The 60,948-nt window shown below is 44.9% G+C and overlaps 4 protein-coding genes across 5 annotated transcripts; 1 reads left to right on the forward strand and 3 right to left on the reverse strand.

The window, feature by feature from the left end:
- Positions 1-10,846: 10,846 nt before the first annotated feature.
- On the reverse strand, positions 10,847-17,240 carry treh (trehalase (brush-border membrane glycoprotein)). The gene is made up of 15 exons (XM_070970657.1): positions 17,148-17,240; positions 16,632-16,732; positions 16,402-16,549; positions 16,229-16,316; positions 15,849-15,949; positions 15,611-15,703; positions 15,327-15,443; positions 14,949-15,071; positions 14,813-14,851; positions 14,125-14,336; positions 13,803-14,020; positions 12,292-12,403; positions 11,867-11,979; positions 11,721-11,774; positions 10,847-11,528 (listed from the first exon to the last, which is right to left on the reverse strand). Exons 1-15 carry the CDS (start codon positions 17,228-17,230, stop codon positions 11,388-11,390), a joined length of 1,743 nt encoding a protein of 580 aa, XP_070826758.1. The 5' UTR covers positions 17,231-17,240; the 3' UTR covers positions 10,847-11,387.
- A 159-nt stretch (positions 17,241-17,399) lies between these two features.
- ddx6 (DEAD (Asp-Glu-Ala-Asp) box helicase 6) lies at positions 17,400-29,127 on the reverse strand. Its single transcript, XM_070970272.1, has 14 exons — positions 29,025-29,127; positions 27,590-28,228; positions 27,410-27,473; positions 26,598-26,702; positions 25,971-26,100; positions 25,237-25,383; positions 24,441-24,535; positions 24,191-24,313; positions 23,970-24,098; positions 23,592-23,708; positions 23,051-23,114; positions 21,738-21,839; positions 21,447-21,626; positions 17,400-20,593 (listed from the first exon to the last, which is right to left on the reverse strand). Exons 2-13 carry the CDS (start codon positions 27,793-27,795, stop codon positions 21,451-21,453), a joined length of 1,458 nt encoding a protein of 485 aa, XP_070826373.1. The 5' UTR covers positions 27,796-28,228; positions 29,025-29,127; the 3' UTR covers positions 17,400-20,593; positions 21,447-21,450.
- Positions 29,128-31,197: 2,070 nt separating this feature from the next.
- LOC139336445 (C-X-C chemokine receptor type 5) lies at positions 31,198-33,943 on the forward strand. The gene is made up of 2 exons (XM_070970570.1): positions 31,198-31,280; positions 32,786-33,943. The coding sequence occupies exons 1-2, from the start codon at positions 31,248-31,250 to the stop codon at positions 33,851-33,853; spliced, it is 1,101 nt and encodes a 366-aa protein (XP_070826671.1). The 5' UTR covers positions 31,198-31,247; the 3' UTR covers positions 33,854-33,943.
- A 28-nt stretch (positions 33,944-33,971) lies between these two features.
- On the reverse strand, positions 33,972-58,465 carry bcl9l (bcl9 like). 2 transcript variants are annotated; one of them, XM_070970569.1, is made up of 9 exons: positions 58,141-58,465; positions 43,217-43,290; positions 42,548-42,963; positions 40,190-40,312; positions 39,621-39,795; positions 39,370-39,454; positions 36,595-39,010; positions 36,245-36,499; positions 33,972-35,902 (listed from the first exon to the last, which is right to left on the reverse strand). In XM_070970569.1, exons 3-9 carry the CDS (start codon positions 42,870-42,872, stop codon positions 34,710-34,712), a joined length of 4,572 nt encoding a protein of 1,523 aa, XP_070826670.1. In that variant the 5' UTR covers positions 42,873-42,963; positions 43,217-43,290; positions 58,141-58,465; the 3' UTR covers positions 33,972-34,709. The 2 variants fall into 2 exon arrangements, with proteins under 2 accessions (XP_070826670.1, XP_070826669.1); XM_070970568.1 differs by having other exon boundaries at positions 42,548-42,960; positions 58,141-58,261.
- Positions 58,466-60,948: the final 2,483 nt, after the last annotated feature.

Consider the following 60,948-nt stretch of genomic DNA (forward strand, 5'->3'; position numbering starts at 1 on the left):
GAATAATGATGTGTGGGAGTGAGAATGTGTCCAGGGCAGCCCTGGCCACTGTTCCTTCGACTAATGGCGGCCATGTCCAGCCTCTGATTAATTAAACATCCCTTGGGGTCAGTAAGTCATGGAAGGCGATGTAATTTATCATCTGGCTCGTGCGTAATGGAGTGTGGCCTGCTGCAGAGTCTCTCATTAAGAGTGATAAACTCTGCCGTTGCATCCAAGGCCTCTCCACAATCCAGCGGGGTCGGGAAAGGACTGCTGCTATTTACTCGTGCAAACCAAACCAGCGTCGCTATAATCTGCAGCCTCTCACCTTGAACTGAATGGAACAATAGCTTTCTCCAAATTCAAGGACTTACAGCGCAGTCTGAATGTTTTGGGGGAATGTTTTGCCTCCAGTGGCCATTTCCAGAGGGTACACTAAATAATGTAACACTAAAACTGAAGCAGCTAAATCACCATTAGAAATGCTGCTGCTGTACGGGTCATATTAGGCTGGACGCCAGCGAGAGCAGCATTTGTCACTGCCCTGCATGTTCGACGTGGCCGTGTGACACGTCGTATCCCTCGTGGTTAAGTTCAACTTGGGAGCTCCTCTTTGATGGTGCAGTTTGTCTGCGTTTGGCACATCCTGTCATGATCTTTGCGACAGCTCCCTTTGCTATGCTGATGAGATTTGGCTCCCCTTTGAAGCCCAATTTGGACTTGTTATTTCTACATGTATAAACTACCCCTCAATGTGCTCTCATGCTATGTATATGTGTATATCCATTTACTGGAAGTATGAGTGCATCGCTCTTGGCGCTCTCACACTTCATGACATTAACATCTGAAACAAAGTTAAGCCTGAAATAACAGTGGAAAATGAGCTGTGAACACACCAACACCAAGTATATTTTAGGTTGACAAGGCAAACTTGTTAGTGTGCAGCTGCATATTTACACATACAGAGCAACATTAACACTCATTTGGAGTGTTGTTTCCAGCCACCAGGGAAATCTAAGTTTACTGTTCACCAACTCCTCGGGGAATATCTGGATTTTTAGCTGCTAAATGCTCCATTATGTTCACCCGTCACTAACTTACTGAGCAGGTAGTGTGCAGGGGCTTTTAGAGCTTTTTCACTGAAAACAGCTGCAGGCGCCAACAACGCTATGAGAGCGGTGAACGGTCGCAATGAAACCGAAACAGTTGGCTGAAAGATGCCATAAAGCTGCAGACTCGCCGCTAATGGAATTCACCAACAGCCAAAAATGCAAAAAGTGGATAAAGAAAAGTGAACATTTCTGGATACCATCAACAAGCCGGCTAACAGCTAACACATACAGACATGTGTCACTGCTTGAAAATGCAGCCTGGCCACACAGATGCACCTTCTCACCGTCTGGCTAATGCCGCTGAATGATAATCTGCCTCTGGTGTCACTAAAGCCAAATGCAACCAAGAAGCAACGATAGCTATCCAGTCTGCTCCACGTGCATTTCAAAAACTCACATCAGCGTACCAATAAAGGTTACTAATTGACTCACCTGTGGCATACATTGTGTCTTCGCTCTGTATTTAGGTGCTGTCTCCCTCTCTGGCCCGTGAACTGCGATTAGTCACAAGGCCAAAAGAAGCTGCTGAGTGACACCAGACTCTGAAAACCCATCAGTGGGCTAAAACAGAGCTCAATGATCTGACGCTACTTATGCTCCCATTTTAACATCTTCTTCTTCTCCTTTTGTACTTTGCAAAACTTGGCTCATCTATTCCGACATAATGGAAAAGAAACGTGATGCTTCAGATGAGACAAAGGGATGGACTGGGACCAATCTGATGTAACCATTACAGAGAAAGAGACTTTGAAATCTCTTTTATCTTAGTGTAATGATGTGATGTGAGAAAAGCTCACACTTGATGGGCAGTGTTCCCACAGTGGTCGTATCTGCTTTATCTATAATAAGGATTATTTAAAATATTTATCAAATGACAATCTTGCCTTCAGGAGCGCTCACCAGTTGGACTTCAGCAATGGCACGCTAATGAATCAACTTTCAGTTTGGATTCCTCCTCTTTCATGTCCAGAGACGATCAGCCCTCTCTCATAAAACTGATTACAGTTTGTTGTGGTTCTGCAGGGGTCAAATGCTTTTGCTCTTTCGCGTCTATGTGCACCGTCTCCCTGACACTCTGTAAATTAGCGCAGTCTGATCACATCTTCCCTCTCGGCCTCGTCGGTAAACGCGGCAAAACGACCAGAGGAGCGCGCCGCTGCTCGTTGCCTGCCATTTCCAGGCTTCTCCTGCTGAGCTGCGGAGGCGTGACTCAACAGAACTTCCCCCTGCTAGGCGCAGAACAGCCACGAGGCCCCGCAGCTATACCCCTGCTGGAATATCAGAGCATCTGTCCCCCCTGCGGCTCGCCTTTCAAACAGTGCAAGGCCATCTTCCCCCAGCACCAGCATTTTTCAAAGGCAGAGCCAACGCCAGGGGAATACATTATCATCGCATCCCAAGCCCATCTGGCGGAGCAACACCTGGGAGGGCGTTTTCACTTATTCCCAGGCCCTCACCAGGAGGGAAACTCTCGCCCTGCAACACTAATAAAGAATCCATCCGACATCACGAGTTGCTAATCATTAAAATTTGTTTCCATGCACCTCCTTCTCACTGTCTTCCAGAGGTGAAGAGTAAAAGTGACATCTGATAAGAAAAAATGGCCGTTTTTGCTTCTTTTATGTGAGTTCTGATATTAAAGTGGATGAAAGGGGAGCTATTTCCTTGTGGCCAATGAGAAAATCACAAAAGGTGCAGCAATGAATAACATGCTGGGATATAATATGTCAAAAGACCAAGCAAATTTTCATTTAGAATAGATGACAATCAAAGGCAATAAAAGCTGTGAAGCTCCAATATTTCCTTAAAATGAAACCTCCCTTTCTCTCCTCCTGAAGGGTGTTTTGGCAGGATTTGCTGATTACATGGTTCACATAGCTCTGACAAAAGAGGAAATTGGTTTCTTCATTATTCTATTCCAGGGGGACACAACAGGTCCTCAGTGGACAGAGATGGTCTTGACCTGACCTTCGTAAATATTCGGATGTTGTGCATTGCGAATGAGGGGCATGAAACAATGTGCACGAGTGACAGCAATCAGTCTTTCTGCAGAGACAACAAACAAGCTTCCATGTTTGCTCGTGTTTGTTACAGGATGATGCCGCCTGTGCTTAAACGCAGAAATCCAAACATTCATAAACAGACACGCAAGAAGCAGAACACTGATTGCATATTGATTACCCCGATTGGAACAGAAATGATTTGTCTTATAATGAACATTGATTTATTTCTCTCCCTGTGATATAAAGGATAGGGGCAGAGAATTTGCTCTATGTGAAGGCAGGCTGCAAGCTCAGATGTGTTGAAATACAATCAATGGCAGGAAATCAAATTTAGCCAATGTTCAATCAGGAGGACCATTTTTCTTACACTGTACATGCCTCTTCATGCCTATGCATATAAATTCTATGCAATTACTCTCTCCTGATTTCTCTTGGTGTTCCTGTTATTCGTGCTCAACCTCTGGGCTGCAGTTACATGACTCACCTCCACCACCTCCCGCCTTCATCCTGAGCCTGAGTGGAACAGAGCTCCAGGTGCTGTTCAGCATGCTCGTCAGGAAGTCCTGCTCCTGGTTTATCCAGCCGTTCAGATGGAGATCAGCACCAGGAGGAGCGTCTTCGGTCACCGCCGGGTCGTCCTCGTGTTCCCTCAACCCACTAACCCAACAGAATGTCAATACTGGAACATTCTGCACACCTGTGTTATTTTCTTTGTCGTCGCTTTTGATTGATTGCTGCAAACGCTTTGTTATTTTGTCTCTATTGGCTGCAACAGTGCGCTGACAGTGTAGTTGCGGAGATCTCAAAGGGGACAACACTGATCCTCAGTGATTCATTTGGTGCTTCATTTTTTATTGTTCCATTAAAATAAATGTTTCGTTTTAATGGGGTTGAACTGGGAGAAGGGTGGTTGCATTGGAACAACCGAGAAATGCAGCAAATATTGGATGGAGTAGCAGCTGTTGAGACAGTGACACAACCTTTTCCTTCCTTTCCTGATTTGAGACGTCTGTTTAGACACAGACTGGCTCTGACACTTAAATATGGGACGGTAAGACAGTTTGTATGTGGACTGTGGCTAACTTTGAGGATTCAGGACAGTTAGACTGAGGCTTTTGAGAAGGCGTCAAATACATTTTTCTAATCAGTTCTGTGGGTGCTGTAGACACAGTAGCACATCGTCTGCATATAAACTTACTTTGTGTGTATAATGGTATTCTGTGCTCTAATTATGTGATAATTCCAGCCCTCACCTGCAGCAAGGAGTTTAAAGTGGGTTTCATCTGCCTCTGTAATGTAAATCGTGGTGATTAGCTCCATCATTGTGGTGATTTGAGAGTCGTGGCTTTGACTTGTCTGCTGGACTGAAATGTCTTTTCTGAGTCAGTTGTTTCTTCGTGGTGTCTTCTGGTCCTTCTTTAACAAATCCAGCTTTGTCATGATGTATCATAAATGCTGTAATGGTTTCAATTCTATCAGCAAGAGCTTTAATGATGATTTTATTGCCTGTGTTAACAATAATGAGCAATAGCTGGGAGGGAGGCAGACATCTTTGTTAGATTTCAGTGGTGCTTTAAATCCGGTCACGTTTAAGTGTAATGGGATATGGAAATTGTGCATGATTTTTTTTTATTATTATTCTGATATAACAAGGTGAAATGGTTGACCTAACCATTTCAAACATGACATGGTGTATTTGATACCACTTTTCAATGAACTTAGTGGAAATATCAGCCACTTATTCATAAGTATCATCCTTTATGTACCACTAAACATTAACTAAACTAACACTAAACTCTCCATTGTTTATGCTCTTTGTATTTGTGTAAAGTGTGCAGTGTGTTTAGAAGCATCTTGTACACAAAGTTGCAGAATATCTACTGTAAAACTATACATTTTTAAAAATACTGTACACCAGATGTCTGTGTGTTGTGGCTCTTTGTACTGTAAGCTGAGGGAACACATTTTCAGTCTGAAAAGGAAAATGCACCAAGGGAATCAGACAGTAGGTACACCACCAGAAGCCATATGCTCAGTTTTTCTTAACCACAACCTCCAGTGTGCAGATTCCAGTGGGATCATTAACTCTGGATTGGGTCTAATCACTGAGGAGTCTCTCTTTATGTCTCTGCACGAATGTCAAAAACGCCATCACACATCGCCGTATGCTCACGCTTTTCTTTCCTGTTTATCTAGAATCTGTCACAGATATCACTTATCCAAACGCTGCAGGATCTGAATGTCTGAATGTGAATGTTGGCCATCACACTGGAGGCTTCTGTGTCGGCTGAGTCGCCTTTTTTTAAATACAAATGAGAAACGTCGTCTTCCTCTTATTACCTTTGTATTCATCACTGGTGGAAGACGAATATGGACCATGTCTAAAATAACAGCTTACAAAGCACAAAGTCTGGGCTATTCAAATATTGCTCCCTTGCAAATGCAGACTCATGAGCTCCACTGAATCCTCCGCCCAGTACTTTAATTCCCCTCCTCCTTTTCCTGCACTCCTCCTCCTCCTCCTCTTCACTACTACGACCCTCTCTCGTGCGTGGACTCTCCTGTCCTGGTGTTCTTTCCCTCAGGATCTCCCACCATATGCCGTCCTATCCCTCCTACCTTCAGCATCCCGCTTCTCTGCAATGGAATTAATATTTCACAGGCGGCTCCTCGGCCATTTTTCTTGCTGACGAATTGGAGGAGGAAAGAAAGTTTCCGACCAGCCACAGAACAATAAATATTAAAGTGTTTCCCTTGGAAGTTCTCCAACCCGGCGCTCCTTATGTACACTGTCAAACACGTGCTCTCATGCCATTTCTCTCTTTCCCTGTCTTACTCTCGCTCCTTATCTATCCATCTATCCCTCCCATCTCATCTGCTGCACCATCTGTGCAGCTGTAATAAACAAGACTCCTTGTGTGCCCTCTTTCACTCCCCCGCTTTCTCTTCCCTCCTGATTCCGGCTCATCCCTCTCACCAGGCACGGCCTCCCCTGCAAGGCTGTTTGACTGGCTTGTTTGCATCCCACGGTGGAGCCGCCATGCAGTCAGACTCTCTGTGTGCAGATACGGCTCAGACGCTTTTGTCACACATTACGTCCAGCCATTACGCAGCAAGCCCAGCCGGCTTTCATCTTTCGGTGAAAGCATGCCACAAGCGTAAAAGCGATAACCTTACGCAAGCTCTCTCTGTGGTATGTACGAGATGCATTATCACTCTCAATTACACCAATAAAACAAAAGCATCTCCCTCTCACAGTGAAGAGGGTGCAGCCCTCGATCTGACAATCCAGGTCCTCACCAGCAGCATGCTATTGATCTGTGCCTGTCATCGCAGTGACATGCCACTCAGCTGGATAATGGAAAAATCTCAGTGAAATATTGTGTGTGATTCTCTTGGCTTATGGCTCAAACACAACAAAAAAAGGCCTTTGAAGATGAACTCTGAGACTGTGATTAGTTTTTTCTTTAGCATGTAAAGTGCCTAAAGTGCACAAGAGCCTTCCATCAGCAGGCAAGGACACTGTGCCGCACTGCAAACGGTGAGAGGCTTTCGTGGCGTCCGTATTGATTGTGTGCCCACAAGAGCGAAATGGCATGAGAGGAGAAGAACAGGCGTTTCATGCAAGGCAGCAAAGAGCTCTACCGCCTCACTGTGGCACTTCTGGGCAACAGTCCTGAATGTTCTGGATGAGAGGAGGGACATCAAACAGTAAAACTGTGTGTTCATCCTTCTGAGATGTCTGGAAAATTTCAACAGAAAGTGTCTGACAAGCAATTCCCTTTTCCAACCAGAGGAAACAGTTGAAACACAATCACTGGAGCTGTGCACAAAGGGTTTGTCAGGCCCTTCCAGTAACTGAGACTTTCAGTATTGCTGCCCTAATAATTCAAGTTTCTTATTTTAAAGGCGATTAATTTATGAAAACACAAAGGGATTTTTTCCACATACTTTAAAAGGGACCTGAAAAATCATTTTCTCAATCAGTGACATGATACAAGAGCTACAGAGAACAACTATTTTATGTGTCAAAGTAAGAAAACTTTTGTTTATGTTACACTAGAAAACTCTTTGTGTTTTTCTCGCTGGTTTGGACGAGGCTCAACCTTCAGAGTTCAGCTTTGAATCAAAACCATCCAATCCTCTTAACAACTGAAGAACTGTCAGTGTTGCATATTTAATGTTTAGAGAAATTCTTCACGTTTTCAGGGTCTTTCAGCTAATGTAATTTCTCTTTTAGTGGTAGTTACAGATACAAGGTTGCACGTTCATTCAAAACAAAGCTGCACGATCACACAGAAATATGTAAAGGAACTGCTGTTGATGGCGTTTTCTTTATTCGGGTCCTGCAGTCTCAAGTTCAAGCGTGCAGATCGACGGAGACAATATTACATTTTCTCTCACTGATGGCTCTTCCCTGCATTAGATTGGATTTTAAAATCTCCTCTTGAGCAGGAGAAATTCTATGTGACCGATTCCTCGAGAGCTATTGATTACAAAAAGTCTGATATCTCTGGACAGCGCACGATCAATAACAGTAAGGTATCTCATATCTATCTGTATAATACCTCCAGTTAGCCAAGCCTTCCAGTGCAGAGGTCACAGAGCCGCCTAATCGCCAAACAATTCAGCCGCTAAGCCAGAGACAAACCAATTTTTGGTGGTCATGATTAGGGAAATACATTAGACAGGAAGACAAGCATGGTCCCTCAATGAGTTATTGATGAGAGCTGATTGAACGGGAGTGAGAGCTGAGGAACCGTCTCTGGCGCTCTGATTCGCCTTCAGAGGACAGCAGCCCGTCGAGGGTCCTCACAGACTGCGGGGGTGTCTGTGGGCGGGGTGGGGATTATCCTGGCAGCGCAGGGCAGGGCTCTGCGGGTCTCAGCGGCACCGCGAGGACTCAGTGGATAATGAGCAGTCTTTGTGATGTGTGCTGCAGGGGCTGAGCCACAGAGCAGTACTGAAGCACAGGCCTCCGGTCTGAAGCCGCACACACATTCAGAGAAATGAATCCACCTCGGCCGGCCTGCGCACCCACTTTTTCCACTTTGGCAGCGATTTGATAAGATTTCACACATCATCCTACATCTCACTGTCATCGTGGAAGTCCGAGACTGTTTGGGCCTCTGTAGTATGAGCAGCACATTCAGATCCAGAGGCACGTGCAGCAAAAGACACGAACGTACTACAACTTCAGCCTCGCAGGTGTTTGCCTCCAACAGTCAGTCAAGTTTCATCCACGTCTGTCCACACTCATTACATATACGAAGAGAAGGAATTTAATAAAAGGTATTAAGGGTGTATTTAGGCAAAGTTTATCATTATATTGACATGTATGATTCCAGTGAGAAACCCTCATCACTTGTTTATTTTATCACACATTAGTGTGAAATTTTGGCATAATTAGCGTATGAATTCTTGAATTATGGCCAAAAACGTGTTTTGTGAGGTCACGGCGACCTTTAACCACCAAAGTCTGAGACATTTGTGCCAAATTTGAAGAAATTCAATCAAGGGAAAGTTCCTGAGATCTCACATTCACAGGAAAGGGACGGACAAACTGTCGCCGGCGCAAAGCCATAAAAAGACGGTCCTGTCTGTAAACCACTTTACTTCAGACACATCTTCTCTGTAAACTGTCCTGTAAATCTTCAGATTCGGGGTTTGGTCAAAAAACGTGAAGCTCTTTCTAAACAAACACGTTTGTGTGTGCGTGCGTGCTGGTTTGTATGCAGCGGCGGAGACTGGATGACTGGTGAGGACAAGACACCCTGACCTTTACTTCCACAACAACATGTAAAGCACTTGTCAGTGCTGCTTTACGATTCATGGACCGCTCATGGAGCGTGCCTCTCAGAATAACGTCCTCGGCTTTGTGTAATTAGACGGCGCACGCACGTGCACGCACAAACACAAACACGTTGTTTCACCTCAGCGCCACTTAACTGCCGGACCGCTTCTCCCACACTTTACAGCTCGAGCTCATTAACTGAACACAGCACATTTCTGCTAAAACAGCACGGTAATGTACGGGTTATCAAAAGGAGCAGGTTCTACTTGAGTTACTGCTGTCAGCGAGGACTGAAAGCATAATGACTGCCGCCTGCTGCTTAAACCTCTCTAAACACGGCATAATACACACGGCTTCTGCTACGGCACGGATGTCACAGCCAGGCACGGCGATAAATAAAAAAAGACAAAAAAGGCGGCGATATGACTTGTAGATGGAGGCTCACAATAGCACATTACTCCAGTGTGATCTTTGGGTTTGCACGGACCGCTGCACCTATTGCTCCTTTGCCCATTTAAGTTGCACAGTCAATCTGTTGTGTGCACTCATGCTAAAGAGAGACTGAGATGCAGTGAAATCCCCGCCCGGGCCTCATATCTCCACAGCCAAGAGGGATGCAGTTTCTTCTTTAAAAAGCAAATTTCTTATTACTTTTTTTTGACAACCATTTGAATATCTGTATGGACTTAATTTCATGCTTGACCTGCATTTCACCGAGGATGTAAGCAGAAATGGCAAAGACAGAATGACTTGCTTAGACCGCTCAGAAACGGCAAAAAAAAAAAAGTCATTTTGTCTTTGTTTCATTTTAAATTGCTTTGTTTGTGGGAGACAATCAAATGCGCCTTCGTGACGTTTTCAAGCCCTCTGAATTCTTGTACTAGGACTTCAAACTGGAGTAAAATGAGATCATCACAGATCTAAAGACGGCATCCCATAATGTCAAAGGGGTTAAACTGTACCTACGGTGGCCTTTAGGGGCTAAACGCAGCATTTTGCAAACAGGAAAAGTGGGTGTAACCACCTTTGTCAAATCTGTTACATTTATGGTGGTCATTTTTTCTGCAGTAGCCTTCAATCCACACCTCTGTTACTGTTTGCACTACTGTGTAATTTATGTTTAATGTCCTGCTATTCCATCCATCTAATATTCCTGTGCAATATCACACTTTAGTCTCTGCATATATACGTTTTCTGCTGTGTTACATATATATGTATCTACTGTGCAAGTGTAAAAAAACACTGTACTCAATAGTCTATAACTTACAATGTGCAATTTGCATTTTTTTTCCATCAGCAATATTATTTTTATACCCCCTTTTTGTACAGAATGTACATATATATATAGTTGATTTTTTGTTCTCGTCTACGTCTCCTTTTTTTAAATTCCTGCTCCCATTGCTACTGTCTGGAACTCCCTAATTTCCCCAGCGGGGGATTAATGACGTTATATCTTATCTCTATATAGTCGTTTCCATTATCAGTGGCCATTCCCACCCTGCATTCACATTACTTTGATAGGAAACCAGTGCATGCATGTAATCCAGCCTCACAGTTTGCTGCTCGTTCTCGTTACACTGTGTCAGAGATGTTGTGAGTGGCCGCTAATTCAAACCAAACATCCTACTTTACATTACTTTTAACTAGCAGAACATTTGCTGGCTTTTATTGTGAAGCAGCCGCAGAAAACAGCATGTATGTATGTGATGTGAACACACCTGTGCTCTTCAGGATGAGTACAGCTCACTTTGACACGCAGTGTTATGTTGAATGTTGTCTACTGTGCACTTGGTAGAGGCGTGCATTTACATTACATTTGACAAATTAAACAGACTTGGTGCTGACAGCATGCAGGAGTTCATCACTACATTTAACATGTGATATTATACCAGCACTGTCCTTGACTAGCATGGAAAAACTGAATAAAACCATCTCGAGGAGTCAGACCGCCGTGTCTGAAACACTGTTAATGCATTCGCTCGACTTTTTATTTCTCACATGAGCTCATTTACATTTCAACTTCAGTTTGCATGCAAATAGAAGACCTCGCAGGGAGTTAAGCTACAGTTCAGCAATAAACTTTATAATTGAATTAGGTGAATAACTGTCTGTAATGTCAGTTCAATATCTGGGGCAAGTTAACGCTACGAGCCAAGCAGCAGCGAGCGCTAACAGCCTGCATCACTGGAGAGAGTCCAGAAGTGCCTGCGTGATCCAGAGCTTCTGATATCGCCAGAGATCATTTATGTCTCAGGATAAACACTAAACTATTCATAGAGGGAATTCTTAGTGATGATAAGTCAAATCCTGCTCCTTCTGCAAATAAGTGATCCCGATCATACAGAAAAATATCAAACCTCTTCTAGAACAGGCACAGTTTAGTCTCGTTTTTAATGTCACTTTGTGTTTGAAGCCCGTCAGTGGAGGGATTCAGCGCAGTGAAAGCAGGAAATAATAAAATTCAACCTCCAGTCAGGCTCTTTTGTCACCTCTGATTCACTGGAGCATGAGAGCGGCTGAGATGACCCCAGGCAGGAGGACGAGAAGCGAAGACAGACGTGAGCTTCCTGAGGTGAGAGTCGCCCCATACTGGTCCAGGAGCTGCAGGGCCACGCCACTGGTCCAACCAAAGCCCAGCTACAGAGGGGGCAGCACAGCTGAGCGTCAGGGATGGCAGTGAGAGCGTACGTGCAGATGAGCATGCAAATGTGTTCGAGCTAAGAAGCCGGCGTGAGGTGGGAAGAACTGACGGCGCGCTGCGTGAAGTGAGAAAGACTCGTGTGACCATAAGCATGCTAGTTTTTATCATCATGAAAGAATGAAGAATACCTGAACTTCATATTCTCCTCCACCGCCAGGTTTGCCGTCTCCGTTCACGTCATACTGTCAGGAGGAAGAAAAATTCACATTGTGAGCCAGCTGCGTTATGGCTGCGCAGCACAAGCCGTGAAATACCGAGAACTCCGAAGACTCACCTTCTCAAACATGGCGTCGTACTTCATGTACACCAGCCAGTTGGTCTTGATCCAACGCTGGGCCAAATCAAACGCCAGCTGTTTAGCATCCTCTGAAGGAAGTGAGGACAAACCTGGAGACAAGAAGATTTCAATCGTTCAAACATGAAGCTGCTCTCAGTGAAAGCGACGTGTTTTTTAATTGCGCTGGCTCGAGCTCCAGCTGACTGGATTTGAAACTAAATAACTCTGAGCTTTATGTATATTTGATGAGGCCATTTTGGGTGCGATTGCTGGTAATAATGCCTAAAACTGCGTCCCCCAGTCCGGCAGATCCTAATCATGCAGCCACGATCAGTAAAACCACAACCCTTCAACCATTGAGCATTTCAGCGCTTATCATACAAACATGCTAAAAACAGGCCGATCAACGTCTCGCCCCCTACCCTGGATGAGCATGTGCTGCAGAGGAGGCCACGCGTTCGGGTAGTCCCACTGCTGACCGGTCTCTCTCAGCGAGGTTGGGACTCCATTGGGAAACTCGAGAGCACCACTCTCCTGTAAGGCGAGAGCAACCATCAGAGCATGCACAGATGAAAGCATGTGTCCGCCATCTGCTGGAGCAAGTGAGCACAGTTCATGAAGCAGGTGCAGCATCCTGCAAGGTGGGATTCAGACGGAGGAATAACACAGCCAAGAAGCACTTCAGCAAAACATGTGAAATCACATTCAGTCATCTCCTTTTCGCAGCAAAAACAATGTTTTTAAAGTGTGTTGTTGAAACTTTTATTGTTAAAAGGGACGAGAGGCAAAGAGAAGACACTTGTGTTGCAGAGGACATGCTGTGGGAAGACGGCCTGCTGTTACTCCTGTTGAAGAGTAAAGACCACGCAGCCTCTAAGTGGACCAAAGTGACATTTGCAGCCACGTTTCCCTGCTGGGTAACGAGCTGCAGCTGATGTTAGCGTCAAACTTCTCTGCAGCAAATGCTGGTTTGGTGGTTTGCAAATTTCTTCCTTTTTGGTTTCAGATTTTTTTCTCAAGGGACAAAACAGGGCAAGTGACTTCGAGAGAGCATATGTTTGTAATTTCAGTTTGACTTTCAAGCCGAAACTGTTCAGAGTGGAGCTGCAGGTCATGCTGGGCAGCTGTGTGCAGCTGTGTTGAAATCCTGAATGCTCGTTCAACTGGATAAATGCAGGTTTAAGGGCTCTTTCACACAAATGGCATAAATACAGCATGCACACGCAGCGGTCACTTTAATCTAACGGCTGGGTCGTGATGCCTGTGATCTTCAGTCTCTTCACGCTGTCAGAGGTATTAATTCAATCACCTGTTTTAACACTGAGGTCATAGTTGGTGATGTACTCTCATGCGGTAAACTCTGGCGTTTCTAGTGTTGTGCCCCCTCATGGTTTGAAACAGAGAGGACAGAAAGCTGGAAACACTTCTCAGTATTAATGCAGCCCTGTACAACACCAGCTTTAACCATTATATCAGTGAAAATCGAAGCAAATTTACACATTTCTGACACTCCACAAAAACTTTGCAAAGGGAGAATTTCTTGCAGAGCTGCTGCTCTGAACTGCACGGGTGAATCTAATAAAGTGGTCGATGAATGCGTTGTCTCACTTACCCCTAATGTTATCTGGCCACACAGTCCAGGTTTTAAGTATCTGTCTGTGACATTCTGCTGCTGGGTGAAGGGTAATTGGTAATTTGGCTGTTTTGGCTTTTTCATTGGAAGTACTTGACACTTAAAAAATAGTCCCTGTTGGCAGTGGGTGTAGCTCTTGTAAACATTTTTTCAATGCTTGGATTATTTCAGTAAACCTTCAGCATCTGTGTAGACACGTACCATTAGAGGTACGGTAAGCTCATCAATGCATCCTCCTTTCAAAGAGAAAAAGTGATGCACTTTGTCTCTTCCACGCCGGAGCCTGGAAAGCCCACCAACCTTCAGATACTGTACTGCCTTCTCTCCCATCTCAGGCCGAGAATAGCACTGAGCCCAAACAGGTGCCAGGTTGGAGGGGTAAAAGTCGACGTGTCTGGAGTGCGTCACCAAGCTGTAGTCGAACCAGGCTCCCCTCTCAGCATCCCACAGCACAGACTCTATCGCCTCCAGTCTGCCGGCTGCAGCCCGTTCATACAGAGCAGCTGAGTCACCATCACCTGTCGGGAAACAGCACATCACCGTTATGTAACACCAGTTAGGAGCTAAAAGCAGCGCGCAGACCAAGGTGAGCTCCAAGGTCAAAAGCTGCCCGTGCGCTCACCCAGGATCCTGTAAAACGCAGCGAGCGTCTTCTCGTTGCGGCACAGCAGAGCGTTGAGGTCGGTCGGCAGGATCTGACTGGTCCGGGTGTCTCTCAGGGCGCCTTTGTTGTGGCCGTCGCTGTCTATATACCAGCGGGACGTAAAGTCCCAACCAGACTCCGCTCCTGCTTTCAGATCCATCCACAGCTGCTCCTTACCGTCTGCGGGCAAGACAAACAACATGAATTCAGTTGCTGAGCCACAACAAATCAGTATCTAAAATCTGGTGTTTATTCATGCACGTCTCGTTTGTTAAATGGATGAGGAAAAAGGAAAAAGCCTCTGAATAACAGGCATGTTTGGGTTTTGCAACATTTTTGGCTTCAAAGACAAAAAAATATTTTTTCCAAGGAGGAAAATAACTTAATAACCTTGACTATTTCATTAAAAAAATGTATTCTTAGAAAAAAGAGAAAACATTCAGAAATGAGTCCGTCGTACTCGAATTGTTGAGCGGTGAAGTGAAAGAATGTGTAACATTAAATATTCATCACAGCGTGGTTCTGAGGTGTTTACATAGCAAAACTGTTCTCCAGAGATGATCTCTGAATCCACCATAATCTGCAGTACATTCATTTTTTCTCTAAAATGACCACAGCAGGGAAATATTTCTGATGCTAAACACTCAAATCGTTTCCATCAGTGAGTCCTTCAGCTAATTCCAGATCATCTGTGTAGGATTCAGGCCTGCGAAGACACGGTTAGCTGAGATGAACGCACCTGCTAGAACACCAACAGAGCTTAAATGTGGTTTTATGAATCACTAGGTCTCTGTCAGACGTACCTGGGCAAGCCCACCTGCACGTCATACCGGTTCAGAACGTGCTCTGCCCCGTTCACTTGGACAGCCACGGATCGGTTCTGCATCCAGAATCGATACTCCTGCTCCAGAGCTGGCAAAGCTACTCTAAAGCATTCAAGTTTGTACAGAGAGTAACATCTTATTTCAGACTGCTTTTCTCAGTCCTTAACATGCACACCAACATCGAGGTGTCACGTTCTAATTAAGCATGTTAGGAAGCTCAAAACACCGGAGGCACAGAGAGACACAGGCGCTGAGGCTTCCGCGTTAAATGTCTTTTTTCCCGTTCTGGAAGAGACACGAGGCAGCTAAAGAATGATAATGTGTCTGGCAGGACATCAGCTCGGGCCTAAGTATCACCTGAGGAACTCTTTATCCTTGGTTGCTTGATAATAGCTCTCCACCATCAGCGTGAGGAATGGAGGCTGACTGCGCCTTTCGTAGTAAATCCGCCCACCATTTGGAACGAAGCCATATCTGCAGGAGCGATGGAGAAAAATGTTATGCGGCAAATCTTGAAATCCTCCCTGGGATCTCCATATCCACATGACGGAGACTGCTAAATCTGAAAGGAGCCTGGTGAACTACCTGCGGCAAGATGGACTTTAAGTGCCACGAGAGATGAAAGGTGCTTTGAGCCTCACCTGTTGACAAGGTAGAGGAAGTTCTGAATCATCCCAGAGGCCGTGGCTGTCATCTCTGACAGCAGGAGCCCGTTGATGACCCAGTAGGAGTCCCTGTTGGGCACAGAGCGGCTCACGTCACTGTCTGCACGAGGCGCCGAGGCGGGCTCTCACCCGACACCCCCGGCCGGGTCTGACTGTGATCTCGCTCCGACCTCGCTCGACACTAACTTCAGACAGCTGAGAGACAGGCGCTCACCAATAGTAGAGCTCCCTGAAGCGCCCTCCCAGCACGACGACAGGATGTGGGGTGTATATCTGCGAGTAGAGCTCCGGGTGGTCTTTAACAGCAGCATGGATCTGGAGGAGAAATCATCTTTAGACTCAGGATACACGGACGCGGTGCTTAGAAATACAAGCTCGTTATTAGCGAAGGTTCCTGTTCGCTAATAAACAGGTTTTTAGCGATAACCTGCATAATGTGTACAGATATTCAATTTACTGTCGCTGAAGACTGAAGATAACTGGCAAAAACTCACAATACAGAAACGAAAACCAGTGAATTTTCTGCATTTTGACTTCTGCAAAATGACCAAATCGCTGGGTGATCAATGATTCAACCATTTCACTCATCGTCACCTTTCTGCCGAGAGACTTCCACAGATGATGGATCTTTTCAGCCCAAATACGCAGTTCTTGGTCGGCTATTCCTTCCAGGAATTTCGGCCTAGATACAGAAAGCAACTCGTCAACCAGGCACCATTTAAAAAGGTTGAGTGGTGACTGAGTCCAGGTCTTCTAACGGATCTCACTTGTCATGCCAGTCTGGTGGTGTCCACGTCTCAAACTCTGTCCCCGGTTCCTCAAAGTGTGTCCTGAGGAACTCCTGCAGCCTGCCAGGCGGGACGGTCGCGTTAGGTGATCCACGTGAAAGGTTGTGAAAATCCGACAAAACAACATCTGCAGGAAAGAGGAAAAAGAAGAAAGAGCAGCCACAAACTGGACGTCATGAACTAAAGATCGCTCACTGACGTTAACTTACCGGGACGTTCCCTCAGCTTCATGTCAACAAAGTGCTTGTCATCGTCAAAGAGTTTGGCCTCCTGCACCTGATGCAAGACGGGCCCAGTGCAGTATATGTCACTGAAATTCATTTATAGCCATCAATTATTAAACAGACCTGATAAAGGTCACGTGTTTTTGTACAGCAGATCAGCATCTGTTAGATTTCTGCAAGAAGCCATAAAAACCTCGATCACTGCCACTGAAGGAGCAGGCGAGGGCAAAGGTCTGCTGACGACTTCGGGAGGAAGGAGATAAAACTAATATCACAAATAATCTGTTTGCTGGCTGCAGGAGGAGGCAGTCGAATATGTTAGAATAAAGGAATTACAGCGTTAAACTAAACAGATGGATTATTTCTGGTGGCAAACAGATCAAAAGACTTTAAGGTTTCGACTGTCCTCAGACATGTTTTTGATTAACAACAGGAAGCGCCTCCATAAAGCCTCTTTTATAAGAACAATGTTTGGAAGAACACTTGAGGCATTTATCTCACCTGTCACATGGAGGTGGAAAAGCGGTCTTTACACAGGTGAACAGCAAGAGTGACGAAAAGCAAAACACCACCAAGTTCTGCATGTTGAGCGATAAGCTGCAATGACACTGAGAGCGAGTCAGTCTGAGGTCTGAGAGGCGCCTCAGGTCAGAGTTCACTGCGGGACACGACGTCTGAACGCCACCTGGCTTCGAGAGCGCAGATTAACGCCACACGGTGGCGGCCAAGGAAAAACAAACGCTTCACACACAATAAACTTCAGTGAGCTTTATTTTCAACAAAACCTTCAAATGGGATCCAATAATAGACATCCTTTCAACTTAAGTTCATTGTAAAATTAGCTTCACTGAAAAATCTGCAAATTCAATAACGACCAAATTTCCATCAAATTAAAAAAAAAAGAAAACGAACTCAGGCTTTAAATTCTTCACTTAAATTTGGAGACTTTTTAAATAAGATTTAGTCCACATGAACATTTCATTTGAGGAAAACAAAAATCCAAATTTAAGGGCAACTTTTTCAAACATTTTATACCCATAACCGTAACTGGATCTTTAGATCATATCATCCTGTTTCTGTAAAGCCCAAAGGCCCCCTCCCAGATTATTTTACTGATGCATCAGTTTTGAGAGGAATCCTAAACGGGGTCCTCTCTCACCCTCCTCCACAGAAACCTGATAGGACGGCCGAATCGTACACAGAAGCTGTGTTATCGTGAATGTGTCGGCACTGCAGAGAGGATTAACGTGTGCATCAGGGCAGCAAGAGCTCGAATTAACCACCCCGAAATTTAAAAAGACCTTTAAGAATGAGACAATTTATTGACACGAACTTTCCAATTAGTCACCCAATCCAGGGCGAGATGCTCTTGTCTCAGTCTTTAAGGTTCTCAACATGGCAGCCACTGGCAATAAAGCAGCATCCCCTCAACACGTCATCTTCAAGGACCGCTGACTTTACCCTCGAAAGCATCCGACATGGCGTTCACTGCCAGTGGGCTGACAAGAAACAGGCAGCTGCCAAGTGCCTGCATGGTTAGATCCCTGTTCTCTCAACTAATGCTCACTTTAATTTGAGTATTTTAAACAAACACAGCCCCCCCACCCACCCACCCACCCACCCAAACAATGAGCCAAAAGAGCCAAATTGGATATGCAAGTATTTAGGGGACGACGACAGAAGTGGGAGAACAGGGATCACAGTCCTAACCAATGAGAAATAAAAGGGCTATCTTCAACTGATCAATACTGTCACGCCGTACCTTTTAAAAAGAGCTTAAATTAAATGTGCAGTAACAATTCTCATTGATTACAACCGTCAAGAGAGCATCTCACCATAACAAAGGGAGCCTCGTTTGCACAAAGGTTCGAGCTGAACAACAAGCGGTCAGCAAGCCCTGATGCACAAAGAAGCTGTCAGGTTGCATAAAAATTAAAAAACAAAAAGCAACTGTAACCCAAACCCAAAATATCAAAGCAATAAAGGGCAGAGAAATAAGCCATAAACTCAGCAGTCTGAGGTGCTCAAGTTATTTTTTAAACAAGCAGTCCGACCAATTTGTAATCCTTCATGCCCATTTCCCCTCCGTGCCAAGTTTCTCTCTGAATGTTCTGCACCACCACGCTCTCCTCTCTCTGGGCATCGCGTGTACAAAAAGCAGTGCAGTCAGTGTTATTGCATGAACTCACCTCTCTGTGTTTTAAGTGCAGCCCAACCTGCTCAGGTTGTTTTTTTTTTAGTGAGGCATCTTTTGCTAGCTAGCGAAGCCAGCCAACTTGCAACGCACAGAGAATGAGCTCCTGCTACATTTTAGGTCATTTTGATGCATTCGGCCGACATTCTTCTAAAGGGGGGAAAGAAAATCCACAGCTTCCTCCTAACGTTTGTGAAATAATGTAGCTGTGCTTAAAGAGCACACAGATCAATGTAACAGCTAATACCTCCCCCAGAAAACAAATTCTCTGTCAGTTCAGCTGCACTGCAGCGAGTAGTACTACTACATGACAGAATATTATTTTCTCTTCCGACAACACTCACTGTAACTGGAGATCTTCGAGTGTCTCAAGAGTCAGTTTCACAAGTTAAGGCTGGTGACAACAAAGAATTCATCAAATGCACAAGCTTAACGAAGCCATCTGTCTCCACTGAGCACTTGTTAACACTGGTCGCAGGAGAACACGGGCAACAATTTAAACGATCTCTGCATGTTTAAGTGCAGCTTTGAAGAATTGCACTCGCCATCAAATTTGGAGGGGCTAAAAGATTAGAAGTGATGAACTCTGCCTCCAAAACGTCTCATGTACAAAGTCATTTGAATGTTTTAGATTTTAATAAATTCTGCAATTTCTAAAATTATAAATAAATTCACAGGCCGATATTGCAGATCAAACAAACTGGCAATAAGGAAAGTTTCCAGTGCTAACAAGAGAGAAGGGGGGAAAACGTTTTTCAGTTTGTCAGCCAGCCTTTTGAACTTGTTAAAACAATCTTAAAATGAAGGTATATACACAAGGTGTAAGGTGCAACTCACGTCGGCTGCACTTCTCGCAGAATTAATTATGGCCATCCATAGGAAAGTGAAACACAGGACATAAAAGAAAAAAAAATAAGCGTTCCCTACAATTAAACTCCACCGAAACAGGAATCCTCATGACTCATGGTGTTGAGCGGCTGCTTCTTGGTTTTTAGTGTTTTGATGCTGAAGACAGAGGAAAGGGTCTGGGTCTTTTAGAAGCACAAGCTTCCACACAAGCGACTGGTCAGTCTGGCTGTCTCTTGGAAAAAATCCAGCATCTCTGTCCATGGAAAAAATCCAAGTTTGTCCTGATTCGTCAGCCAGACAGAAGTGCAGCTAAGCCAGCAGAGAGATCATCGAGACCAGCCTCGCTCTTCATCGTGTCCATTCCTTTCAAACGGATGAGGCAACCAAAAACAGCTATGAATTCACCTTTGTGGTCGGACATTAAATTAGCGTGACGTATTTTCAATTAGGTGAACGTGAGTGCGTGCGGTGTGATGTGAGCGGGATGGCAGGTGATGAAGGGTTATTACTTTTGAACGAGTTGAACTGCTTGTTAAGGCACTTGATACAAATTGGTTAAAACTTCTAAAAGAAAAGGTGGAGAATGGAGGGTGTCATGTAGCGGTCTGTTGGTGCTGGCTTCGTGTCATTGGTGGATATGAATCGTCACAATGTGAAGTGATGCGTTTTCGACTTGGTCCCACGCTTTCCTCGCGGTGCTTACGTCTTCAGGGTGTTGGTGGTGCAGCGCTGAGCCCTGCGAAGGGCAAATGAGTTCTTCCGAAACGCGTCCATCAAAATACACATTCCTTATGGTGGCATCCAAAAAAGGAAGACAGACAAACTGTACATTAAAAAAAAAAAAAGAACTCCAAGACAGAGGGGGATGAAGAAAGGTACAAAGGGGAATGGAGGATGGACTGATCTGGAGAGAGAGAAGAGTGAAACTCAATTAGACCAGATTTTATTCAGGTAACCATGAAATTCAAGCCCTGTTTGCATTAATTAGTTATTACAGAACAGTCCAGGCTGTTCCTTTAGTGCTCAAATGAACCCTTTCTCAGCTTCAAACTCTATTTCACATGTGCCTGTGCTCCTCTCTTTACTGTACTCATTTTGTTTGCCTCTGCTGCTCGCCTTGACGACAGCCTACAGCGCGAGCGTTTCCCTCTCATATGCGATTCCTTTGCTTCTGAATTTTCAACAGAAAGCTCCTGTAAATGTCACAGAGGATATCGCTCCTGCAGCTGGGAGATTGTGTGTCTGGCTCAAGGACGCTTAAGGTCAGACAAACTTTTGTAGGGCTTGAACACAATTTTTCAAGTTGAAAAACCGCAGCCTCATCTCAGCAACAACCGCATCAAAGGCCGGTTTAAGAGCAACTGGACTTGATTCTTGTTTTCCGAAGTCTTTGCTGTCTCACAGCACTGAAGATCTCCTTTCTTATATTTAAAAATGTACCAGACCTTTCTCACGGGGAACATGTTTACTTGGCACGGCAGGGAAACCACCATCTCAGTGATGACAGTAATAGTGGGTAAATTACATTTAGCTGTGCCAGTAAGCCATACCAGTGACACAGCACGGCCAATGGCAGAGCTTTAGCACAGCAGAATGTAATGCCTGCCACTGATCAGTCCAATTATAAAACTCTTTCATCCTGGCCTGGGTGCGGAGGAGTCACACTGACATCAAAAAGGCAAAATGGAAAAACAGAGGCAGAGAAATTACCCTGAAAAAAGTACTGGTGGGTATTAGCTGTCTGTGTGTGTACTTACTGGCTCATGGCTTGACTTCTTCACCACTCTCGCTGTGGTACTCTGCCACATATAAGCTCTTGTCAATGATGCCAGGGATGGGCTTGATCTCTGTTCCAAGCTGCTCCTCGATCCCCTTCAGGTTGAAGCGATCATCGTAAGTGATGAGGTTGATGGCTAGACCCAAGTGTCCAAAGCGGCCTGGATAATAAGGACGTGAGGGTTTAAACGAGCGTTTTATTGTTTGACCTAAAATAAATCTTTGCACAAGACGCTGCAGTCAAAAACAACATGACCCATACAGGCTCTTACCAGATCTACCAATGCGGTGTAGGTATGTTTCTCCCAGCTTGGGAAAGTCGAAATTGATCACAACATTCACAGCTTGAATGTCAATTCCTCTTGTGAAGAGGTCTAGAGGGGGAAAAAAGCAAGAAATCAAAACCTACAACAGCAACATGCCGTACAGCTGCACCTGCGCTCAGTGTCTGCAGAAGGTAAAAACAAGCAGCAGTTTACTCCATCCCAGCCACAAAATGAAAAGATGTAAACAATAACACGGTTCTGTTTACTACCACCATAACAACGAAACACATCCAAAACAAGGCGAGCCAAAGTATGCGTGCATGTGCCGGCACATTTATGAAGAATAGGAGTTTCACTTCCTTTACGCTGCCAGCATCCTACCGTGGTAGCAGAGCGCTGCCATAACCAAAACAAATAACAGCGCAGTCTGAACAGCACTGATTATGTTCTACAGGAAACATGGGTGCACTGTGGTTGAACTATTAACCCCCCCACCCACCCCCCCAAATTTGGCTTTAATCAGTGTGCTCCGGCTGGCTAGCTAAACTTTTCAAAATGTTTCCACTGCTCATGACGCGATGGCCAATTCTTAATCTCTATGCCGCCTGATATTCATGCCATCCTATGTGCACACAGTGCTACACACCACTACAACTGCCTTTTGTTTTCCTCGCTCTGTGCAGTTTCGTTTGTGTGGGCACACTCTGCAAGCAAGGAGCCGCCTGTTTTTCACTTAAAAAGACTTAACCGCCACGCTACAATTGAGCGATCCAACAATCGGGCTGTCTTCGCTGATGCATCACACATTGTGAAAACACACTAAAGGCCCTGAAGTCGTGGGGGTAGACAATGATTGGCCACTTGGGTAACTTCTCACACATGAGCTGTACTCACGGCTGCAGAGGATATGAGTCAGTGCCTTTAGCTCAGCTGATAAATTTTAAACAAGAACTAAAACTAATGCTGACGAGATGCCAGTAAACACTTTTCTTTTTTTAAACGCAAGACAAAGATTACATCTCTCACAACTCTTGACACTTTGTTCAAGAATCTAGGTCAAGTGTAATTTGACTGGATACACTTTGAAAGGTCAGTGGCGAACAGGGTTGATACTCAGAGCTCAGCGGAGATATTTCAAAATCTGAGCTGTGTGTATTACCAGTCTTTGCATGGAAAATAATGGCTGAAGCTGGGCCAGAGCAGGTCAGGTGGTGATGTGCAGACAGCCTCACAGCAGCTTCTGGATGCAACACACCTGCTTTTACACTGTTCACAATGCTATTTGTACAGATGCACTTGCACATGCTTCCACCACCTACCAGTGCAGACAAGGTTCCTGCAGAGGCCGTTTCTGAAGTCGTGGAACACACGGTTGCGATGCTCCTGGAGAGCAGGAAAGAGAAACATGAAAACATTTAGACGGCACATTCACCCGCAAATATTTTACATAAAAAGCGTAGAAAACAGGATGTCATGTAGCTCTCAAACGAAGCCGATTCTGCAGCACAACACAACATTTTTGTTGCGGCGGAAAAGCCTCATGTCTTGAGTATGCAGTTCTGTTATTAGTCGTATTTCATACTGTATAAGTATAAACTGAGCCACAAAACTGGGCTGTAATGTAAACACAGCTCACGCACTTAGGCAATCTGTGACAGTAGTTGACAAATAACATCTGGGTAACGGGACAACATGTACAGTTTTGCATGGGGAGAACAAACTGGCAGTGGCACCAATGCTCCAGAAATAGAGCACTGGTGTGAACTGTGGCAGCACATCAAGTCGAGGTACATGCATCCATCGCCACCAGTGTACTTTGGTTGTAAACCTGATATTTCTGAGGCACTACTTTGAGCTGACCTGTCTCATCTTGGCATGTATGTAAAAACACGAATAACCAAGCTGGGAAATCTTCTTGGCAAGGAGCTCCACTCTCTGAGAGGAGTTGCAAAAGATTATGGACTGGTTGATCTGGAGCTGAAAACAAGAGCACCGACAGTGAGGTTTCCAGGCATTTGTTCCAAGCATCCAATAACATTTCTTATACAAAAAGCAACACAAAAAATACATGTCAAATCATAAATACTATTTATACAGTATTTAAGACACATCCTTGCTCAGAGTTTGCAATGCAATCATTCACCTGAAAAGCCTGCAGTCAGTTTGGCCTTTTCCTTCTCAGGACACAGCTGAAGCTAATTAAAACCTGATCATGAAGTGCAGAGAGGCAAGACTTACCCTGGAGAACAAAGTGTTAAGGCAATGGACCTTTTGCCTTTCAGTTACATAAGCGTAATACTGAGTCACACCCTTCAGCGTAAGCTCCTCCATCAGGTTGATCTCATAGGGTTTCTGCAAGTGTGCCGTCTACAAAGCAGGTGAAGACAGGACTTGTTAAATTCCAGCTGGACTATGAAGGCTGGTTTGTTTATCAGCTAATAAATGAGAAAGAAATGTACCATAAACTTCTGCACACTGAGAGGGAAGGTAGCAGAATAAAGCAGGATCTGCCTCTGTTTGGCCAGGAAGCCCAGTATCTCTTCCATCATTACCACAAAGTCCTGAGACAGGAGTTTGTCAGCCTGTTGAGCAGAGAAACGTAAGGGAAAGATTCACTGACAGCTCTCTCAAACAGCCCTTTCAATTCCTATGTCCCTCTGGTTTATTGAAGAAAAACAATTTGGGTCAAACACAATGAAAAATACTCACTTCGTCCAGAACAATCATCTGCACTTGATTAACTTTGGCCACTCCTTTCTTGATGAGGTCTAAAATCCTCCCAGGAGTGGCAATGACCACATGTACTGTCAAATAAATACAGCACTGGTTATACAAGACACACAGGATTACACTAAAGAATGGCCGAGAGGGGTTGCATGTTTAGCTTTCAGTGCAGGATTACGCAAAAGCTTCAAATTACATACTATGTGAAAGACCATGTCTATCACATTGGCAATATTCAGCCACAGATGAATGCAGTAATGAAAGCTGCATCCAGTACTTTCAGGAGAATGTACTTGGCAGTATCCAGTCAGCCGCAGAGCATGTTTTGAGTGGCTGCCACATTTCAATCATCGACACTGCTTGCCTGCCAATAATTTAGCAATACAACCTCCAGAGGTATTAGAAAAAACAAAACTGATGTCATACATTAGCTGGTCATCAGGACACATTTCCTCATTTCCCACACTGAAAAGAAACAGTGTAGTCGATAATTACAGCCTTAAAAAGGAAGAAATGAACATCCACACCAAGCTGAGGATTTGTGATGTGGCCATTAGATCCTCTTTTCAGAGAGTAGACAGCCAATATCCAACCAAAGAGGATGAGACTTTCAGGACTCTATATGCAATAATGGGACATTACATGCAACCCATCAAGAGGCAACTGAAGCATTGAGCAACGTCTGATCTAGACTGTTAGCTTGGCCTTGTGCACACTTTTATTTTGGATATCTGTCCTATTATCATCATCAGGGGAAACCATGTGATTAAACTGTGTTCACCTGTTTCATCAAGTCTCATGATGTCATCACGCAGGTTGGTTCCACCGGTGGTCGCCATTACCTTTACTCCTCCCATGTGTTTGCTGACCTGGATACATATTTGGCTTACTTGCAGAGCCAGTTCTCTGGTGGGCACTATGACCAAAGCTGGAAAAACAGAAACACTTTGATACTCAAACATTTAGAAACCTAAAGATTTTTTTTTCCATTCATCATTTAATCAACGTTCAATTACTCCATTTGAATATAATCATATTCAACCAAGACTGCTACTAATATTTTCATTATCGATTAATCATTTGCATTCACATGGTGCTTTTCTGGTCAACCGACCACTCAAAGTGCTTTAAAACACACTCCACATTCACCCATTCACACACAATTTCCTACCACAGGAGGCCTAGAAAACCAATTTTTTTGAGTTTTGGCATTTTTGCTTGAATTGTTGAAATAACGGATGGTTTATTTAAATAGTTGCCTGTTAATTTTCTGCCTATTTACTGATCAATTTATAGACCTGTTGTTCAGCTCTGCATACAATAACCAATGGCCTGGTGTGACTGAAGTAGCACAAAAATGACTGAATGCTAAGCAGCGGTAGGTGTATTGATACTATTCTCATTTCATCATTTGTTTTATATTCCATCCTGTTTTCATCCCCATCCAGTGATCTGGACTGAGATTAAGAGTCACGTGTCAACTTTCTGACATTTACTGGGCACAAACTTTCTTACCTTGTATGCAGTCCCTCTTCAGGTCAATGCGTTCAAGTAAGGGAATGAGGTAGGCTCCACTCTTTCCCGTGCCATTCTTGGCTCTTGCCAAGATATCCCTTCCTGACAGTGCAATGGGAATACTTTCCTCCTGAGCACAAAAGCAGTATCAAAAGATTAATATACAATACCACATTTTAAGGCTGGGTGCAGTCAGCATATTTTAAAGCACCATGTGGAGTGACTGGATGCAAAGCAGAACATTAATTTTTATAGTCTTTGTTCATTGGCTCTCCAATAAGCTGCTCAGTGACACAGGTCAAACATGATGCTGGATGCTACTTATGCACAGTGGTGCTTTGGGATTAATGCTAGCAAGCTAGCATGGTGATATTGAGCAGATCGTGTTTACCATATTCACTAAATGCTAGCATGCCAACATTTAATCATTTGTACAAAAGCAAAATAAAGAGGCGGCTGCTGGGAATGCCATTAGTTTTGCATACATTTGGTCATAGGCCCAGTATTGCACTAAGCCCAAGTATTGCACAAAAATGACATTTTGAGCTGATGAAATCAGGTGTCACAGCAGCACAAAAACACGCTTTTGTCCGGCTGTCAAAAGGCTTCAGTTGTGTCTGTATGTACCTGGATTGGAGATGGCTTTTCCCAGCCCATCTCAAAGATTCCCATGAGCAGCTCCCTCTTTAGGCAATAATCCTCAAACTCATTGCCTTTAGTTGCAGTCACATCCTGTAATCATCATAAAAATATCAGATTAATTAGCATTTGGTTCATGTAAACAGATCGGTCCATAAACTGACTGGCAAGTCCGCCAAAGTGCTTCAGATTTGAGAAATCAGTTTCAGTAAGAAACAAGCCACTGAAAACAAGTGCTTTGCTTCAAACTAATTGACTAATCGAACAACTGAACGTTTTAATGAGGAAAACTTGAAAGTTGTTATTACCACATGTGAGTACAACATCATACAGCATTCTTATGACTATAGATAGTATATGGTTCATAACGTCTGTATAGCACAATTAAGGACCCAAGATCATAGTATAGACTGCTTTCTCAAGCGTAACAGCTAACATGTAGCTACCACATAACAGTTAACAATGCATGTACAGTATACTGTAAGGCACTTCTTTAAAATTAAAAACACAGACCAAAAGCAAAGGTTTTATCAGTCAACATCTTGTTTATGGTAACAGTTTGTATGATGAAGTCCTACTCTTCATAAAAACAGTTAATAGTAATATATTAGCATGAGATGAGGGGGACCAAAATCAATGCAACACTGGCTTCACATTGTGAAGAAATGCTAAATGAAAACAGTTAAAAAAAGACTCAATAACCAACATAACTAGCAAAAGGACCTGTCAAATAAGCAAAATAGTAAAAGTAGCACTGAATGACTTCCAGATCAATAAAAGGAGAACTATGTTGTACCAACCGAAGTTTTCATCCTCATGTCTTTTGGGGGCAATTTCAAATTTTTCTTCCAGTCATCTCCAGGCCTGTGGAGGGGAAATTTCTTGTAACACGCATCATAAAGAACTGGCAGTAATAACTGTGCCAACATACAGAAAACACCAAGTGCAAATTATTCGATCTCTAGAATCAAAGAGCTTACTTGATGACAGCGTTAGTCGTTGGGGCCAGCTGGGAATTACCATTGTTGATGGCACCTTTCATCTGATTAAGTTGCTGCTGTTGGGAGCTTCCTCCTCCTCCTCCACCTCCACCTGGTGCTCCAGCAGGCTTCACGGAGCCCCTGATCTGTCCATTCTGGTTGGACAAGCCCAAAATCACTGGGTTCTCTGTCCTGGTGGTACTCATTTTTACTTAGCTTGACTTTTCTGTTCGATGAAACCTCAAACAGTCTCTGGATTAAGTGAGTCCACTCTGCTGGGACCACTCAGAACTTAAGATTGTCCTTCCCTCTTGAGACTTAAATAATAATTATCCGAATGCAATTTGTTCAAATGTTTTGTCTCAGCAGGTTCCTCAACAATACTGTTGATTGTGGGGACATCAATTTTCAAAAAAAAAAAAAAAAAAATCCTTTCAGTTTTTTATTTTTTTAAGAAAACGTACGAGCATAAATTTATTTAGTAAATCAGGGCTTGGCATAGATGCATTCTGCCATCGTTGTCTGGAAAATCATTCACCAGGCGGGCTGAGCTAGCTTTCAAGTATTGGCCGACTGTTTAGCTAGCCATCCCGTGTAGCATAGCTGAGCCGCTGCGTCCTTCCTCAGTGTTTTCCAACCCTGAAACATAGGAGACAAATTGTTAAGACAAGGCCAACCCAACGAAAAACGACATAACAGTTGGATGACGCTGTGTAGGAAAACGCAACAGACTGTATTACGAGGGTAGTGAGACCGACTAAGGCATTATTTAAGAAACTGACCGTAGGATGCTGGCCTAACGTCAAAAGTTAGCCGACATACGGGTAGATGGTGATCTTACTTCGATAACCGTTGCTAGCTAACAATGTGAAAACAGCGTTGACATAGTCAAACCCATCAGTGACAATAGATTATCTGCAGTTACCTCAGACTGTGCTGCCCAAGAAGTCTAAATTAGTGGATAAATACCCGAATAAACGACTGACCAAGAGGATCTTCTCTCACTTTAATCAAATTAACTAAAAGGAAACTAAGCTAGCTACCCTTCTCCTAGCCACCGACATCTGGCTAACTAGCACCTGAAGCTTTAGCTACATGCTAATGTTGTGCTGTTTGGGCAGTCAACGTTACGACACCGGATTTAAAATGTTGTACCTAGTCGGTTATTATAACGCTAGCGTAAATAATACTCCACAAGCTTCCCAATGTTCGCTTACAAACAAACCTAACTTAGTTATCCACAATCAACGGTTATTAGCAAACGTGAGCAATAGCTCAGTCGAAGCCACTGCCGCGCTAGGTCTGCTAGCATGCTAACATAACCTGGCTAACGATGAAATAAAAGTTAACGATAATTATAAGAGCCTCCAGCAAATACTGGATCTGGTTAAGAACTATCCATGCGTAGAAATCGTTCAGACGTACAAGCATTTACCTTAAATACCTGAAATAACCGGTTCCCTATGCGGTGTTTGCAAGGTGCACTCAAATTTTAGCTGACTACGAAAGAGTCTTGTCAACCAACTGTTCAAGATGGCTTCCACTCGTATTTGAACCCGCCCCCATCCATCTAATCAGCTGATTTCATTTCAAATCAAGGATTTACCTTCTGAACATTAGTACAAATCCGCTATTGAGGATGCACGCCATAGCTAAGGACTAAAAGCAGAAAAACATTATTTTGACTGACTGTCAAGTCTGAAAGTATTCGCTCTGACTCTGATCACTCATGCAGAGGGGCATCCTGCCATCTGCCTGTTTCAAAGCAGAGTACTTCCACATTCACATTACCAAAGCTACACGAACTGTACATGACCACTATTTCTTTTTCCACTAAAATTAGATCTGAAAATGTGAAGCCCTTAAGGTGACAGACAGCTTTCAAACCCACAGGAAACAGCCTGCAGTTGCAGCACCCTAAGATGGATGAGGCATGCTTTACTTGTTGGCCCATTGCCGCAAGATTGTTTCCATCACTTATGTTCTATTGTTATTTTTAGCTATTTTAATAGAGCAATAACAGGTTCATTTTCTTACAATTAAGCAACCTTCGCTCGACCCCTTATCATACCAAAACTAGGGTTATATGGACAAAATAAAAAAGACATTAATAAAGCATTTTGATATACATATTTTACAGCTGAGAAGCTCTGCATTCAGAAATGACATGGATAATGAAGGGGACATGGCCATGTTTCTAACCTTTAATCTGCCAGGAGCATATCACTGACAGCAATGTGCTCTATTTTTCAATAATGCTCTGTTCACCCTCACATATTCACAACTGGAAGCGGCCCAGTACAACCACAGCCATGGAGCTGCTCCACTAGAGAAGCTGGGGGTTAAGGGCCTTGCTCAAGGGCTCTCAGTGGCTCCCCCCACCTGAATTTATGCAGCAAACCAGCTCACTACTAGAGCAAATCAGACTCTCTGGTCACAAGGCCATTCTTCGAACCAACATACTCTTATTGTCAGAGGATGGCTGGATGTTGTCTTCAGATAACATTTGTAAGGGTGTGTGGCTGGTGCTAAAAAAACCCAAATAAATCTGACCGGTTCAGTCTAATTGTCTCTTGCTTGTCAGAAGCTTTTGGATGCAGTTATTTAGACTTGCATCACTGCTCTTGCATGCTAACTGTAAAAAAGGCCAGGACTCAGGCAGCGCATGTAACTGAGATATCCTGCACCGCGCGTGCCATCGAACGCACCTTGGCGAAAGCATATACATGACGGCGGGTCTCATCTCTCGGACAGCGGTGATTTCCTGCACCGCGCGTGTCCGCGAACGCCCCTTGCCGAGAGCAAACAGATGACGGCAGGTCTCATCTCTCGGACGGCGGTGACGCCCCACGGCGATTTGTCTTCACGCGTGCGTCAATAATAACAACCATCTCCTGTGATGCTTGTTACACTCATTATAGTAAACAATGAGTGCGTATTTCTAAGTTATAAGTTGTTTTTAAGTTGTTTGCATGACGTCATTTAGAGCTAGCAGCTATTAATGTAGTTTGTTAACTGCTGTTTTTGTGTATTTAGTTGTTATTTTTCTGTTGTTCATACAGTGTACCCTGTATAGCTGTTGTCTAGAGATTATTACAGTGACTTGTTTGCATAATGATGCAGTCTGACTACTCATTCTGTGTTTATTGCTGGCTTTATAGACCTCACTCTTAGTCTCTAATTCAATGTCAACGTCTACATTTCTGTTCAGCTCAGTTTCACATAGTTGTTTATGTAAGAAACTGATTTAAACTCTAATCTGCCTGTATTCTGTGTTCTCTTGTGTTGCAGAACCACACGCACAAACATCTGCACATCCCTGCTGGACTCCTTCAGTGTGACTCTGTTTTGGACTTCTAAGCATCCTTGAAGAAACACCTGGATTCTGCACCCCCTTTTTCCACTCTCACCTGAACACCAAATAGTGTCCCGACCCGACACCCTGCTGTGATTGTTGTGAAATTACTGATCCACCCTCATTCGTTCACACACCTACTTTAAAGCTTTTGTCTGTTTTGACTTCATGTGTCCACCAAACGCACCCCCCAGCAAAGAAACCAGCAAAGCAGATACAGAAGAACTTGCAAAAACAGGAAGTACAGGCACATTTCACTTCGACGGTCTAAGGTATACATTCAGCAGACCAGGATTTATCCCCATGGCTGCAGTAATCACCTTTACGGCCTCTGAGGTAAGACATAATTAAAAATGATTGAAGCCAGTGTTAAACTGCTGTAGAGGCTCTGCAGAACTATTGTCTCTTGAAAGTCTTAGTTATTCTGGCGCATATTGCAGGTCTGTTCTGCTCTAAACGTAATTTTACATCTTCAAATGTGGCGTTTTTGCGTGTTTCTTAAATTTGTACCTAAAAAGATTTGATGTCATGGTGAACAACGGGCTAAGTCTTACTGTGATTTAGTTTGTAGTCAAATGTCTTTTAACTGCTAATGGACACCTTTCAATACAATCTGCTGTTTGGTGCTGCAGAACTAAATAATTTCTGTGCTTCTGCTGAAATATCTGACATTTAAAGAGAGAGATCTTAAGGGCAACACGAAGCAGCTCCCAGTCATTAAGAGTCAACTACAAGATTTTTAAATTGTGACAGTAAGTTGAGAAACATAAATTCAAGTACAGTAGCTTGAATTACTGAACTGGAAAAACATACAGCTCAGTAGACATGAGGTACAGTGGGTGTACCGCCGCTTTCCTGTTGAGTCAGTAGGAAAATAAGCGAGGAAGAAAATCAGTGTTATAGATCATGCTGCGTGTGGTTTGTCATGAAAGCACTGCAGGGAGGTAAATTCCATTTTTCTGATACAGAAGTAAAATAATAGAATTTAACAGAACACTAATGCAGTTATGTATGTGATTACTTCTAATTTCAACTCAGTTGTTCAGCACATCTCATTATCTGTCTGATGATCTCCATCCATTGCAACATGAATCATATATGTAAAATTAATGACTTTAGAGGAAATTACATCATGAAAAATCTGTTGTGATATGAGAACAACTTACAATGCAGCAGTCATTCTGAACTTCAGGCTCAATAATAATATTAACATCACATTACGTCTAAATTCTCATTGGTTTAAGCAGATTTCAGATGTAAAGTTTTGCTTGATGGAGCATAATAAAACTGATAAAGAAGAAAAGCAGTAGCTGTAATTGTGACACAAAGCACATTCTGCTATTAATACTGTACTGGAATGCAAGAAATTGCATGCATTCAGTGTTGTCATATGTAAAATTATAAATAGATTTTTTTAGCTATTCTAGAGGACATTTCGCCACGAAAGGTTATTTTTGCAACAACTCGCTGTGATTCAGGCATGATTCAACCACTGATTTCTTCACCAGATATGATATTAATTTAGTTGCTGATTGGGGGAAAAAAAAAAGTCATTTGTATTCATTCATTGGTAGGCTGTGCAGGCACAGCAGGATGTTTTTGCCCCAGAAATTCCCCTTGTTACTGTAATGGGGAAGTGAAAAATGTCTGATTATTCAGTGTTTCCTGCCCAACAATTTGACTGAGAAAACTGCGGGGAAGAAAGAATACAATCAAGGTAGAGATTTTAAAGCTCTTCAAGCTTATGTCATGATTCGCCATGTATTAGTCCACAGCGCACGAAGTGATTCTCTGTGATGAGGTGATTAAAGTGAACTTTATCTCCCCTTTATTTTTTACAGCTGGCAGAGAGCACAGAATATAATTGGACAGACTACGTTTATCCGACAGACGAGCCGGACTACCAGTGCAGTCCTGAGACGGGCCTGCAGACCTTTCACGCCGTGCTCCACACAGTGCTTCACAGCCTGGTCTTTCTGCTGGGCGTGGCCGGGAATGGCCTGATGATAACCGTCCTCCTGAGACGTCGACGCCTCCTGCGCATCACCGAGATCTACCTGCTGCACCTCGCCCTGGCAGACCTCATGCTCCTCTTTACGTTTCCTTTCACTCTAGTTGAGAACGCCACCGGTTGGCTGTTAGGCAACTTTCTCTGCAAGATGATGGGCATGGTGAAACATCTGAACCTCTTCTGCGGGAGTTTCCTTCTTGCTTGCATTGGGTTTGATCGGTATTTGGCGATTGTTCATGCCGTCACAAGTATGCAAAGTCGACGCAAGAGGACAGTGCACGTAACGTGTTCTTTGTTATGGCTGGTCTGCTTGGCTTTATCGGTGCCCAATGTCGTGTTTCTTACCGTGAGTCAGGAGCGCACAAACTCATCTCAGTTCTCCTGCTTCTTTCATGATTTTGGTATTCATGCAAGCAACTGGGTTTTGACCATCAGAGTCTTACATCATGTGTGCTTCTTCCTGCCCCTGGCTGTAATGAGCTACTGTTACACAGCAGTGGTAGTTACTTTGTTCAAGAGTCAGAAAAACCAAGCAAAGAAAGGTGCAATTCGACTGGCTTTACTCATCACTCTGGTTTTTTGTGTCTGTTGGCTGCCATATAACATCACCTTACTGATACAAACTATGGATGACCTGGAGATTATCCAGTATGATACCTGTGATTCCCGTGCCCAACTGCAACAAGCCCTCGTTGTGACAGAGGGCATGGGCTTCGCACACTGTTGTCTGAACCCTTTCTTATACGCCTTTGTTGGCGTGCGGTTTCGCAATGAGCTCCTACACTTACTCTGTAAGTTGGGCTGCACACGTGTTTGTATGCCTTTCATCAGAGCTCCGGGTCACAGCCGAACACCCAGTTCTGATGGGATAACAACCACCAGCAGCATCCACATGTAACAAACTCCTCTACGTCATCAGCTGTAACTAAGATGCTTCTGTTCTGCAGTATTTTGTACGTAATGATGGAAAATGTCAGAATATTATCAAACGTTCTGAAAATATAGTACCCATTTCTGTGATTGCATTTAAAAGATGTTTTATTTACCCAGTCAAGAAAAAAATGTTGTTGTTGTTGTTGTCAGAAATCTGCCTTTTTTTTCTTGTATTTAGCAACAACTAATTAAATTTAATAAAAATTTCATATATACAGCCACCGTGCCCCCGTGTCAGTGTTATCAAACAACAGGAATTGACAACACAATAACCGAAACTAAAATCACCTTAGAGATCAGTATTATTCTATTTTTAGACTTCTATTAAAACACAGTTATACAGAACAACTGCAAACAATCACAAATTGCATCTTATATATACAGCAAGTATATATATATATCTATCTCTCTATATAGATATATAGAGAGATAGACAGATATATAGATAATTCATTTGCACAACAGTTTGGTAGTTGGAGAAAATAAATCAATGATATTAAAACAAATAGAAATTTGAGGCACTCCTCTCTCGACTGCCACTCTGTTCCCACAACAAATACACACATCTTTGAAATATACATATTTTACAGTATTTTAGAAAATGGCTTCAGATTTGTTATTGAACTGTGTTACAGTGCTTTTAAATATTCAATATTTTAAATTAGTCGTAATCCAAAATTTGAAGAGTATCGCTGATTTATTGTTTATACAGTTCCTCTTTTGAAACACCTGCAACAACAACATTAATGAAAAAACTTGGACACAATGGGAAGGTAACCAAGCAGACACACGTTTCGCTTTGTTTTTTACAGTGAGCTGGATCAGAACGGCATATTGGCCATACCTCCGGGGCCATAGCCAATGGGACTGTCCAGAGACATTCCACGCTGTCTGAGAGACTGGGGGCCCATCATACCAGAATGTGGATGGGAAGGAGCCATCATGGGACCCTGAGGTGACATTAGAGGACCCTGGGGGCCAAAAGGATCCCCTGGAATTGACATGCTTCGCTGTTTGGCCTGCATCATCATAATGTTCTGCTGTGCCATCAGATTGTGTGGGTGCTGCTGAGAGGACATCATGCCAGCGTATGGATTGGAAGAATGGTGGAGAAGGCTGTTCGCCATCATGGCTTGCTGTTGCTGGAGTTGCTGCTGGGGCACCATGCCAGTCCTTCCCATCATATGTCCAGGGGGGCACATGGGGCCCATGCCCCCACCAGAAACCATACCCCTTGAGCCCCCCTGAGGAATGCCCATGCTTTGGCGTATTCCACCGTGTGAGGGGTGAGGTGGCAGCTGCTGTTCAGCCATCATATTCTGCAGGTTGGCCAAGTGTGGGTTGGATGAAGGGCCACTGCTGTGTGGAGGGCCAGAAGAAGACAGCTGTTTGAGGAGCTGCTGTGGGGTAGGTTGATGGGATGGTGGCCCCTGATGTGGATTCTGATGTGGCTCACTCTTTGGGAAATACTGAAGAGTGCTACTGGGCTTATCAGAAGGAATGATGCGGGAGAGATCAAACTCAGGGATCCCTGTATGAGTGGGTCTTATGACCTCACTTAGATCCGGGCCATCCCCCATGGGCAAAGAGGCGAATGAGTCTGAGGGGTGAGAGGGGCGTTGGAGGGGATGACCTTTGCTAAGCAGGTGTAACTGCTGAGGTGGTAGAATATCCTCATTAGACTGAGAGAAATTCTGAGACATTCCTCCAATAGGTGAGTGCATGGGCCCATGAGGAGGCTGCTGGATGCGAGGGAAACCTGCCATCTGGTTCTGAGATATCGGTGAATCGTTGCAGGGCCCCATTCCGTCAGGCGGGCCCCCTCCCATCATGGCAGAATTCATGGTAGGCATGCCCATGTGGTTCGGGGAAGAAAGCACAGGCCCCGAGGCGTCATGAGACAGGTGCTGCTGACCTTGGCTTACAATACCCATGGGGCTTTGTGGATCACTGTGAGGACCAATGGAGCCCTGGGAGACAAGTATCTGAGATGCCTGGGGGTTCCCCATGTTTCCTGGTGATAAAACATGGCCAGCATGTGAAAAAAGAAAATCACACTATTAACATTTGAAAACAGAGTTCAATTTTTCTCAACACATTAGCTTCTGAAATATTAAATGGAGGTCTACTCTTACTTCCAAACAGCACTACTACAGGCTGAGAGATCAGTGTTGCTTTGCTTATAAAAAACGTCTATAAATCAACACGCATGCATTTGATCTTTTTCTGATGGCATGATGGCAAAATCTACAAATGACACACTGAACGCGGCCCATTCTACTGCTTCCCCTCTGCATACTGCCAAACTGTGTAATGGGTTTTTTGTCTGTGTAACAATGTGTCCTTGTTGTCCTACCTCCAATGCTGACACCAGATAGAAGAGGTCGATCTGGCAGAATCTCATCATCGGAAGTGGCAATTGTTTTGATTGCATCATGATAGAGAGGGGTAGAACTGGGCATGGCATACTTGGACATCTGAGACATGATAAGAGTTAAAGGATTCTGAGATGGAAGGGCATTGGGAGAGGAAGTAAATGGCATACTAGGATTCATAGATCCTGGTTGGCTAATTGGGGTAGAGTTGGAACTCCTGGGGGGAAGGGATTGGCCTGCAAAGAACAAAAAGCACATATGTATTTATTTCACAGCAATACAAAGAACAGCATTAATGACAAACTGCAATCACTTTTGATTCTGAATGTACCTGTCTCAGTGGAACTACTTCCTCCGTTTCCCACTATCTTACCACTGGTTGGACCACCTGGACTTGGAAGAGCTGTTTTAGGGGACGCCCACCCTGGAGAAGCCACAGCCATGGCTGGGGACTTGAGTCGTCCAGGAGACGCAGATGGGGAGTGCAACACAAGGCTGGAAGACCCCATGACCTGGGGAGACTTCATGGAAGAAGAGGAAGGAGTCCCAGCACCAGACGCAGGGGGAAGAGGGGGGTGATGTCCTGCAGAGGAGATCTGTGAGGGCGACTTCAGTCCTGGAGCAGAGGGAGAAGGTAGGAGAGGAGATGCCTCTTGGTTGAGGGATGGAGACTTGAGCTGATGAGGAGGAGGCACTGAAGGAGAGATCATGGGGTTAACATTGATTGATAGGTCAGAGGGGTGCCTAGGACTGAGGTCTGCTCCCCGGAGGCCTCCAGTCATTGGCATATGACTAAGCCGCGATGTACTGCCCATTTGATTTGGGCCTTGCTGGTCAGGCCCAAACATGTCAGGGCCAGACTGTTGAAGATATGGCCCTTCCACCTGTCCTCCAGAAAAGGGACCTTGATTGGGAAACTGGAAGGGGCCATCAGGTCCTGGGATTATCCCCTTATTTCCCCCTCTTCCATTATGTGAAGCTCTGATTCGGGAAATCTCTCCAGGGCTAAACATTTCACCTAAAAGCCCCCCTCCCGCAGGACCTCCTCTGAGCTTCTGAGATAGCATCATCTGCTGTTGTTGCTGAACATTCATCTGTGGGTTCATGTTCATTGTGAGGTTGCTCCCCAGAGGAGAATCTACCAAGTCTCTCATCTGAGGACCTCCTCCAGGAGAGCCTATAATCTCCCGTGAGCCAGGAAAGTCCATAGGGTCAGCTCGAGTGGGGAGCGGACCCCGGCCCATTCCCAAATTGGGAAAGTCTGGGCCCCCAGCATTGTCCATAATTCTTGAGCCAAGGTTGCCCTGCTGCTGCTGTTTAGCTATTCTGTCAAGCTCAAACCTGGGAATGCCCTGCATCTGCCGTTTCTCCATGATGCGAAACATTTCCTCGTGCGTTAATGAATGCTCTGGGTCACCCTGCAAGTGCTGAGGAGGTCCACCTGGGTAGCAGCCATGAAAGGGACCTCCACCACCTATGTTGTTAGGCATATCATCCAGCCAAATCATCCCAGGCCTGGTGGGCCTTTGGGGTCCAAGGCCCTCTACTGGTAAAACTCCCCCTGTGCTACCGGGAAAACCACCTCCCCCAGGTGGACCTCTTTGCATTTGTCCCAGGAACCTTGGGCCACGGGGTCCATCTTGATGCATGTCTATCATTCGTGCATTTCCACCCATTCCTCCTCCCATCATATTGCCAGGACCCCACTGCTGGTCCCCGGGCTTGCTGTGGTAGGGAGGAGGGGGTCCTCTCATCATCATAGGACCTCCATGCATGCCCATCTCGGTCATCATTCTAAAGTGCTGGGGATGTGTGGGGGGTTGCACTTCCTGTTGCCGTCTCTTCTCCAGGTAGTATTCTTCTTGCAGTTTCCTCCACGCCATTTGCTCTGGTGTCAGCCCTTCTGGTCCAAGTAAGGGACCCATGTCGACCCCAGGTGAAGACAGCTGGTGATGGGGGTGCTGTGGTAGGTTATGGTGAGAGTCCATTTGAGGACTGTCAAGGGCAGGTCCACCAAGGGACTGTGTTTGAGAAATGATGGACTGGAGGGGTTCTTCATATCTCTTCAAGCCTCCAATCGGAGCCAAGGCTGATGATAGCATAGTACCACTACTGCAATTTCCAGAGTTATTAGTACCATTGTCACTGTCCTCAAGAATAGCACCTCTTTCAGTATTGTTGTTATTATTCAGGTTGGAGGAGTTATTACTAGCATTATTATTGGAGGCTCCTGTGTCTCCAGGGCCTCCACTCGTCCCGCTGCGCAGAAGCAGCCTCTCTATATCCCTCAGAGTCTGCAAAGAGCGTTCCCTGTGTTCCAGCTGCTCTTTGGAAAGACCATCTGACTTCCCTGGACCACTCCGCTGGCCTGAATCACTCTGTAGGTGTGCAGATAGGATGGAGGGACTCTCCGAGGGAGAAACAGTAGCATCAGGAAGACTCATACCCCCTGCGACCTCCCCATCTCCAGTTCCAGGGACTGGGCCCGCAGGTGTGGCAGCGCTCCCTCCCTCTGACCGATGGGTGATGATGCTGTTATTGCTGGAGGCTCCGCCAGGTCTGGTCTGAGAGGATTCATTATCAGAGTGTCCTACTGATGACGGTGTCCCTATAGGATGCAATGGGCCTCCAACTCCTGCAGAGGCTGGCCGTGGTGTTCCACTTTGAGATTTTGGGGTGCCTGTGGGTGGAGAGCTGCTGGAGTTGATCTTCTCAGACAGGTTAGGGAGCTTCCCTGATGGGTGACCCTGTGGCAGACAAAAGTTATTAGGCTTTTAAATGCTATTATTATGCCAACAAATACATTTTTGTTATTTTTAGTAGTAGTATATGTGTTGTTGTTGTTGTTTATTTGCTGTTATGATATTTTATAGTATATTGTCTGTTAATTTGCCAAAACAACACAGTGAATTTTACTGTCTCAGTACAAATATTCACAGCAGTGCAGAAACAGGAACAGGTACCTGAGATCAAAATAGCTAAACAAATCAAACTTCCCACATACTTTGCACCTGTGGTCTCTATTGTGGTAAAACACTTTTACTTTCTCACGATTTAACAGTTTGAACACCAACTTGACGTTGCCGCTGAGCTGTGGATGTCTGACCTGCTCCAACTTGGTGCGTGGAACATTTTGCTGGTGAAACAGAAGGATGGAATCTGTCTGTCCTTTCATCACTGCCTCTGCAGCACTGTCAAACAAACACAGCGATATTGCAACTTAAACGATCAGTGCAGTTATCAGCGTTGAACTGGAGATCTAATCACAACAAACCAAGGCTTTTGATAAGATAAAGAAAATCACGACATCTCTTCTGATGTGCCAGAATGGGTCATGTTAGGCTCCTAAGTCCTCACCTGTTGGCTAGGCTGGTTGTGAAAACATACACCACTTGCTGTGAAGGCTGAGGTGGCTCTGCCTTTAGCCCTGGTCCCACTCCACATCCCATTACAGGACCCCCAGTTTCAGACAGGGGCCCTGCAGACAGGCGATCAGAGAGCCCCTGGATAGGACCTGCCAGCCCACGCTCTCCTTAGAGAAAACAGAAGCACACAGATTTCATTGGTTTATAACTGGTTTACAACTGCTTAGATCTGTACTGTCAGTGCATCCTTTGGGCTACAACATCTAAACACTAGATGGAGCTAAAACACATGTAAAGTAAAGGGATAGCATAGCACTCCAGGCTGACATCCTCCTCTCAGCGTGTGTTTGTGCAAGATCTGAAAACAGCTATGGATGATTTACAGCTTTAACCTGCTGTTGTCAGAAAATAAAACAGATGCAGCAGGAGATTTCTGCATGGAATTCATGTGGCCTTCACAGTCCTGGACACGTTGACACAAACATTAATGAGGACTGTGCTACATTCAGACAACAGCAATGTGCAGTGTGTTTCCCCCTCTGTGGAGGTAGACAGACTCACGGTGGGTTGCCGTGTGTGGTTTGTCTTCATCTTCCTCTGTGTCGGGTCCAGAGCACCATTCATCTCCACTATACGGCTGTTTCTTCTCCAGAACACAGCGCCGCTTACTGCGCATAACACCCTCTAGAGGATAATACACACACATCAATACATGGATGAGAACTGCCATAGTATTGTCCCTTCATTGCTTTTATTATTCACTAATCACTAATTCACTAATCTAAACTCATCACTGTATTTTCCAGAGCCAGAGGCTGATGTATCACCGCTCTAATGCAGTTTGCTTTACCTGCTGGAAATTATAGGATCCCAGCCTACAGCTGCCTTGACAAATGCAACACATGACCTTAAATCTGATAAGGATGTCAGATGGCAGTATCACTTTAAATCAATCATCAAATGGACTTCATCATGAAGTAATTTCAGTGAAAGGTACCCTGCCATGTCATTTAAAAGTACAGATTATCTAAACCAGAGCTGAAGTATGTCTCTGTGAGCCCAATTGTGAAAACATTAAAGGCCTGTAAGGTGAATCTCTGGTTCATACACCCATGCAGACATGCTCCTGCCTTTCTCTCAGAATGTATGCTTATACTTTCTGCAGCCTTATTCTTGCACTGTCATGGGAGAAGCTGCTATAAAAAAAAGAAGCTATAAAACAGAAATGTGCTCTTTTTCCCTGAGCAAAAAGTCAAAGATGAACTGAACTTATAATTTATTCTCTTCAATTAACTAAAATTTATCAAAAAAATAATAAAATTCAAAGTCAAAAGTAAGCACTGCAATCACTTGCAGCTCTGCTCATCTCCACATTGGTTTCTTTTCAAAACAATATGCCATGCATGCTCATCACATCTGAGATGCAGTGTTTTCAGAAGCATGTGCCTTGTCACATGGTGTAATTATGAATTTGTGTATGCACAAGCTGCTGTGCACCAGTGGGTGCAAAAAGCTGCAAGAAATATGTCGCAGCTTTCACATTTCCATATGGTAACCTGCAGTGGAAAAGGCAGAAGCAACTTCTGACAGCAAACACAACGGCTGGTTTAACTCTAAATGGTGACAGGGAAGAAAAGTACTCTTTTACTGGCAATATTCCTGATTACTGTCACATATTTAGAGAGGCTCTATAAACAAATCAGTGAAGATTTTTCATTACTCGACATCTTACTTCGTGGCAGAAAAATATCTTCCAATAAGCTCACCAGATGTGCTCGGCTAACCACAGACTGAAGGCTGAACGTACAGTCAGGAAGGAAGTTTACAGTGACAGTACAGAGAAAAGGACAGCAGAGGGAGGACTGCTACCTCGATATGAAAGAGCTGACCTCTTGTCTTCTGTGGATGTTTTTCTCACCAGCAGTTGATTTATCTTAACAACAAAGTCAGCTGTTTGGCCACGTCCGCTACCGTGTTCAGACCATTTGTCACTGACAAGGTTTTGTCAGTGTGGTGGCGCAGTGAAGAGGAGGGAGGCTTGTGTTTCATTTTGTTTTTTCACATGCAGATCACAGGGAATGAGACAGTGTGTGTGTGTGTGTGTGTGTGTGTGTGTGTGTGTGTGTGTGTGTGTGTGTGTGTGTGTGTGTGTGTGTGTGTGTGTGTGGAAGAGATTTCCACCCTTCCAATGATCTTTCGTTCTCTCCCTCTTTCAGCCTCCGTCGCTCTTTGTGTTGGAGCCACACCTCTGCCTCTGAGTGCATCAAGGTGTGTGTGTGTGTGTGTGTGTGTGTGTGTGTGTGTGTGTGAGAGAGCATGTGTGTGTTTAAAGAGGAGGTTCGAGTCATGTACAGGAAGCCTAGATGAGTTTCACAAAATCACATTGTCCTCCGCAGTGGAACGCTCACGTGACCACGCGAACGCTTAAATAAGCAACAGCAAACAAATGCACATCAAACACTTTGAGCTGAACCACATCAACACGAACGATTACTGACACTCACAAAAAGGCCTTGAAGTCTTCCCACCCACTAACTGTCTCCTGCTTTAATAACAACCTCTCTGTGCATACGACGTTTTCGCAACCTCATGACCTGTCTTTCTCTCTCTGAGCTCTACAGAAAGCCCAGATGCTTTTTCATCTGGGACACGTCACTGCAGCGCAGGCACGGCGCACACTATCAGAAGCCGGGGGGAAATTCTGACGCTTCACTGAAAGGTCAGGGCTTTTCAGCAAGAGAGAAAACAAGTTCTTCTGTCCTCTCAGTCCTTGTATTCACTTCCTGCTGTGGAGGAGGCGAATGCACGTAATCTGGTATTTTGGGTTAAGATTTGGCTGATAGGAGGTTAAAGGAAGTCAACTCGTGCATACGTCGAACAGAAACACGCCGTCTGCGCATCCCAGCGTGCGCTCCTTACCTCCTTTGGCATCTGTCTCCAGGGTGGGAGGAAGGGCATTTCTCGATTCACCAGAGTCCACAGAGATGCTCCGCTCCCGCTTGGATTTGGTTTTCAGCATCCCTCCGACGCTGCTCACTGATTGGCTGACGGCCTTCAGTCCAGGGTTGCCGGGGGAAATCTGGTTGGTTTTGACTCCATGGCTCCCGGCACTGACGCCTTTTGGACCCAGGTGGCCAGCAGCTCCTTGCTGCTGCTGAGCCTGCTGGTTTATACTGGGTATTTGGGACCGGCTGTCAGTGGTGACCTGCTTGCCATGATTGGCCAGTTTATTGTCCGGGTGCATTTGATTGGCTGGTGATTGAAGTGGAGGTCTGGTATGGAGAATAGCTGTGTCGGTTTGTCAGTGGAGCTCACATTGCTAACAGGAGACGCTGCTGGAGAAAAGAAAAATCAGCATCATCAGTAACTCAGACTAAAATTCTGTTCAGTTCTTGACTTCGATCATTTCTCTGCAAGGCCTTGCAAATGTTAATTAATCTGAATGTGAGTTTATAGGTGCAGAGCTTCACTAGTTTATTGTAACTTATTCAAGAAAGAAAGCTCACATTGAGGATTTCCTGAGTGGATGATTAGCAGCACACTCTGGTTGTGGGTCAAGCCTTTAAAGCAAACAGCCTGCTCACTCACCTCATCTCACCCAGACGCTCCACTGATACACTGCCATGCTGTTCTCCAGGACACTTCGCTGACCACACAGGGACCTGGGGGACACCGAGAGAGTAACATCATCAGTACAGCCAGATAGCAGCCTTTACAGTCAGCGCTATCTGTCAGCGTGTGCGCACTCAGCCTGTGGGTCAACATCGACTTCATGAGCAAAGACGTAAAAGGGAGAGAAGATGCCAAAAGATTGATAAGAGACCGAGGCCGAAGATACATCGAGGAGTGACTGTTCCTTTAAGGGAATGAGAGCAAAGACTGAGTTTGAGCTGGGGGAGGGACCTGTAGCTCAAAAGTAGCTCAGCGGCGTTTTGGGTCCCTCCCTCCACCAAACACTGTGCAAACCACAAAAACTCCACCACACATTCCACAACACTGTCTGCAGCAGTACCTGTCCCTCCCTCCCTCGCTCGCTCGCTCGCTCACTCTCAGCTTTGCAGATTGAGTTTAAGCACTAACTGGCAAAAACTCATTACCTGCTCATTACAGACTTTAACTTAGACCTCAAGGGTTTGATGAGTTGTTTTTAATCTATTTTAGTGTGACCTGAGAGCCCGGATGACAAGGCCCGTGCCCCCAGCTCTCACATATCTACTTCCAGCTTTACTGGCAATGTTTAGGAATACAAACAACCTTAAACTCAGCAGGATTCAAGCTCAACATTAAGAATGGAGGACACCTCACAGCGCACGAGGCTTCGTCTGGGTTCAAGTCCATAGCTGCGAGCTGACGCCCTCTTGACACCGCCGCCCGCCTCTGTCCGTAACCCCGAGCTTCTGACGTTCACGCTCATAACTCGCATGTACGTCGAAGAATTTGTGTGCACAAGTTTTCCTTGTCTGCCCCACAAAAGCGCGTGTGCACACGGCATTAAACAGTTCTTCAGTACTTGCAGGTCTCAACAAGGCCCTTCCACACCTGTTGCTGGTGAACAATAGTTGGTCAAAACAGTCAACACGGCCTGTTCAAAAACAGCTAGCCGAGATATTTGGCAGACATGCTGCAGATCTCATGTAAACACATCCACTGGTTTACATTTTTGCCCGATGACACAATCCCACCGCTGCGCACAGCACAGTCAGGCAGGTCAGCTGTAGCAGAACCATCTGCACGGCTCGCTCACCTTGACAGGTAACGGTAAACACAATGCTGTAATTAGTCATTAACCAACACGGGCTCAAGTCGGCACAGAAAGGCGCCTTGTTCGCTGGCTGAGGACTCCATCACTCATTAACTCAGACGGGGACAGTCAGACGTCACTCCTGTTGACAAAGCGTGACTCACTTGCTTTGTGCAACACAAAGCGGAGGCGGACTAATCATATGGTGAGTCGCTGACCTTCAAGTGGACAGTTAGGAGAAGACAGGCCTATCTGAAGTGAATACCAGCCGCGCAGACACCCAGTCATTTCTGTAGCTGATATGATCAACAAGGGAAACGCCTGAAGAAGTCACACTGAGTGCAGTTTGAGCCATAAAAGAACGTACAAGACACCGAAGTGTAAATGTAAATGTTGAGTCTCATCTGAACATTCTGTAAACCTGGAGTTAGGCCTTGCACTACCATTATCCCCACTCCTTGCCACGTGAATGAACCTATATTTAAGTAATCAGCCACAAGGAACATTAGAGGAGCTTTTTCAAGCTGGAGGAGTCTTTACTTGAGAGGGTTTCGAGTGTTTTTAGGTCAGTGAAGTCACACACCGGTGTATGAAAATGATTACAGCCATTCAAAGCAATCTCGCCTTCATAAATATTATGATATGCAATGAATGTTGTTCCTTGACCTTCTGGAATGGTAGCTCAACGAGGCGCTGGTGTGACCGGAGATTTTTGGTTAGCACATTAATGTTTAACTGAGCTGTTGTGCAGTCACATCTCTCAAACAAAGCACGTTTCCCTGTTGGAGCCAAGAAAGCGTGTTTGTACAGTGCTGTTTACAGGCTTCAAAAATCAGTTTATTTGGAAGAGTCTCAAGAGCCAGTTTCTGTTGCAACATCTGGAGAAAAGTGCTTCAGTGCGCTGCAGACAGGAGAGGACAATTAAAACCATTACGCTTAAGAAGAGTTTATTTTAGATCACAAGGAAGGTTTTGCTTAAGATTCACAAATTAGACGACAAATGCACTTAAGCACACAAATTAGTGGGTAACATGAGGACAAGGGTTATCAGTTTGAGGCCTATTAATCTACAGTTCCTTTGTCACACCTTGATTACACACAGGTGATCCCCTTTCAACTTATTATGCAACTTCTCAAAACAACTGGTTGACAGCAGCTGAGGACTTCTTTTCTTCTGACCAGTGTGAAGTAGAATTACCGCCCCGGTTTTACACCAACCAGCCAAGTTTACATCCACGTCTGTCCAGAATCATTAAATATATGTAGTCAAGAAGGAATTCAATAAGAGGTATTAAGTGATGTAGGAAGGTAGTAACCCAGCAGATCTTTACAAAGAGCACAGTTTCAAAGTGATGCCAAAGATTAGCGTCAACAATTCAGTGTCTCATCAAATGTTAAAATGGTTAAAATGTCATCACGTCATCATTTTATCCTCTGAGACATTTTTGTGAAACTTCATCAGAATTAGCACATTATGGTGTGTTGTGTGTAGTCACAGTGACCTTTGGCCACCAAAGTCTGATCAGTTAACAATCGCGTCCAAGTGAACTTTTGTGCCAAATTTAAAGAGATTCCCTCACAGCGTGGCTCAGATCTCTTGGTGGGATGGGCGGACGGATGGACGGACGGATGGACGGCAGCTAAATGCCTCTGGCCTCAGCTGTCGCCGGCATGGAGGCATAACAAAGCCAACCCACGTCCACTTTGATTCAAAGCTCTGAAACAGAAACATGTGAAGGGGCTCCACACTCTTTCTGTGTACTGTATCAGTGCCGCATGTTGAGCAGCAGAACAGCAAAATCTGACTTCTGCTATCAGCGCTCATTTTTGTTTACAGAGAGGCGTCGACTAATCAGGCAAATCTCAGGTACCAACACTAAACTTAATTGGCGTCATCTGCATTCATTACACCCTGACCTCGACCAGCGTAACCAGACATTTAACAGCGAAGCTTGAGACATGATTGGTACTTAATTATGGTGGCATTTGAATGAGCGAATTAAATCAAATCAGCCTCGCAATTAATCTGCAATAAAACCCAGGTTGTAAAATCAAAGTTAATGTCCCTTAAGGGAAGTGTTCTCCCTTTCCCGCCCCCTCATCCGGTCAAACACTTTCTGCCAAACGCGGCTGAACGTTCACTTTCAGCCTACGTTTGTGTTCATGTTGACAAGTTTGCAGCTCTCCATCTGGCCTCACAGGCTGCAGCTTCCCTTCTCAAACAGGGTCTCTCGTAGTTCTCGTCTCATGCTTTAACAACTTCTCAATGGCGAGAAAATGAGCTCTCATATATTTGTTTCTGCGGGTCCAAAATGCTAATTGCGCCCAACCATTTAAGACCTTCATCCTCTAGATAAGATAGATGGGAACAGAGTTAAGACGACCAACATCTGACTCCAAATGTGAAAGAACTTCAGGCCCTGCAACCTGGAAAAACAGCAGAGTAACACAGAGATACTGGATGGATGGATGGATGGATGGATGGATGGATGGATGGATGGATGGATGGATGGATGGATGGATGGATGGATGGATGGAACCTGATTAAGATCCAAGTCTTACGGTGCAGAGGAGCGCGCTGACACAGTTTGGAAATTTACAAATCCCAGTTTAGCTTGTTATGTAAAGGGCACTGGCTTCTATGGCTAGCGGCACACGCACACACATGCACACACACAGACACACACACACAGTTTTAATCATTCCTCACACTGTTCAGAGCTTAAATAAGAAACACTGCAAAGACACTCGCCTCCTGGATTTGCTCGAACGTTCGCTGATCAGTTGTTGACATGCTAACCTGCGAGCTCACAGCAGCGAGATGGAAATAAGCACATAATTCATAATAAGGTGCAGCCAGATGAGTGCAGAGCTGCCAAGTTGCTTATTGGTTTATAGTAACAAGTGTGAGAAAATAGCCCCGTGTTGGAGTCGACAGGCTTAGCTGTCACCAATAATTCATGAATAGATCCTGGCAGGTCCCTTTATGAACGTCTGCTGCGCTATTCAAGCTGATTAAATACTCAGGTTTAAACTGTGTTTCATACCTATTTCATGATGAAGGTCATAGATGCTGAGCCTGGTAAAACGGCTTATGCTCTGGCTTCAGGTAACAACAGTGGTAGAGCCAAGATTTAAGGAGCAGCAGAGCCCGCCCACAGCACGCCGACATGTGTGGATGAGCTGCTGAATGACGCCTCCACGGTGCTCAAGACCAGAACCAGCAAAGACACTCGTGTGGTGAAAGTCTGAAATATTTCATACTCACTGACAACATGCAGAAAATCATGGAAACGAGAACAACCGTGTCGTGAATTCAGCTGTACTGAAACCCAGAGAGCAGGAGGACGGTGAAGGAGGTGGAGGCAGAGAAAGCAGCTGTGTGGCAGCAAAGATAAGAAGACAACTTTTCTGTAACCACGCGTTTCAAATGTAGAAGCAGCCAATAACACAGCAGCTGTTGTCATGATGCTATATTTAAGTTAATAAAGCATGAAATGATTATTTCATCAGCTGGGCTGTCTGTCCCACTCCGTATCAGATGTTAGCTGTGACGCACAGCTCCACTGGTTTAAAACTCAAAAGCGGGTTAAGAAGAGATTTGGCCATTTACAAAAAAAAATACAAAAAATTTGCTTTCACACGGAAATGTGTTTTAAAATTTAAATGGCTTAATGTAAATGTAGTATGAGTTATCTCCATCCCATCAAATCTGGCAGACGAACTGCAGAAAAAAGATTCTAGCAGCAAAATGTGCACAAAAATGAGTCGTGTTTGGCCTTCAATTAACGATTTATGTGCTTTAATCAACAGAACAGAAACAGTCTGCATCCTGCAAAACAGATTTCAGGGATGTCAGAGATAAGACGCTGCTTAACAGCTCAAATATATCCAGTAAATAAAACTGTATTAAACCAATTTCAACTGTCCAACTTGACAACTTTCACCGCTTCTGCATTGCATTATTCAGTGGCAAACAAAGAGTAACGATGCAGAGCTGAACGCTCCAGAGAAAGTGTGTCAAAGGGGAAAAAGCAAATGCAGTGAATGAGATAAAGCCGAGCAATAATAAAAAAGTCATCTGAAGGCATCAATCCACTGAAACACAGAGGCTAGCTCGCTGCTAACTGGTTGCTCCTCACTGACTGTCCAGATTACCCACAACAAGCTGGAGCTTCAGCAGCATCTGCTGGAAACCTTGATGGTATTCGTTTGATAAAATGACTTTACATAAAAACATTTACAGAATTTAAGCCAGACAGATGTTTCAGCTTGAAATGAAGGCATTGATGAGCTCGGAGGCAGACGATTGTGACGGATCGGGGTCCGGCTCTCAATTTCCAAATACAGCTTATATGAACATTATGATGTTCAGTTTTTGCCTGAGCTGTTTTAAAGAGGTTCAACTTCACGGTCATCATGGAGCCTGCAGTTTACGGTGCTGCTGAATTATATTTCATCATACTGACGTCTTTCTAATAGTTCCTCCTCGCATCATAAACAGCTCTCGAGTTTTGTCCCTACAGCAGCAAATATTTGAACTGGCAGCATCAGTAGCTTTGTGTCTTATTGTTGTATGCATCCAAAACTGAATCCAAATATGCAAAAATCAAGGTTAAATTCTGAGTAAATGCATCCTTAAGTGTTATTAATTAAGGGTTTAACAGTCAAAAACTCAGCAGGGCTACGAGGGTTGACTGGACTGATGGCATCTGGCTGACGGGCTAAACCCTGACTGAGGCTCAGACGTACGTCACATCATCTTTTCCCAACATCGATTCAAGCCAGCATGAATCACACATGAAACACAAGTACAGAAAACTCTAAACTCTTCTAACTTTGGCAGAAATATGTGGAGCTCATGTCGGACCAAATCACAGAAAGTTTAAAGCTGCTTGCAAAGCAAAAGTTTTCAGGGCCTTTAAGAGGAGACAAGAGTTTCAGAACGTCTCGCACCGCTAGTGAATCAAGCATTGTTCAACATTTTTATGCCAAAATGGAAAAAACAAAAAAAAATGTCTGCAACCGAGGCAGGAGAGATAATCACTGTTTGCTGGGATTAGACAGGCTGCTGCCTTTGCTTGCAACAAAAAGGTTTTGTCTTACACCTTACAAAGCAAGGCGTGGACACTTAAAAGAGACAGGCGGGCAACACAGAAGTCATTTTATTCACTGTTCATGACGTGCACGTTATTTATCGAGTTACCAAAAAGAAGCATGAAGCTGAGAGAATCCAGTCCGACTAACAACTGCTAATTACGCGAAGGTGCCCCGATGTGCATTCACACTGATCGCTTTCAAAGAAGTGATCTAACTGGTGGTGTCTCTGCCGTCCATTTGAACGCATGTCCCCGTGAGACGGAGAGCCGGCAGAGACACTCAACACAAAAATAGGAGGGATAGCAGCATTATGTTCACGCCCTGATGCGCAGGGCTTCGCCTTCTTTGAAGTATGAGGCACTTATTAAACCCTCGATCAAACACGTTTCTGGAGTTGTTCCCTTTAAAGCAGACATCAGCTGGACGAAGTCGAGCTGCTGGCCAATCAACAGATGTGTTTCCCATTCCTCATCTGACATTTCTGCAAATTGTTTGGGAAACAAATTCAATTGAACCGTTGGACCTGGTCCAGAAGCATCCAAACACTGCTCCAAACAAATTAGGGAAATGATTTAATGAGTGTGAGTGTCCATAGCATGTGGTCCTTACGTATGACGTCAATTCGTTTACGGCCGTGATGATGAGTGCATCTACGCACAAAGCAGGAAAACACACACAAGCGCACGCTCCTACATTCCTTCACATCGGTGGAAACAAACACCGCTGTTCTCACGTCGGCCTGACAGTTTGATGAATGAGTTAATGAGTGAATTTGCCAAAAGGTGTTTGCCTTTAAGTGTGGAAAATACTGCCGTCCTATTTGTTTTATTTCAGCTGAACAGCAGGGGAATGCTGTATTCTAAGGAAACCAGGATTCATAGCTGTGGAGTGTGTGTATGTCAGTATGCCTACGGTAAGAGGTCGAGCTCCCATTTAGTCCCAGTGGGTCACACAGTACTCTGTATTTTTAGAGCGAGCTGGTATTAATAGACCCAGAGAGCCCTGGGAAGTCGGGCCAGCAGTGAGAACAACATACTAAGCCAAGTCCAAAACACAGATGCCACAGTGCTGCTCTGTGGACCGACACCGGCAAACACTGAGGCCAAAGTGTTTAACAGTACTGATGAATGAATAATGTGTATGACGCAGGAGCGTGCAGCCACACAGAGGCACACAGTTGAAACCTCTTTTGACATTAGCTGCTTGACAAACTGCATTTGCGCGTGGCGCCAGTCGAAATGAAGGCTCAGAGAAGGCAAATAAGTTAAATGTGCTCGGCCGTTCCGTGCTCTAATTTAGGACAAGGCCACGGTTAACAAAACATGTATGACTGTTAGCAAAATAAATCCTGTGTGAAGGACTTTTCTGAGTTTAATCACGTCCCCGCAGTGTCGTCCAAGCTCTTCTTCAGCTCGTATCAATGATTAAAGCAACAGGACAACCACCGACACCACCAGCGAGCTGGAGGTCCAGGCTGTGTGCATCTGTCTAAAGGCTGGACGAGCTTGAACCTTCAAGATCATCCAAAATAACTTTTTTAGTATCGAACAGGCGAGGAACTCTTTCATGTGGCCAAATGAACAGCTGGAAGACGCCCAGCGTAAGAATATAATGCTGTGATGAGGCCAGATAAGAGACAGCACTGATGTTTCTAAAAATTAGTCCTATCATATCAAAGGTTTTCAGGTAAGCATGCACACGTCCTCATTTGAACTCTCTCATTCATATTGTTTCCATACGTGTTTTCACGTCTTCACTGCAAATGAGCTCCCACCACCTAATGCAGAGTTTCCACTCAACCACATCATGATCACAATATTTCCCCACTTCATGTCAACGTCTAGCCAGCATCCTCCAGAAGGACACGCACTCTGACAAGTATCATTAAAGAAGCCTGCGCCGGATGTGCGCCGCAGGAAACAGCCAACTAGTTGTTTTTAAAGTTCCTGATTCTGAGTAACTTAAAGCTCAGTTTCACACAAACAATCCTGCAAAATCAAAAAGACGTCACCGTCCAGCAGAATGTACTCATCGCTGCTGAACGCTGCTTCTCACCGACAAATTAAATCAAATCTGCAAACTATTTCTTCTTTTTTGGAAGAAAGCCTTAATGTAAACATCCTTTTCGCTGTGTTACGCAATGCTCCCTAAAAAGTCAGCGTACAGTTCTGGTTTGTCAACCTGCTCAAACACACACCTCTGACGCCTTCCTCGCCTGTTTTCATGTTACGCATGTAATGTGGGTTATGCGGCTGGCGTAATGACTCCCTTCATGTGCACACAAGCCCAAAACTGTCACCTTTTTCACCACTTATCACCCAGAAATTGCTGCATATTTGATGTGTATTTCACAGAGTTTCTGCTGGTGGATCCACCTGTGGGCCTCCACGAATAAATTAAATAAATTAAAAATAACCATGCACCTCAATGAATTTTAGGAAGGAAAGCAACGAACATAAAAATGCATTTTAGTCACTTCTTCTGAAACGAGCAGAGCTCCAGTGTGCAGCCGCCGTGCAGCTGAACACATACAAACAATCCTTGATCACACACAGCGAACGACTTCCTCAGAAGAAGCAGCTCGATGACACAATTGAAACTGAGAAAAGGACTCTGCTTCTCTGCTGCAACGCAGAAAACAAAGTTCAACCTCTCGTTAGAATAAGGAGTTTCTAATTACTTGAGCTCGAGCGCTACATAACACTGTTGAATGCTATGTTAAAAACCCTGCAGCTCAGAGAGAACTGTCTGCACACAGAGATAAATTTCAGACATCACAGCTGACTCTGGCTGAAGTGTGTGTGAGCTGTTTTAAAGCAAAAACACAAAGCTGAAATTTAAGGCAAACACAGTGTTTCTTCTGTCAACGACTGCACTGTTTGCAGCCATGAAGCTTCCAGAAAAACCAACAAGGATGACGACGGGCGCGCTCTGCTGGGCTTTAAGGAGTCGAGTCAGCTATCAGGGCCCTGCCAACCTTCGCTCATGGAAAACCGACTGAGGACAAAAATGCGAAAGCGCTTCCAAGTGATGGCCATCGGCACATTTGGAGCGATTATTGGTGGCGGCGCCCAGCGAGTTACAGCCTTTAGACGCTCGTTGATGAATGAAACTTCACATTTCGCAGGCTTCTGTAACAATCAAACAAAATCGAAGGGTGGATAAACAACATTTCCCTTATGTCTCTCTCAACAATGTGACCAGTGAAAGGTCACTTCACTACAAAGCACCAACCATCCGTGTCTGATAGCACAGCGACTGTGAAGTGAGAAACTGGCCCGATGCAGCCAGTGTGACTGTTTCCTGCACATTCAAGATTCGTAACTTTTAAGTAGAGAGGAGACTATATTTGTATGCTGTCAGAGGCTGGAGGCAGGGAAAGGACACAACTGGAACTTGTTCAAAAGTCATGCAGGAGGAAAAAATATATATATAATGCGTGTTTGGCATTTTTGGTCAGAGCACTCGAGTCAGCCTGCTAAGAGTGCAACAGGCGGGGAAACCCTGCTCATGTATTATTGACCACATTCAGCCCTATAGCCATATCTATTTCTTGATTTTTACAGTCTTGGCCATAACATGTTTTTTATTTCCTTCCCCTTTCCTTCAATCACACACTTGTTCTCTTCTCTCAACTTGCACTTTGTTTTTCTGCAGCCTACAGACAGCTTATTGCAATTCAGCCTCATCCAGTAGCACTGGTTGGAGGTAAACTGCAGTGCATTGTGGGACAGCACACAGGTGACAGCCAACAAAAAAAAAATCAGCACACTAGGGGGGTTGCGGCAGGTTGCTGTGGCAACAAAACATGTCATGGGGCTGAGTAAATAGGCGAACCAGTAGGCGATGTGCAGAGAGAAGGGCCTGCGACACAGGAAAGGCCACAGAAAAAAACAAAAGTCAGACTTTTGTGAGGATCTCAAAGCGTTGCTGTCTTTTGATGCGAGGGGCCTGACTGAACAGTGACGACAAAAGAGATGACCAAAGATCCTTTTTACACCCGGGGAAAACATTAGAAACTGTACAAAAGGTAGAGGGTGAATAAGAATTGTGCATGTGTGCATCATATGTGTTATGCAGAGGCAGTTTACACGGGATCTGTTGGCATACAAACACTGATAAACACCTCAACAGACTGAAAATGGAGAAGACTGCCGGCACCTAGTCCATGCTTCAGCCTCGGCTCAGGGACAAGGAAGTACTGGGCTCATTTTGTACAGAGGGTCAAGGGTTGTATCCTTTCCAACACATTCTGGGAAGAAAGCCAACTAGAGCAAGGAAAAAGACCAAACTGCTGCCTCGGTACAGACAGAAGGGAGGCATTACAGCACAGAAGGCTGATGGACAGACGTCTTTCGATGTCAAACTGGACGCACACGTACCAGTCTGCTCACGAGAGGAGGACCGGTCCGTCCAATCAGACGCAGCGTCTCGGGTTTTCCGAAAGATCAGAGATCATCATCAATCTCAAAACAACGCTAAACCATCACCAGTAACCAGCCTAAACATGACCCGACCGTACCTAGAATAACTTACCCTAACATTAGCCAAAGAGAAGGACAGAAGCACTTCAAACCACAATCCAACCTGATCCCAGTATGAGTTTTAACTGGTCATAAGTGAAGACAAAGTGGTCAAGGCAGATGTGGAAACGTAGCTGTCCTAACCTGAAGAAAAGATGTCCATCTTAGGATGGAAAAGAGATGAAAGAAAACCAACAAAAGAGGAGAAATCTTGGACTGAATAAGCATACTTGCAATTATTGCGACGGATATAAACTAGATGGGAAATTGCCTCGACATCATCAAAATGTTTGCACACGTTTGGCCTTTGCTTGCTAATTTGCTGTAAACTCTGTACAGACAGTGTAAACTAAGCAGCTTTAACAACAGCGAGAGGGTTTCACATTATTACACATCAACTGCAAGTAATGATATGATTACAAACCGTAGGACAAGAACGCTTAAGAGGACAGAGGTGATGACAGATGTGCCATCCGGATGTCGAATCCCAGTTGGAGCCTGTTTGTTTGTGCGTTTTGCAATACACACTGCGACAATGAGACCAGTACAAAGATAAAATACTGTTGTGCATCTATCAGTTTGGGAAGCGTTCACAGAGCACACGAGCTCAGTGGACGGTAACATCAAGATCACAGGAGAGGACGTCAGGGCCCAGGAGAAGGAGGACAAACATCCGAGGGATGCACTTAAAGCTTGTGGACACCTCACTGGACCTTTGTGAAAACAGCCACAAGATTCAGGAGGAACACCAACACCGCCGATGGTGAAGAGAAGAAGAACAAATCGTCACTCCATACACGGCTGGAGGATTTTCAACAGAAGCAGCATCCCTGTGCTTTTAAAACCCAGTAACACACTAACACAGAAACTGTTCCACCCAGAAAACCTCCCACCCAAACACAAGAAAAGAAACCAGTGTATCCAGTCTAATGCACATCAGGGAAACTAAACAACCATTAAACAAACGCATGGCTCAACACAGGAAGGACACTCCTCAGGTCAAGACTCAGTAACGGACACTCTACAAGGACGATAATGTCATAGTTTGGATGCGGAGGACAGATGGTTTGAAAGAGGAAGAGGAGAGAAACTATCCCTGAACAGAGGAGGAGTTCTACAACACCACTCGTCCCCCACGCTGTCCTTTGATCTCCTCCCAGGAGATTTATCAACTATTCGCAGTTGGCCTCATATGACAACTCTGTCGCGTAGCCTCAGGTGACTCCAGCGACTAACCTCTGCCATCACACAGCCAGGAGCGCTTACAGCCCAGGTGGCCTTAATAATGACCCCACAGAGGTTAAACACCTGGGACTCCCCACCGGTCAGGTAGACCTGAAGGATGTTTCCAGAGCCCAGCTGCCCTTGATTCAATCCTTCCTGGATAACTACGACCTGGATGAATCTTCACACACATCGACCAGAGGACACAACACGTGCCCACCAACACCGGCAACCCACCTGACATGGTTGCAACTTTTCAATCACAAGGCAGCCACACTCAAGCATACCCTGCTTTATTATCTACTCTACTCTAAATGGGAGCATAATTTACGAAATGAACATCATGCTGCGTTGAAAAGGACTTGAAACTAGCGACTGAGACCTTAAACTCATCAGGGAAATGTTTACTGAGGCAATAAATCAAGTGAGAAGTGGGGTCATTTTCTAATAGACTTCTATACAATCTATATTGCAGCAAGTTGGAGCCCCCTGCGGGCCATCAGAAAGGATGAAGTATTTCTGCACTGGCTTCGCTTTTCAGACCCAGGAGGCTGAGTCTTTCATACACCTGGCCGTGCTCTTTAGTAAATCATCCATTGTCTTGTGTTTACATCAGTTTTGGCCAAGTTCAGAAAAATCCTAACAAAAGCCTCCACTGAGACTCGTCTTTCGAGCGTAAGTGCTGAAAATAAGAGATGAACATCTGGCCTCTGGCACCCAGGAAACTCTGTTTAGCATCTGAGGGTTAAATCCAAGCAAGCAACACCACAGCGTGCTTGTGAATGGACAAGACCTGCGCGCTCACATGGCCTCAGCGTGGGTATCCGACGCACACCTGAGTTCAAACGGTACCGCTCTCACCTGACGGAACAAGCTGAAGTGAACGCGCCCGAATACGCTGCTCTGACTCCGCCTGGTGTGACTACAGGTTGAGGAGCAGCAGCAGCAGCGCGTACAGAGCACTTCTGCCAACCAAAACTGCATGCAAAGTATGCAAAGGACAAGCAGACAGAAAGGCACAGAACCACAGCAGTCACTGGGAACCATAATACAAGTACTTTCTACTCAGGGATTAGACTGGGGCCTTGCTTTTTTGTCTCTAGGCCTTCAGAGTCCACTACTTAGGTATATTCTGTCGCGTGGAAACGTTCTCAATATCACATTATTCTTTCATAGCTCACCTTAGCAGTGCTCCCTGTAACTCAGCCCAAAGTTCTCAGATCACCTAACCAGATAAGAAACACTTTGTCAGCAGCTCACCAAATCTGTCTGTGCTTGCAGCGGAGCAGCGTGTGTGGAAATGCACTGGCTGCCACCTGCTTGTTCATTCAAATCAACTGTGCACCAAACAAAAGGCAGCAACTTAGTGTACACTTTTAGGTACAAGGGCCGTCTTATTGTGACAGGAAGACTGACTCAACGTCGCCTGGTCCGACGCTCGTTTTAGCCGAGCGAACAAATTTCCTCTTATAGATCAGAATAAATTATCTAATGTTTACTAAAGTGGCCATGCAGTTTGCAAAGTGATGAGCACTGGGTGGACTAAAAACCAAATAATATTTGGTCTATCAAGCCTTGACATACCAGATTAAGCGTCTCGCAACCTCATCTGCAGGGACAAAACACACAAAAGTGACGACTAGAACAGGCTTGCACGAAGGCCTACGTGTGGTAGTAAAAGTCAGAACAGAAAAAGATGCTCTGAACGAGGAGACATTTCACGTCCAGCTGAAAGCAACGCGCAGTGTGCTGTGGCTCTGAAAGACAATTCGGATCAAGTTGCAGACTCTGCTGGGTGCTATATATAGCTCACCAGGATATTGTAGATACACAAACAGCATGAGGCGCCTGTGCACACACACGGAAAGAGGCAAGCTGGAGTATCTCTGTCTGTGAGCTGGTTCAAGTGCAGCATTATCACACCGTGTTCAACAGGCTGGACCGGGGGCAGGGTCATGACTGAGACCCCCCCCCCCCCCCCACACACACACACACACACACATACATACATATATATATATATATGTGTACACATACAGAGAGAGAGGAAAGGGGTGTGTGAAAGAGGAGAGCACAGGCTTTATGACAGCATTTAGCTGTATAATTAGGATAAATACAACTGTAAGGCTGGAGCAAACTGTCAGTGGCATCTTAAATTTGACATTTTACCTGTCAGGTATGAGCCTGACCTGTAGCTCAACGTCCAGCTACTTCAGCGTGAGTGAATCAGAGCTGGGCAGGAAATGAGTATTAAAATGACACATGTTGAAATTACAGGTGTGTATTTTTAAGGTAACGTTGACCACGGTGGCAGTACAGGCGGCAGACGGCGTTAAGCGGCGGCAGCGTTAGCTTCGTCTCGGGCTCCACATGCCCGCTCCGTGCTGAAGTGACAGGTATCGTTACGTCTGTCACCTCCTCAACACGGTTTAGCCGCTTAGCACAAAACCATTCAAATGCTGCTTTGGCTCAGATTAGCCTGCTGACAAGCTAATATTAGTAATTTACACATCTGGATTGAAAACGTCCTCGTCGGCAGTGCGTGAACGCGAAAGCACAAAAGTGGAGCAAGCACCGCATTCTCGTTAGGAGAATTTAAGGACACATGCCCCTGGTGTGAACCCCGGCGCTCATGAGTGGAGACTTGCTGCGCCAGCCAGGTCCGCGGGCTAACTTAGCATGCTAATTCATGTCTTCGCTAGGCTACTTGCTCGTAAAGTGACGCCGCCGTAGCACACATCTGCAGGCGAACCACTGCTAGCTAACGGGATTTGAACTTTGTTATTGGCTTGCTAGCGACCCGAAGACTTCGTAAAAAGAGGGGAAAGTTACACGAGTCCACACGTAAGGAGGACGGCTCCGAAACAGGCGAACAGCTAGCATGGCTCGGCGGTGACAGTGTTTTGAAATGCCGTGTACTGTACCTGGTGTCTGAGATCAGAAGAGGCCGATGTCAGGACTGACGGCCAGTCGACATTCCCCGGAGTGGCCGCCGCCACCGCTTGCTCCGCTCGCCGTACCACTGCGCAAGATGGTCCCGATCCCCGATGTTTGATAAGAAAGGGGCTCGGTGCAGTTTGACGGACGTCCAGATGGTGATAAATAACACGGCGTGTCTAGGCTGAAGTTTCGGCTGAAATCAGAGGACGCGTCACCTTGCAGCGGTTCATGACTCCCACTATTCAAGATGTAGAAGGGCAGGACGTTGCATTTCTCTGCGAGTCCATATCACTCCCAGCCGCTGACAATAATTAGTGTGGCCACACGGGCATCCGTATGTCACTGTGCTGATATGTCATACTGGACTTGTGCAGGCAGAGTCTGTTTTTTTCACTCTTTAAAATTATTATAGTCGTGTGTATAATTTCAGATAACGGCAACACGGTGAAATCAAACCTCGTCAGACTTTAAATACACTGTGGGTGCCTTTCCTGGAACAGGCGAGAGTCAATCAATCAAATAGATATTCCGTGTTTTGTTACCGCTTGATTAGGCCTATCTGATCCAGCAAATCACCTTTTCCATCTCACATCTCAGATCATATTTCTAATGGACGCCATCCTGCAGGAGAGGGATGCATGATGACAGTTTCTCAGTGGAAGTGCAGAAACACTGCAAACTGAGCTCACACTCTTTGGGTTTGGGGGAACCATTATAAAGTTACTCAGAGTGAAGATCCAGTTGTTGCACTGGTGAAGCTGCTCTTTCTTCAGTTGAATACTCCCTCTGGTGGTGTGGGTAGCAGAAAAGGGCTTGGCAACACGCCCTGGAGTGCACATGTGTACTGACTGTGTTTTTAAAATGAGATGTGAGTTCAGCAAATATTTCACACAGTGTGTTATTTGGGAAAAGCTGACAGAGCACAGTTGCGTCGCTGCAGCAGTTCATACAGTAAAGAACATTTACATTAGGCGGCAACGCAAGACATCCACTTCTTTCTGGTGCTGCACGCTCAGCCCTTATTCCCATAATGAAGAAGAGGAGAGCACATCTTATGTGCTTTCCTTGTCCAGATGTTTCCACTGCTGCAAGGATTTGCAGCTGCTTCTTTAACTTCTAGGATGCAGGTTTCTAGACCACCCGCAGTGAAGGTGAAAGGATGAATGAGAAACCCTACTCTGATTTTTCATGAGGCAAAAAGGACATACACAGTCCTAAATCCCTGAGGAGGGAGCGGCAGTGATTTATACTGAGAGGGAGAGGAATAAAACAGAAAAGTAGTGGATACGGGTCAGAATGGAGCAGTAAAAATAATCACAAACCACAGAGGTGATTTGCAGCGAGTCCCTGACCTGCAGACAGAGAGCGACAGACCGGTCCGAGTCCTGCAGGGGACCGAACGCCTTCCCCATGACCTTCTCCTTCCAGACAAGGCAGAAAGGACTGGCATTAATCAGCCGAGGATGCACCATCACACCTGTTGGCATCCGACATTTTTAATCACTCAGTAATTAAATAGCCTGAGATTTTAATTATGCCATTGGGTAGAGATCTGCACTCTACATTATTCTGCTGTTATGTGCCAAATCAGACCGGAGCTCAGGCTTGATTTAGGATGAAAGCTTCCTTTGTTGTTTGAACGGCTAAATTAAAGGATAAGGAAATGTATGGTCATCTGATAGAGGCATCTTGTTGTTTCTAATTGTTCTTTTCCCCCTTTGAGTTGTGCATGCTATTGTGCAGACTCACTAATTGCCGAGCAGGAGTATTGTTTTAATCAAAAGGGAGAATACTCTGCTGCTCATTGTTTTGATTCAGTAATTTTCGGCTCCAGGCATCACTCCTGGCAAATAGACCAGCCCGGGGATATTTAAGAGGGAATAAAACAGCCTGCAGACAGAGCATGCTGAATTTGTACTTTATGATGAAAATGCAGAAAGATGCTGTGAATTCTATCCCACCATCCCCCAGGAGATACGCTTTATCTGAGTCCATTATTCTCCGCTGGTATATGGCAAGCAGAGGAATGAGCTCAATTAGGTGAGGAAATGAGAGGAGAGGAGGAATTTGGAGCCCGCAATTTGGAGAGAAGGAAAATGAAACATTGGAGGAAGGTCAAGAGAACATAAGAAAGGAGCGGTGGGGAATGAGAGAGAGAGAAGGGAGATGGAAAGAGTGAGACAGAGAGGATGAGAAAGTGAAACTATGTTGTCATGGAAACTGGCATGGATCTGAAGAGCAAAACAAGAATGTAAATTGGTTTACCCTCAGGGAACGTGATGGCGCTACGGGGAAGAAATGAGCAGGGAGATGTGTTTAAGGGAGGACCTTCATAACATTATATGCAAATAAATAAACTTACAGTGGGGATGATGGTGCTTTAAGTGTGGACGCTTAATGTATAGACTCTGCCGGATGGGGACAGCTGGGAGGATCACCCTCATCTCTTTAGGCTGAGCAGTTGGGTGAAAATGTCTAATTAAGAAATGTAACAGTCTGAGAGGTGCAGAGGTCAGACTGAATCTTACTAATACGAGTAAACAACTTGTGGCTCGGCTACAGCTGCACGCTGCTGCTCCACGTTTAGTGATGTGGGTGCATGTTAGCCCTCTTCATGCTCATCATTCAGGGACGTTACAGATGGCAGGATCCAAGCCCAGATGTCTGATTTTTGTCTCAGAAAGCCGCCCAGGAAGACGCCTGTGCAGACCCGTTATTTCCCTTTCACCTGTGAGCTTTTCACGCCGCCAGAGGAGCCTTCGCCGGCACTTTGCTCACAAACATCCTCCTTT

Source organism: Chaetodon trifascialis, chromosome 9, assembly GCF_039877785.1.
Source record: "Chaetodon trifascialis isolate fChaTrf1 chromosome 9, fChaTrf1.hap1, whole genome shotgun sequence".
Classification (NCBI taxonomy): Eukaryota; Metazoa; Chordata; class Actinopteri; order Chaetodontiformes; family Chaetodontidae; genus Chaetodon; species Chaetodon trifascialis.

Coding starts and splice junctions, on each gene's coding strand:
- treh (XM_070970657.1), bottom strand. CDS start 17,230: ATGCAGAACTTGGTGGTGTTTTGCTTTTCGTCACTCTTGCTGTTCACC. Junction 16,317..16,401: donor CCACCAGACTGGCATGACAA/GTGAGATCCGTT, acceptor TTCTGTATCTAG/GCCGAAATTCCTGGAAGGAA. Junction 14,852..14,948: donor GTGCAGGTGGGCTTGCCCAG/GTACGTCTGACA, acceptor GTGTCTTCGCAG/GCCTGAATCCTACACAGATG.
- ddx6 (XM_070970272.1), bottom strand. CDS start 27,795: ATGAGTACCACCAGGACAGAGAACCCAGTGATTTTGGGCTTGTCCAAC. Junction 23,709..23,969: donor TTAACACTTTGTTCTCCAGG/GTAAGTCTTGCC, acceptor TCTTGTTTTCAG/CTCCAGATCAACCAGTCCAT. Junction 23,115..23,591: donor TACATGCCAAGATGAGACAG/GTCAGCTCAAAG, acceptor CCTGCTCTCCAG/GAGCATCGCAACCGTGTGTT.
- LOC139336445 (XM_070970570.1), top strand. CDS start 31,248: ATGGCTGCAGTAATCACCTTTACGGCCTCTGAG. Junction 31,281..32,785: donor TCACCTTTACGGCCTCTGAG/GTAAGACATAAT, acceptor TATTTTTTACAG/CTGGCAGAGAGCACAGAATA.
- bcl9l (XM_070970569.1), bottom strand. CDS start 42,872: ATGCACCCGGACAATAAACTGGCCAATCATGGCAAGCAGGTCACCACT. Junction 40,313..42,547: donor GGAGACAGATGCCAAAGGAG/GTAAGGAGCGCA, acceptor ATTATCCTCTAG/AGGGTGTTATGCGCAGTAAG. Junction 39,455..39,620: donor ACAACCAGCCTAGCCAACAG/GTGAGGACTTAG, acceptor TTTGTTTGACAG/TGCTGCAGAGGCAGTGATGA.